Raw genomic sequence first — 72,089 nt, forward strand, 5'->3', positions numbered from 1 at the left:
TCTGAAGCCAAGATTATCTTAATAACCAAATCAGAGGAAGCCATCACTATAAAGAAAAGCTGTGGTCATACATTTATATATATATATATATATATATATATAATTTATAAATACAAAAGCTAACACACTGATTCTAACAAAATATTATAATTAGTCACATATGGTTTTTATAAAAGCCAAGTGGGATTTATTCCAAGTCATTGTTATTGTAATTTTGGAAAAAAATAAAACAGAAAATATGTGTAGAGTCAAGCATTATAACTGCATAGTATCTCAATAGATATGGAGAAATTTTTGACAAAAACTCAGTGCTACTTAAAAATAAAAACACTCAGTGAATTAGAATAGAGAGAAAGACCCATATCTAATATTATACTTAATGGTGAAAGGTAAAAAGGTAAAGGTAAAGGCCCTCCCGTTGATCGTCGATTTGCTCGAGCGGGCCCAGTAACGTCTCCATTGGAGACTTTGTTGTTACTGTGTCTGGCATATCGAATACTCTCGGTAGCTTGCCGGGCTCTCCGAGAGGGGCAGAGGAATCGAACTCGGGTCGGCCATGTTGGCCGCTTGTAAGGCGAACGCCCTACCCGCTGTGCTATCGCTCTAGCCCTGGGCTGGAGCGATAGCACAGCGATAGGGCATTTGCCCTGCATGCAGCCAACATGGGCGACCCGAGTTCGATTCCTCCGCCCCTCTCGGAGAGCCCGGCAAGCTACCGAGAGTATCTCGCCCTCACGGCAGAGCCTGGCAAGCTCCCCGTGACGTATTCGATACGCCAAACACAGTAACAACAAAGTCTCCAATGGAGACGTTACTGGGCCCGCTTGAGCAAATCGGACAGAATGGTGAAAGACTGAACATTTTTCATTATCATCAGTAAGGAGATGTGGCAGTAATGATTATCCCTCCTGCCACTCCTGCTTAACTTTGTACTAGACATTCTAACCAGTGTTGTTTGGAATGGAAACAAAGACAAAAACAATTGCAGGAAAAAGTAGAAAAACTCTCCTTGTATATAAAAATGCTAAGCATTCCACCAGAAACCTACTAGGAATAATAAATGACTAACAAATTGGCAAGTTGCAAGATCAATATGCAAAAATAAATTATACTTTTGAACTCTAGCAATGAATACATTTAACATGAAATTTGAAAAAAACAATGTTATTCATATTTTCTGAAAATATGATCTTTAGGAACAATTTAGCCATGCATAGATGTCTTGCTCGATTTGCTCGAGCGGGCCCAGTAACATCTCCATTGGAGACTTTGTTGTTACTGTGTCTGGCATATAGAATACTCTCGGTAGCTTGCCGGGCTCTCCGAGAGGGGCGGAGGAATCGAACTCGGGTCGGCCATGTTGGCCGCTTGTAAAGCGAACGCCCTACCCGATGTCTTATACACTAAATATTGTAAAAGATTGCTGAGGAATGGAGTACGGCAGGCATGGCTGTTTGCCTTGCATGTGATTGACCTGAGTTTAATTCTTGGCAGCCCATATGGTACTTACAGTTCTGCCAGGAGTGATCCCTGAGTGCAGAGCCAAGAATAGGTGATCCCTGAACACCACAGTGTACGACCCAACATCCCCCAATTCCCCTAAAAAAGTGTCACTGAGAAAAAAATAAAATTCAAATGGAAATAAAATATATCTTAATAGATTAGAATTCTGGATATTGTTAGGATGGCAATATCCAGAGCAATCTATGAATTTCTGGCAAGCTCCCTGTGATGTATTCGATATGCCAAAAACAGTAACAACAAGTCTCACAATGGAGACATTACTGGGACTGCTCGAGCAAATCGATGAACAACAGGAGGACAGTGACAAGTGACAGTGACAGTAAATGTCAGAATATTAGCCTCAGATTTTTACTCTGAATTGATAATCTTATACTAAAGTCTGTAGCTTCATTGGGTTTAAAGGTAAAGGTAAGGTAAAGGCCCTCCCGTTGATCGTCGATTTTGCTCGAGCGGGCCCAGTAACGTCTCCATTGGAGACTTTGTTGTTACTGTGTCTGGCATATCGAATACTCTCGGTAGCTTGCCGGGCTCTCCGAGAGGGGCGGAGGAATCGAACTCGGGTCGGCCATGTTGGTCGCGTGTAAGGCAAACGCCCTACCCGCTGTGCTATCGCTCCAGCCCGATAGCACAGCAGGTAGGGCGTTCGCCTTACAAGTGGCCAACATGGCCGACCCGAGTTCGATTCCTCCGCCCCTCTCGGAGAGCCCGGCAAGCTACCAAGAGTATTCAATATGCCAGACACAGTAACAACAAAGTCTCCAATGGAGACGTTACTGGGCCCGCTCGAGCAAATGGGTTTAAAATAATAAAAAAAAATCTTGAGTGAAATGAGTAAAAGATTTATGACTGTCATAACCCAGCTATAGGGATCAAAAAACCATGGCACTAGTCTAACTGTAAATATATATGCCACAGGAATTTAATTGAAGCCTCCAAATAATCTCTTATTTTTTTGTTAGTTGATTTAGAGAAGGGGTCCAGATAATTCCATTAGGGTATAATGTTCTATTTACTTAATTCTACAAGGTTAGCTGATGTGCACACTTAAAATTGTAAATTTAATAACTGTGTAACACTATAAATTAAGATTAAAGTCTTATGGGCCAAAATCATGGATACAATCCAAGTGCCCATCAGCTGAGAAATGGATAAACAAAATGTGTTATATGCACACAGTGGAATTGTCAGTCATGAAAGGAAAATGAAATATTGATATACCACAACACCAGTGAACACTGAAAACATTATACTATATATGAAGCCACTCACAAAGGGCAACATAGTATATGATTTTTGTAGTATTTGCAATAGATAAATCTATAAAGAAATAATGGAGCATAATCACTTTCTAAAGCTGAGACTGAAGAGGAGTATGAAGAGTAACTGCTAATGGGTATGAGGTTTATTTGCAGGGTGATGAAATGTCCTAAAGCAGATTGTTTAAGAACTCTCTGATTAGACCCCCAAAAATTGAATACTAGACATTTATTATGTGTATATTCAAAGTCATTAAAGATTATTGTATTTTAAATATATTATGGAAGTGGAAACATCACTAAAATGACTTAACAAAGTATGCCTTCCATCTTTAATACTTGATTCTACAAAGCCCACATTCCCTGCTTACTAATCTATAAACTGTAGTATCTGACTTCTTTCACACCTACTGCTTTTCTTTGGTGTCTCAGTGATGCTAGACACTTGCTTATCAGCTTGATATGCTTATTTCAGAAGATCCACAGATGCCTACACTGCTCTCAATAAAGACTTGTGGTTTGGTGTACCATAAGGGGCACTCAAAGGATGAACATCAGAAAAGACAGACTTTTCTTTTTTAAAAAAATTTTTTATTAGTGAATCACCATGAGGTACAGTTACAGGCTTACTTCCATGCTTGTGTTTCAGTCATACAATGATAGAGTACCCATCTCTCCACCAGTGCCCATTTCCCACCACCAATGATCGCAGAATCCCTCCCACCACCCCCACCCTGTCCCATCCCTCCACCATGCCTCTGTGGTAGGGCATTCCCTTTTGCTCTCTCTCTCTCTCTCTCTCTCTCTCTCTCTCTCTCTCTCTCTCTCTCTCTCTCTCTCTCTCTCCTCTCTCTCTCTCTCTCTTTGGGTGTTGTGGTTTAAAATAGAGGTTTTAAGTGGCCATCATCTTTGGTCTATAGTCTACTTTCAGCCTGCATCTCCCATCTGGAGCAGGTCCTCCTAGCAACCTTTGCTTGGTGGTCCCTTCTCTATCTGAGTTGCCTTTTCCCCCAGCATGTGAGGCCAGCTTCTAAGCTGTGGAGTAATCCTCCTGGTACTTTACTATGTTTGGGTGTAAGTCCCCCATTCTTTTACTTTATATTCCACAAATAAGTGCAATATTTCTATCAGAAAAGACAAACTTTTCTACAGGTAGATTAGCTTTTGGATTTATAAGTGGATCTACTTTGATTTGAGTCTAAAATCAGAAACATTTCTATTATGTGAAGTTACCACTAGCCTCTTCTCATGTATAATTTGTTTCTTGACTTGGAGTCATGGTGGTTTTATAATTTATCTATTTAAAAGAATGACAGAAATGTGCCAGAGGCTGTAGAGAGATGAAGACTAGAGTAGGATGATGTCAACAGTGTGAGTTAAAATTTTATTTTTATTTATTTATTTTTAATTCTCTCAGGAATGCTGATTTTTATTATTTTTTATTTTATTTTTTCTATTTTATCATTTATTTTTAAAAATTGTTATTAGTGAAACACCATGAGTTACAGTTGTAGACTTAAACATTTTTGCGCTTGGGTTTCAGTTATACAATGATCGAGTACCCGTCCCTCCACCAGTGCCCATTCTCCAACACCACTGATCCCAGTATCCCTCCCACCCCCACCCCCCCCACCCCATTCCACCCAGCCTTCCCACCCTGCCTCACTAGTGTTCTGCTAATCCTATTCAGGATGACTCGAGTGAACAGCTTGTAGACGACAGACAACAGGCAGATGGGGTGATAGTTGGCAATGTTGTGGATGTCTCCCTTCTTGTACAGTAGTGCACTCCTGCTGATTTTCCATTGGATGGAACCTTGCATTCAGGCAGGTAGCGTGTAAAATGCCGAGCCAATATATTGATGAGAACTGATGGCAGTTTCTTCAGGTGTTCAGGTATGATCTTGTTTGGGCCAGGTACTGTTCGCTTCTTTACCGATGAAATGGCATGTCGGATTTTGGAAGGAATAATGTTGGGAACGACATATCCACCCTACAGAATTTGGTGTGTGGGCAGGTGGACGTGGTTATCGAAGAGATCGGAATAGAAGGTAAAGGTAAAGGTAAAGGCCCTCCCGTTGATCGTTGATTTGCTCGAGCGGGCCCAGTAACGTCTCCATTGGAGACTTTGTTGTTACTGTGTTTGGCATATCGAATACTCTCGGTAGCTTGCCAGGCTCTCCGAGAGGGGCGGAGGAATCGAACTTGGGTTGGCTATGTTGGCCGCTTGTAAGGTGAACGCCCTACCGCTGTGCTATCACTCCAGCCCTCATGGATAATCTTCTCCATTGCCCTTCTGGAAGATGTGATAGATCTATCAGAACGTCAGAGGGCAGTCATGTTCTAGCTGAATACTAGATGAAGGACAACCTTGTGAGCAAGCTGGGTTCCGAAAAGGATTCAGCACAATCGACCATATCCACATGGTAACCAAGCTCATTGAGGTTTCTCAGGAGTTCAAGATGCCACTCTGTCTGACGTTCATTGATTTAAAGAAGGCCTTTGATTCTGTTGAGATGGAAGCGGTCATTGAAGCCCTAGCCAAACAAGGCGTTCAAAGTCAATACATCAGGATCGTCTGTGAGCTGTATTACAGATTCACTACCAGGCTCTCACCATTCTACAAAGAAGTCATCATCCATGTCAAGAGAGAGGTTCAGCATGGTGATACCATTTCACCAAAACTCTTCAGTGCCACCCTCGAGAACATCATGCAACGACTGGAATAGGAAGAAATGTCAGTATCACGCTTCACTCAAATGAGAGAAAGAATCTGGAGTTCTGACCTCCATCAGCGGTCAAGAATCAGGGACGCTGCCTTGTTTGCCAACACATTGAAAATCAGATGGGCTGGACACGTAATGAGATTTGGAGATGACTGCTGGACTAGAGCCGTTACTGAATGGATTCCACGGGATGTCAAAAGATCGCGTGGCCACCCAGCTACGAGATGGTCAGACTTCTTCTTCAAGACCCTGAACAATTGGTTTGAGGCTCTTCATGTTCCTGGACTGAACAGACAGCATTGGGCTACACAAGCATGCGGCAGAGATGAATGGAGATGTTACTGGTGCCTGCTGGAGCAAATCGATGGGTAACAGAATGTCAAGTGATCAAGTGATTGAATCACTGTGAATTGAAATGATACAAGGTTATTCCTGATTTACTTTCAGGTATATAATGTTACCTTCCGCACCAGTTCCTTCACCAGTGTCCATGTCCCTATGTCAATGTTCCCAGTTTCCCTCATGCCTCACAGACTGCCTCTATGAGAGTCATTTTTCCCCTCCACCATTATCTTAGTGTTCTCTTTCCTGGCCGCTCCCTCCCAACCCACCCAATTAGCAAGCTTCCTATTGAAGACTAGTTCTCCTGCTCTTCATTTCTATTGTCTTTGGGTCTTTGTTATTCCTCTATTATGTTACTTTATGGGCTGGAGCAATAGCACAGTGGTAGGGCATTTGCTTTGCACGCAGCCAACATGGCCGACCCAAGTTCGATTCCTCCACCTCTCTCGGAGAGCCCGGCAAGCTACCGAGAGTATCTCGCCCCCACGGCAGAGCCTGGCAAGCTACCCATGATGTATTCGATATGCCAAACACAGTAACAATAAAAAGTCTCCAATGGAGACATTACTGGGCCCGCTCGAGGAAATCGATGAACAATGGGAGGATTGTGACCGACCATGATGTTTCTTTATATCCTGCATATAGTAGAGATCATTCTGTATCTGCCCATCTCTCTCTGAGTAACTTAACTCAGGTGATACTCTTTGGATACATTGAAGTCGACAGCATTTTATTCAGATGATTGATCCTGTCAGCTTGAATCACACCTGTGGCTGGCACTTAGAACACCTTTACATGACCTCTCTATTAATCTTCACAGCACAGTGGTTCAGATGCACTGTTTCCATGCTCATCTCCTTTTCAGTAGCACCAATATATCTTTTCTTTTCATATGGTTCTATAAATATCTCTTCCTACCTTCCCCTCTCTTCTCTTTCTTCCTCCCCCACCCCACTCCAAACTAATTCCATTACTGTATGAAGAAACTCCAAGATGATAAAAGCATCCCCCGATGAATAGTAAAGGTAAAGGCCCTCCCGTTGATCGTCGATTTGCTCGAGCGGGCCCAGTAACGTCTCCATTCATCTCTGCCGCATGCTTGTGTAGCCCAATGCTGTCTGTTCAGTCCAGGAACATGAAGAGCCTCAAACCAATTGTTCAGGGTCTTGAAGAAGAAGTCTGACCATCTCGTAGCTGGGTGGCCACGCGATCTTTTGACATCCCGTGGAATCCATTCAGTAACGGCTCTAGTCCAGCAGTCATCTCCAAATCTCATTACGTGTCCAGCCCATCTGATTTTCAATGTGTTGGCAAACAAGGCAGCGTCCCTGATTCTTGACCGCTGATGGAGGTCAGAACTCCAGATTCTTTCTCTCATTTGAGTGAAGCGTGATACTGACAGCAGTCATCTCCAAATCTCATTACGTGTCCAGCCCATCTGGAGACTTTGTTGTTACTGTGTCTGGCATATCGAATACTCTCGGTAGCTTGCCGGGCTCTCCGAGAGGGGCGGAGGAATCGAACTCGGGTCGGCCATGTTGGCCACATGTAATCTTTATGATTTTACATGATACCCGCTGTGCTATCGCTCTATTCTTCACTGTAGTAGCTATAACTCCAAACTTTGAATGATCAAGCCACTCTTATAATGTATCTTATGAATTTTATGGGGTTTTTGTTTGAGGAACCACAATTGTTTGTGCTCAGGGCTTACTCCCTACTCCATGAACAGGAATCACTCTTGACTCTGCTCTGGGAACCATATGTTGCTGCTGGGGATCGAACCTGGGTCTGCCAAATGCATAAGAGACACTATATATAACTCCTGTACTATATCTCCAGCCTTATGATTGATTTTAATCTAAGCATAGTGAAAGTACTGGTAGTAAAAATTCTGGGAGTGTGACACCTCTGATGTACAAATTCACAGATTATTACCTTTTAATCCTCAGGTTTCCTTTGTCTCTTCAATGGTCATAAACACATTGCTGTGATAAATAATATCATACAACATTTGTTCATTGTTTTATTATTTTTTTGTTTTGGGATCACATTTGTAAGTACTAAGGACTTCCTCCTGGCTCTGTGTTCAGGCATCACTCTTGGTGTTGCTCTGAGGGCCATATATAGTGCCAGAGATCAAACCTGGTTCAGCATAATGCAAGACTAGTACACTAACGGTTTTACTATCTTTTTGCTCCCTCTTTATGATTTTACATGAACAGTATCTCAGGTTGATCCACTAAACATCATTCTATTTATATTTTTTCCATGTATCTTTATTAAATTAAAAAATCGACTGAATTATAAACATTTTATTGATATCATTTGTGTTTTAAAATATAACTTGTAGAATAATTTTTATACATTTATACATTCTCAAATGTTGAAACTAGATTTTTTGATACATTATTAGGAAAATTTCTATTTTAGTCTGCATCTTAAATATTATATGATTTGCATAATTATGATTTTTTTGGTCCCGGGTAAAGTAGGCCTACACGTTTCTTTCTTTTCTTTTTCTTTTTGATTTTTGGGCCACACTTAGTGTAACTCATGGCTTTTTCCTGGCTCTCTGGTCAGGGATCACTCCTGGCAGTGCTTAGGGGACCATATGGAGTGCTGGGGATTGAACTGGATCGGAAACACACAAGACAAAGCACAAAAGGCAAATGCCCTACCCACTATACTATCACTTCAGCTATATACAATCTTATTTTCCAGTAAGAATCATACAGTTTTCTAGAATCAAGTTTCTATTCTAGCCATATAAAGTCATTTGTGAGTTTTCCTATTATTATATATGGTTTATTTATGTTTTATATTTTTTACAACTGTAATTATTTCATTTTTACTCATTATTAAGTGTGGAAGCTTAAGAAACAACACATTATATTTCTAGCAACTTTGCCATTGCATTTCTATTTCTGTCCCAAAAAAACTAACATTTTTGACAGTTATAAATACTTCTTTTTCTAATGCATTTCAAAGAAAGTTTGCTTATAAATTGTTGTGTATGTATACTACTGAGCTTATATGTTCTTTACTAATTGAAGACCATGTAGGGGCTAGGGTAGGAAAATATTAGGAACTTCTTAAAAATTAATTAATTTATTTGGGTGGTGCTCAGCACTTACCTCTGCCTTTGTGCTTAGGGATCACTCCTGGTGGTATTCAGGGGACAACATGTGTTATGAACCTGGGTCAGCAGCATGCAAGACAATTGTAATATTTGCTATAACATATTTTTAGTCCAGATTGCCCTTTAATATGTATGACTATAATTCAAAATGTGAGATATGTTAGAAAGTTAATTTATCAGATCTTAAGGTACAATATTTTATTGTCTCTTGAGAAATAGTTTTCTCAATATGTCCTTATATTTACATCAAGCACTTGTGTCAGATACTAAGGTACATCTACAACCAACCGATGATAACTTTTCACATAGCCTATGAACTCCTGTCAATATCAATCTTGACTTCAGTAAATATTATCTATAATGCCATGACTGGGGATTAATTGTGGTCATGTCCTTGTTTCAACCACAATTACAAGATCTGTGATAGATAATAAGAAATTGGGTAAATTTTCAATATCATAGTGTACTAATATTTGATTCATTTTCTACTAATGGGGAAAGTGTCTTTACACAGATTATGATTACTATGGTTGTCCTACTAGCTATAATGAGTAAAACATTATACATTTTCAATTCTGTATAACACAAATAAATGCATATTCTGGAACAACAATATGTAAAATACCTAACATTTGTAGCTAGCTGATAAATTACTATACTTTGTGAATAAAGAAACTGAAATTAAGAGAATTAGGTGAATTATCTAAAGCCTGAGAGCTAATAGTGATGAGATTGTACAGTATTCACTCCTTTTCCATGACACACTGTCTCCTCCAATGAGAAGTTAATGAGGTTAAACTGCTTCTGAAAACAATATATTAAAAATATGTACACTTTGGTGACAGAGAGTTGGTATAGCAGAAAAGGAGCTTACTTTGCATGCTTAAGTTGCAGGTTCAATATGTGGAGCCCCACATGGTCCCCCAAGCCTACCAAGAGTGACCCCTGAATGCTAAGCTAGAATTATATTCTGAATACAACTTGGTGTGGCCCCCAAACAAAACAACCCCCCCAGAAAATGCACTCTCAATGACTGTCATTCAGCACTATTCTATGATGTTATGTTTGATATTTTTCTCCACTTCATTCTCTTTTAACTCAAATGCATTTCCATATGATTTATTTTGGTAATTTTATTGTTTTTTATATGCCAGCAATAATACAAAATATGCTACTATGATATGGGAAGACTTGAAAGGTTGAAGTAAAGATTAGTAATTTCTTGCTCACCATGTATTTAGTGATTTTGTGCTACATTCTCAAGCCAGATGAGTCATATAATACAGCATTCAGTTCAGTAAAATGTAAGTAAATGATTTTTAGTTTTTATTTGAAAGTGAGCATTCTCTAGAGTGAGGGTCTCCCCTAACCAGCACTTTAGACATGAAGCAAAGAAGATAGCCAGATATAGTGCCATCACCTGAAGATTGTCTCAAGAGAAAGGAGGATCAATGCTTATGTTAAAGCTCTAAGTAACATGCATTTGATTTTCTCTGAAGTTGTATCCTCCAGAATCTTTATTATTGTCACCAATGAGTGTCACTTTTAGTTGCCAGCCTCTCAGTCTGACATTTTACTTGATGCATTTTATCTTTCTTGCCATCTTCACTGAAGTGTCAGTGAACTTCAGAGAAGCTTGTTTGGGATTCGTAAGGAAGTGCCTCCTATCCCTTTTTAGAAAAATCTATTACTCTAGAAGCTCAAGTTGTAGTTAAAATGTTAAGATAAAAGGGTAGATACACATGCATTGTCTTTAAAAATAAGGCTATTTCTGGGTTCTGGTTCCCTTATTTCTTGTTATTTATTGTGGTAAGATCCTGGCAAGCTCCCCGTGGCATATTCAATATGTCAAAAACAGTAACAACAAGTCTCGTAATGGAGACTTTACTGGTGCCCACTCAAGCAAATCGATGAACAACGGGAGGACAGTGCTACAGTGGCAAGAGATATACCATGAGATCAACACTCAGCTAATTTTTTTGGATGAGGGTCTCCAATGCAGTACTCCAGACCAGTGACTTTACTACTTGATAACTCAAACCATGGGCCAGATAGTTTGGTGCTCAGTCTAAGTGAGGCTAGGGGCCACCAAGTCCCACTGGAGCTGGTTTTGGTCAGAATCTCACAGGGCTACTCCTAACAGTTCTTAGCGTCAGAGATTAAACTCGGTATTCTCGGATGTGAAACATGCTCTCCACCTCTTTCAATTATCTCTTGGACACTGTAGCTAAATTTTGGTTTATTTCATTTAGCCCAATCCATTTTGTAGCCTGCAAGAGAAAAATTCTTCTGTTTTATGACTAAATGATATTACATTCTATACAACATCTCCTATTTCCAATTTTTGATGTAAATCTAGGTTTTCCCTACCACTTTACTATAGTAAATATACTTATAATAAATATGGGAGTGTATATGTCTCTTCCAGATTTCGCTTTCAAATAAAGCCCTAAAAGTGATGGCTTGATCATATGGCCATTCTATTTTTAATTTTGTGGGGGAATCTTCACATTTTTTGTAGCAGTGTTATGCTTTATGACAGTCAATGAAGTAATATATCATTATGGTGTTTTAAATTTTCTTTATGATTAGTGGTTTTTAAATATATTTTACTGGGGCCATAGTTATAGTACAGTGGGTACAGTGATTGCCTTACATGCAGTTGACCTGGGTTTGATCCCTGGAATCCCATATGATCCCCTGTTCTTGGCCAGGAGTAATCCTGAGTGCAAAGTCAGGAGTATCCCTGACCATTGTCGACTGTGACCCCATTTTTTAAAAAAAATTACATAATAATAGGCTACTTGAATGTCTTGATAAAATATATAAATCTTTTCCCATTTTTTTGATCAAAAAAGATATTCTTATGTAAATAAGTTCTGATTCAACTGGTTACTTATATAGTTTAACATTTAAATTAGAACTTGCAAAGTTGTTGGAAATAGAGTTTTATATATACAATATTCCAACTTCAATCCCACCATCAGAGTCCTTATCCCTCCAACAGTGACCTTAGATTACCTAACCGCAAACCGTCTTCTTGCCAGGTTCATTTCTAAGTTTAATTATTGTAGTTTTGGTCCCATGATTACATTATTGTTGGCTCTAGTGGTTTAGATACGAGTCTGAATTTTCTGAATTATAACCTGCACAAATGCTATAGGAGTACTATGATTATGTGAGAACCTATAGTATATTGTAAAGAAATTATCAGATACTCTTACACTCTTCTCTCTCATACTAACTCTGGATTAGGATATTTCAGTTTATAAATTTAGTCAACATTTTGTTGAAGTTGTTTCTTTTCTCTTGTAGTATATTGCTTCTATTTATTTGTATTTGTTTAGATACCAGGATATTATTTGAATTTGGAGACTTTATACTACAGCAAATGTGAAATTTTTCTTTACGTTTTCTGAACTGCTCCCCACTGAGTTCCGGCCTTCTTTCTTCCTGGTTCTGTGCTCCTGGTAGTTTTCAGGGTACCAGGGAACAAACATGGGTTGGATATGTGCAAGACATGCAACTTATCCACTGTACTATCTGTTCTTCCAAAGCATGTGAGTTCCTTTGTTCATCTGTTGGGCACAACTTGCGGTGCCCAAGGCTTTCACCTGGTTCTGTGCTCATGGATTACTTCTGGGACCATATGCGGTTGGGTGCATGAAATTCAAGCATTTTACCTGTTGTACTATTGCTGTAACCCAACATAAGTCCTCATAAATACTTTGCTGTTGGACTACGTAACTATTGTTAAAAACCATATATTTGTATTTTGAAATGATGTCCATTAGCAGTTCACCCTCCATACAATAAAAAAAGTAGCAACTTAAAATAATGTAGAGCAGAAGTTCTCAAGAACGCATAGGTTTGTTTGCAAGTCCAGATTATATGCTAAACTTAATATCACTATCACTATTACTATCATCCTGTTGTTCATTGATTTGCTTGAGTGGGCACCAGTAATGTCTCCATATGAGACTTCTTGTTACTGTGTTTGGAATATTGAATATGCCACGGGGAACTTGCCAGGCACTGCCATGTGGGCAGTATACTATCGGTAGCCTGCCAAGTTCTCCAAGAGCGTGAACTAGATAATAAGAGGTCACACAGCCACAAATGCGGCTGGAATGCTTCCAGGAGCTTGATTTTATAGTCTCTGAATCCCGGCCGTTGATGGGATCACATGGTGCTGGGGGCAGTTGGTGGGTGTAACTGCCTAGCTACTGGCAGATAGGGGATATGGGTGGAGGAGGCTCAGTCCTGATCTGAGCAGGCTTGGAGATCTCAGACCCCGGTACCGCACACCTGGGTATTTAATTGGGAATTTCACATAATAGTAAAGTTAATATAGCTTAAACTTTTTTGTCCTTATCCTTAAAATTTATTTGATGATATTTTGATATCACGATCACGATCATCCTGTTGTTCGTTTGTTGCCTTGAGCAAGCACTAGTAATGTCTCTTTTGCCCTAGCCCTGAGATATTTTTTTTAATTTTTTTATTAGTGAGACACCATGAGGTACAGTTGTAGACTTACAAATTTTGTACTTGGGTTTCAATTATACAATGATCAACTGCCCATCCCTCCACCAGTGTCCATTTCCCACCACCACGGATCCCAGTATCCCTCCCCCCCATTCCACCCTGCCTCTGCAGCAGGGCATTCCCATTTGTTCTCTCTCTCATTTTGGGTGTTGTGGTTTGCAAAACAGGCATTGAGTGGCAATCATGTTTGGTCTATAGTCTAGTTTCAGCATGCTTCTCCCATCCTGGGAGGATCGTCCCAACACCCTTTACTTGATGCTCCCTTCTCTATCTGAGCTGCCTTTTCCCCTAGCATGTGTGTCTGGCCTCCAAGCCATGGAGTAAACCTCCTGGCAACTATCCCGGCTATTCTTGGGTGTTAGTCTCCTATTTTGTTACTTTATGTTCCCCAGATGAATGCAGTCGTTCTCTGTCTGTCCCTCTCTTTCTGACTCATTTCACTTAGCATGATACTTTCCATGTAGTACCACTTGTATGCAAATTTCATGACTTCATCTTTTCTAACAGCTGCATAGTACTCCATTGTGTAAATGTACCAAAGTTTCTTTAACCAGTCATCTGTTCTCGTAGCCCTGAGATTTTAAAAAGTGCCATATTCAAGACTCTTTCAGGGTTAGGTGAATGAGACCCATCATTGCTACTGGTATTTGGCATATTGGGTAGACCACGGGGAGTTTGCCAGACTCTGTTGTGTGGGCAGGTTACATTCGGTAGCCTGCCAGGTTGTCCAAAGTAAGAATGAGATAATAAGATGTCACACTTCTGGGAGCTGGGTTTTATAGTCTCTGGGTCTTGGCCGTTGACGGGATTACCTGGCACCAGGGGTGGTTGGTGGGTATGACCCCTGCCTACTGGAAGATGGAGGATCTGGGTGGAGGAGACTCAGTCCCGATCCAAGTAGACTTGGAGATCTCAGCCCCGGGACCAGCATGCCTTTTTTCCTCTGCCGGTACCTTCATGCGTGTGGAGAGTAGTTTCAGCATGGTTGTGGCTGGTTCTGAAGGTCTTCGGCTGCTGGGGCTCTGCTCAGGGCAGGGAGGGAAACTCAACCCGTCCCCCTCAAAGGGGCCTCAGTGAGGACAGCTAGGCGTGGGGGCAGGAGACTCTGTGCTGTTCTCTTCCTGGAGCTGGGTTTTATGGTCTCTGGGTCTTGGCTATTGATGGGATTATACAGTGCTGGTGGGCAGCTGGTGGGTATGACCTCTGCCTATTGGAAGATGGAGAATCTGGGTAAAGGATACTCAGTCCCAATCCGAGAAGGCTTGGAGATCTCAGCCCCGGGACCCAGGCAGAATCTCCTGCCCCGTGCCTGGCTGTCCTCGCCGGGGCCCCTTGGAGGGGGGCGGGTTGAGTTTCCTTCCCTGTCCCCGGGCTGAGATATTTTGATATAGTATTTACTTTAAACATTATTTAATGTAGATTATATATAAAAAGCTGTAGGATAGAATATTATTGCACAAGAACTCACCACTGTTGTCTCAAATATCATTGTAACTGAGTTCTATTGAGTATTCAACATATATATATAAGAACATCTCACTGTTAGACAATATTATTATATTATTTCAAATATTTCCATTATATTTATGGTAGTTGCTTTATATTTACCCTAGTTTAATAGGTAATACTATATTTAAGAAACTATATTTGATTTTGTGGTGGAAATAAATATCTCACAGAAAATTATTTTAAGAATAATTGAGTGCAGAAATATTACATATACATTAAACATTATAATATATAGTCATGTCATTAACTTGAAAGTAAAGTACATTCTCAGAAAAGTGAATACTTACAATTCATTAAATCAATAGTTTTTTAAGAGAAAAGGATACATCAGTGTACATTACATAATACAGTTGATATTTTAAGTGAAAGAAAGAAATTCAGAATTTCTAAGCATTGAACAGGGTATAAATACTATCCAGGTAGCCCTTCATTATGTATAAGGAGTATAGATATAGATATAAGGTTTATGAATGAAATATGGGAGAATATACTTTATATTTCTACATTAAATTTCAAGATCTTATATTTAAATTTAGTATATAATTGTAAGATGAATCTTGGAGATTGATAACTGCCTTTCAATACTAATTTGTTGAGTTGTGCTCAGGAGTTCTGTAAACTATCTGCCCTTCAGTTTTCTATAATATGAAACAGTGATTTAAGAAGTTCCTACATTTTTCTTTGAAAAAGCATGATTGTTATTTGTCCTCAGAATATAACTGGGATTGAATTAGACATGAAAATGAATATGTCAAAATTTGTAAGAAATATAATCTTATATGACCTAGAAGAATTTAAACATGGGTCGATGCAGGAATCAGTTATTTCACATAATACGATGAGCTACATTCTGTAGAGTGCAAAATTGAAAATAGTCATAAAAAGAAAGAACACTTAAATAGTAATTTAGTATCAAAAAAGCGTGATCTGATAAATATCTTCATTATTCATTCCCATTTAAAATATCATAATATAATGTATTGATATGAAACTTTTAAAAATTTTTTGTGAAAAAGTGTGTTGAAAGTTAATAATTTCTAGAAAAAGAAATGGTGTATTTGAGTGGAGAAGGTGCAAGATGTAACTGTGTAGGTTTCAAACACCTAAGTATATTTGCAAGCCTAAGTTTTCTTTAGTTCCTCATTGCTGGCTCCACAGCGACTACTCTCAACAAGAGCTTGGTCAACAATGAAAAGTTAGATAATAAAGATAGAGGGAGTACAGTGTTTTACTAATGGAAATTGCATAGTAGAACAATCAGTAAAAATAAAAGTGAACTAGCTGTATTTCACTAGTTTATATTTCCTTGGAGCGATAGCACAGCGGGTAGGGCGCTCACCTTACAAGCGGCCAACATAGCCAACCCGAGTTCAATTCCTCCGCCCCTCTCGGAGAGCCCGGCAAGCTACCGAGAGTATTCAATATGCCAGACACGGTAACAACAAAGTCTCCAATGGAGACGTTACTGGGCCTGCTCGAGCAAATCGACGATCAACGGGAGGGCCTTTACCTTTACCTTTTACCTTTCACGTAAAAAAAGAATATAGCATCAAATAAATATATATATAACATAAATTTAGTATAAATAAAAAATACATAGAAATTTATATATCATTAAAGAAAATATATGTTATATGTAAGTATATTTATGTATCTCTTAATTATATTCAAATATAAATGATCTATAATTATATAAGTATTTCAATATGTCTGATTTAAAAACAAATCATATTCAGAAGTATATACAGTAGAAATTCTGTCTAATTGTATATACATATAGTTGTAGTTCTTACTATTATTAGGAATGAAAAATATACATGGTTACCTCTTTTTCAAATTGCATTTTTCTATGAAGTGTGGTCTCCCTCAATTTTTAAGTAGTACTCAAGAGGTCTAGGCATCCCTTTTGGCAATTGTCAAACAATTGACTCTGTGGTTCACTGTAAGGGCTTGGACCCTGAAATGTCAGGGATTACCCAGCCATCCTGTCATCATTTGGGGCCTCCTGAACCATATCCTTTGGTGACTGGAGACCACTAGATTTGTATCCAGCCATGTTCTGGGGACCATATGGTGCCCTGGATTGACCCAGGATTGGCCTAATAAAAGGAACACACTATGCCTCCCCCTATTCCATCTCTCCAGCCTCTCCAATTATTTTCAACATATGGAGCTTACATTTTGTCAATGCTATGGATACCATTGGAATTTTACAGAAATTTCCATACCCTATTACATGAAGACAGATTTTTTTTGTTGTTGTTAGTGAATCACCATGAGGTACAGTTACAGGCTTACAAACTTTCGTGCTTGTGTTTCAGTCATACAGTGATCGAGTGCCCATCCCTCTACTAGTGCCCATTTTCCACCCCTAATGGTCCCAGCATCCTTCCCACCACCCCCACCCCATCCCCTCCACCCTACCCGCCTTTTGCGCTCTCTCTCTCTCTCTCTCTCTCTCTCTCTCTCTCTCTCTCTCTCTCTCTCTCGGTGTTGTGGTTTGCAATAGAGGTTTTAAGTGGCCATCATGTTTGGCTCATAGTCTATTTTCAGCCCACATCTCCCATCCTTATCGGATCCTCCTGGCACCCTTTACTTGGTGTTACCTTCTCTGTCTGAGCTGCCTTTTCCCCCAGCATGTGAGGCTGGCTTCTAGGCTGTGGAGTAATCCTCCTGGTCCTTATCTCTACTATTCTTGGGTGTAAGTCTCCCATTCTGTTACATTATATTCCACAAATGAGTGCAATATTTCTGTGTCTAAGAAGACAGAATTTTTAAAAATAAAAACTACCACAGAATTTTTAAAAATAAAACCTACCCATAGAATTACCAAAGAAAAAATAATTGGTTTGCCATAAATTGTAGGTTTACAGACACATGTGAATATGTGTAAACACATACAGTCTAAATAACTGTTATGCATGCTAATTATGATTATAATTATCAGTCTGTATAATAGAGATTGTAGTGTAAATTCACAGACATTTCTTTTGTATTCTCTTTGGGATGATTGACTTATCTAATTGGGGTTTCTAGAATACTCGATTTTTTCCATATTACTTAATGTTAGTAGCCAACAAACTTAACTACCAAATAGTAATATTTTAGTTTTGGATAATGGGAAAAACCTGTTCCTCACATTTTAATTTTTGACAATATCTTTTTATATTAAATATTGATTTTTTAAAAATTTTTATTAGAGAGACATCATGAGGTACAGTTACAGATTTTTCTGCTTCGGTTTCAATTATACAATGATCAAATGCCCATCCCTCCACCAGTGCCCATTTCCCACCACCACGGAAAATATTGATTATTTTTGTGTGAGACCAAAAAGTGAAATTGTCATCTTGCTTCGTAATATTAATTTTTACTTTTAAGCAAAAAGTAGTTCTGAAAGACCAACAACAACCAGGAGGCTTAATTAAAACAAATATTTCTGGGTAATATTTGTTTAGTCTTTAAGCCTTTATCCCTAGCTTAGGGGCCATTAAAATATTTAAATAGATAAAAATCACAAAATGCAATAATTTGCCTTATTATATACTACCTAATCTGGGCACAAAATTATTGTAATTATTATATATCTAACAATTAGATTGAACCAAAATTATAAAGTTTGGGGAACTTTCTAGGTTACCCAAAAGTAAGGCATTATCAGTGGTATAAGGTATATATAATTTTTAAAATTTTAATAAAATTCTTTGTATATATGATATTTTTACAAATATGATGAAATAGCTCTACCTGATTTTTTATGATGGAGCAGCTCTAACTGATTTAATTTGAAGAAATTTAATGAAACTCTTTTTTTTGTTTCTTCTTTTTTAAAAAAATTTTTTACTACTGGCCCATATCCACAAGAACAAAAGCAACCGGTGCTGGCACGGATGTGGTGAGAAAGGGACACTCCTTCACTGTTGGTGGGAATGCCGACTAGTTCAGCCCTTCTGGAAAACAGTATGGATGATTCTCAAAAAACTAGAAATTGAGCTCCCATTTGACCCAGCAGTACCACTCCTGGGACTATATACCAGAGAGGCAAAAAAGTATAGCCGAAGTGACATCTGCAATTGTCTGTTTATTGCAGCACTCTTTACAATAGCCAGAATCTGGAAAAAACCTGAGTGCCCGAGAACAGATGACTGGTTGATGAAACTCTGGCACATTTACACAATGGAGTACTATGTAGCTGTTAGAAAAGACGAAGTCATGAAGTTTACATACAAGTGGTGCTACATGGAAAGTATCATGTTAAGCGAAATGACTCAGAAAGAAAGGGATAGACATAGAAAGATTGCATTCATCTGGGGAACATAAAGTAACAAAATAGGAAACTAACACCCAGGTATGGCAGAGATTAGTACCAGGAATTTTACTCAATGACCCGGACGACAACCACACATGTTAGGGGAAGGGGGAGCTCAGAAAGAGAAGGGAACACCAAATAAAGGGTGTTGGGGGGATCCGCCCAGGATGGGAGAGCATGCTGAGGGTAGACTGTCGACCGAGCATGATTGCCACTCAATGCCTCTTTTGCAGACCATGGCACTCAAAAGGAGAGAGAGGGAAATGCCCTGCCACAGAGGCAGGGTGGGATGGGGGATGGGGGGGAGGGGATGCTGGGGTCCGTGGTGGTGGGAAATGCGCACTGGTGGAGGGATGGGTGTTTTATCATTGTATAATCGAAACCCAAGCACAAAAATGTGTAAGTCTACAACTGTACCTCATGGTGCCTCGCTATTAAAAAATAAATTGATGCAATAAAAAAATTTTTACTACTGAAACACTATGAGGTACAGTTGTAGATTTACAATTTTTTGTGCTTGGGTTTCGATTATACTATGATCAAGTACCCATCCCTCCACCAGTGCCCATTTTCCACCACCATGGATCTCAGTATCTCTCCCACACCCACCCCCCCCCATCCCACCCTGCCTCTGTGGCAGGGCATTCCCTTTTGTTCTCTCTCTCTTATTGGGTGTTGTGGTCTGAAAGAGAGGCATTGAGTGGCAATCATGTTCAGTCCATAGTCTACTGTCAACATGCATCTCCCCTCCTGGAAGGATGCTCCAAACACCGTTTATTTGGTGCTCCCTTCTCTATCTGAGCTGCCCTTTCCCCTAAAGTGCCCGGCTGGTCTCTAAGCTATGGAGTAATCCTCCTGGTGCTGATCTCAGCTATTCTTGGGTATTTATGTCCTATTTTGTTACTTTATGTCCCCCAGATGAATGCAATCTTTTTATGTCTATCCCGCTCTTTCTGACTCATTTCACTTAGCATGATACTTTTCATGTAGTACCACTTGCATGTAAATTTCATGACTTCATCTTTTCTAACAGATACATAGTACTCCATTGTGTAGATGTACCAAAGTTTCTTAAACCAGTCATCTGTTCTTGGGCACTCAGGTTTCTTCCAGTTTCTGGCTATTGATTGTAAACAGTGCTGCAATGAACAAACAAGTGCAGATGTCACTTCGACTATACATTTTTGCCTCTCTGGGATATATTCCCAGGAGTGGTATTGCTGGGTCAAATGGGAGCTCAATTTCTAATTTCTTGAGAATGGTCCTTACTGTTTTCCAAAAGGGCCGAACCAGTAGGAATTCCCACCAGCAGTGATGGAGGGTCCCTTTCTTGCCACATCCACACCAGCATTGGTTGCGTTTGTTCTTTTGGATGTGGGCCAGTCTCTGAGGTGTGAGATGGTATCTCATTGTGGTTTTGATATGCATCTCCCTGATGATTAATGATGTAGAGCATTTTCTCATGTGCTTTTTTGCCATTCGGATTTCTTCTTTGAGAAAGTTTCTGTTCATTTCATTGTCCCATTTTTTATGGGGTTGGATGTTTTCTTCTCGTGGAGTTCAACCAGTACTTTATATATCCTTGATATCAACCCCTTGTCAGAAGTATATTCAGGGTATATCCTTTCCCATTCTGTAGACTGTCTTTGTATTTTGGTCACTGTTTCTTTGGAGGTGCAGAAGCTTTTTAGTTTAAGATAGTCCCATTTATCTATCTCTGTTTTCACTTGCTCGGCCAGTGGCGTGACATCTTTGAAGATATCATTAGCTTCAACGTCATGGAGGGTTTTGCCAACTTTGTCTTAAATGTACCTTATGGTTTCCGGTCTGATGTTTAGGTCTTTAATCCATTTTGATCTTACTTTTGTACATGGCGTTAGGCAGAGTTCTGAGCCCATTTTTTTGCATGTAGCCGTCCAGTTTTGCCAGCACCATTTGTTAAAGAGGCTTTCCTTACTCTACTTCACATTTCTTGCACCTTAATCAAAGATTAGATGATCATATGGTTGAGGGGAGATGTTAGTGTATTCAACCCTGTTCCACTGATCTGCAGCTCTGCCTTTGTTCCACTACCATGCTGCTTTAATTATTACTGCTTCATAGTAGAGTTTGAGGTTGGGGAGTTTGATTCCTCCCATTTTCTTTTTCCCAAGAATTGCTTTAGCTATTCATGGGGGCTTATTGTTCCATATGAATTTCAGGAGTGTTTGCTCCATTTCTTTGAAGAATGTCATGGGTATTCTTATAGGGATTGCATTGAATTTTTAAAATGCTTTGGGAAATATTGCCATTTTGACATTGTTAACTCTCCCGACCCATTAGCAGGGGATATCTTTCCATTTTCTCATGTCCCCTTTTATTTCCTGAAGTAGCTTTTAGTAGTTCTTTGTACAGGTCCTTTACTTCCTTAATTAAGCTGATTCCTAGGTACTTGATTTTCTGGGGCACAGTTGTGAACGGGATGGTTTTTTTCATGTCACTTTCTTCTCTCTCACTGTTTGCGTATAGGAAAGCCATGGACTTTTGGGTATTAATTTTATAGCCTGCAACTTTACTATACAAGTCTTTTGTTTCTAGGAGTTTCTTGGTAGAGGATTTAGGGCACTCGAAGTATGGTATCATATCATCTGCGAATAGTGAGAGCTTGATTTCTTCCTTTCCTACCTGAATGCCCTTAATATCTTTTTCTTGCCTAATTGCTATTGCAAGTACTTCCAGTACTATATTGAACAGCAGTGGAGAGAGTGGGCATCCTTGTCTCGTCCCTGATCTTAGAGGGAAGGCTCTCACTTTTTCCCCATTGAGAATTAAATTTGAATATATTTAATGAAATTCTTAACAAATATGATCTTTTGTAAATTTAATGAAGTAGATCTATGTGGGTTTTTGCAAATTTGATGGAGTATCTCTAACTTTTAAAAAAAATGGAATCTATTTACACTGAATATTAGTCTAAATAAACTCAATTTCTATCTGAATTCTGATAATATGACCACATGGCAGCGGTAGGGAATTTGCCTTGCACGCAGCTAGCCTGGCCGAGCCAGGCTTGATTCCTCCACCCCCCTCGGAGAGCCCGACAAGCTACCAAGAGTATCTCACCCGCACGGCAAAGCCTGGCAAGCTACCTGTGACATATTCAATATGCCAAACGCAGTGACAAATCCTGATAAAAGGAAGAAAAAATCGAAGAACCCATAGGCTACTTATATTTTTATGCTTTTACTCTAATTTGTTTTCACTAGGAAAAGTCACTTGTTTGTTGAAAGATATGAAGTGTCTCCTCATTTTAATATTTTAAAGCATTATAGCAGTAACAGCTTTCCTTCTTATTGCTTCAAATTCTCTATTGTGTATTAATTAGCTTATTTACAAAGAAAGCAATCATCATACTTATTGATACATTCAGTAAATTTTATCCTGAGTATCTGAAATATATTGGTTTCAGTTCCATGATATAAATATGATTTTATTAAAAACAAATAATGTTTATAGAATTCCCTTGATTTTGTTTTACTTTTAATGAATTTTATATATATATTATTTTTTAAACATGACTTAAGATTTGAAACAGATATAAGTAGGTGCTGCCATTCCTTCACTTCTGTCGTTAGTCCTAGCTCATTCCTGTCCCAAAGATTAACAAGATTACTTCCATCTCCCCTATACTTTTGGAAACAAAAATGTAAAAATATAAAGGGCACTCTGTGGGAGGGTATGGTACAATAATGTTTATGTGTGAAACCCTGCATTCATATTTTTGTAAAACATGGTAAATAAACTAAAATATTTTTAAAGTCTCTAATATAAGTTCTGAACTGTAAATAGGGGGAAAAGTTTAGTAATATGATACTGGCTTTAATTATGTTTATCTAAATGCCAAAGCAAAGGAAACAATCACTTAATCACTTAATCACTTAACTTCACGTTAGTTGTCGATTTGCTCGAGCGGGCGCCAGTAACGTCTCCATTTGTCCCTGTCGCGTGCTAGTGTAGCCCAATGGCATCTGTTCGCTCCGGGAACATGAAGGGCCTCAAACCGATCGTTCATGATCTTGACGTAGAAGTCTGACCATCTGGTAGGTGGGCGGCCATGCGGTCTTTTGACATCCCGTGGAATCCAGTCGGTAACAGCTCTAGTCCAGCGGTCATCTTTAAATCTCATTACGTGACCAGCCCATCTGATTTTCGACACCTTGGCAAATGAGACAGCGTCCCTGATTCTTGATCGTTGACGGATGTCAGAACTCCAGATTCTTTCTCTCATTTGAGTGAAACGTGATATTCCAAGCATAGCTCTTTCTATTCTTCTTTGGGAGACCTGAATAGCGTTCTCATCCTGTTTGCGTAGGGCCCAGGTCTCTGAGGCATATGTTAATGCAGGAAGAACGGTGGAATCAAAGAGATGTGCCCGGAGCCGGAGGTTCTTCGTCCTCTTAGCTATTTCTTCAACGTTCTTGAAGGTGTTCCAAGCCGCTCTCTTCCACCTGCGCAGCTCGGGTGCTAGGTTGACCTCTCGACCTAGGTACACATAGCTGTTGCATTCAGAGATGGTCGTTCCATTGAGAGCGAATGGGGCGTCAGGAACGAGACTGTTTCTCATAAACATTGTCTTCGTAAGATTCAGCTGTAGTCCTACCTTTCCACACTCACGGTCAAAGTCGGCCAGCATTTGTGCTGCTTGGCTGATGTTTGGTGTTATTAAAACAATGTCATCAGCAAAGCGGAGGTGGTGTAGTTGCCGACCATCTATCTTCACTCCCATTCCTTCCCATTCCAGTTGTCGCATGATGTTCTCGAGGGTGGCACTGAAGAGTTTGCACCCAGCCACACCCCTCTCTTGACATCAACGACCACTTCTTTGTAGAATGGTGAGATCCTGGTAGTGAATCCGCAATACAGCTCACGGAGGATCTTGATGTATTGGGCTTGAATGCCCTGATTGGCTAGGGCTTCAATGACCGCTTCTGTCTCAACAGAATCAAAGGCCTTCTTTAAAGGAAACAAAGGTAGAAAAAAATCCGCTCAGAAATCAGATCAAAAGACTTATGAACAGGAAAGAAATTCATTAAAACAAAAAGTATCCTGGGGCAAGAGAGAGAGTGCAGTGGATAGGGCTTATTAGTAGCCAAGGTATCACTGTATCACTGTCACTGTCATCCCATTGTTCATCAATTTACTCAAGCTGGTGCCGATAATGTCTCCATTTGTCCCAGTCCTGAGATTTTAGCAGGCTATCCTTACTCATCTTTCTCAATGCTGCCATATTGGATGCTCTTTCAGGGTCAGGAGTATGAGACCCGTTATTGTTACTGTTTTTGGCATATCAAATATGCCACGGGTAGCTTGCCAGGCTCTGCTATGCAGGAGCCAAAATATATGAAGAACTAATACTTTTTAATAAGTAATACTTTTTTGAAGCTAATACTTTTTAAAATGTATTACTCAAGAATGAGAACAGAACATGTAAAAAAATGAACAGAAAATTTATTTCTCTGAAGATACCTAATAGGCATGTGAAAAAAAAACCCTCATTTTTAGGCAAATTCAAATCAAAATGAAACTAAAATATCACATACCAACTGCACAATAGCCAATATTAAAAGGTCTCAAGCAACAAATGTTAAGAAATAAAACATCCCCTTATATTATTGGTGGGAACACAAACTCATCTAATTACTATAAAAACAATATGAAGGTTCTAAAACTATTAAAATAGATTTTTCTACGTGTTCCAATTCTACTCAATTCAGGGCATATGAACACACAATTCCAAAAATGTTTGTTGAGTGCATGCTAAATACAGTAGCCAAACTCTGAAAACAACCCTTGTCCAAAAACAGCCGAGTAGACGAGTAGACAAGTCAAGGTATACGCAAAATGAAATACTACTCAGTTCTATTCAAAGATGAAGTCTTGCGGTTTGTAACATGGAGGAAAGGGGACTGGTTATGATAATTTAAACAAGTCAGAAGAGAAAGACAAACACAAACACAAGATTATTTCATGTGTGGTACATAAATAAGTCAAACAGAGACACAAACAAAGGCAAATCAAAGTAAACATTTGGATACTGACTGAAGCTGAGTTTACCAGATGTGAGGAGAGATCAGGCTGAAAAGGTGGAGAGGAAACTGTTGAATGAAGTAAAGGCAAGTTTGTTTGAGGTGGTGGGTATGGTGTGGGAACACACTTAAAAAATTATTGAGCTGTAGAGATAGCACAGCGAGTAGGGTGTTTGCCTTGCACGTGGCCAACCCGGGTTCGATTCCCAGCATCCCATATGGTCCACTGAGCACCGCCAGGAGTAACTCCTGAGTGCAGAGTCAGGAGTAACCCCTGTGCATGGCCGGGTGTGACCCAAAAAGCAAAAAAATATTATTGATTCACATGAGTTATACTTAAATAACTTTCATGTTTGAGATTCAGTCATACAATGATCTAACAACCATCTCTCCATCAGTGTACATTTTCCACCACTAATGTTCCCAGTATCCCACCCCCACCCTCATGCCACCCCTCCCCCTTCCTCTATGGCGGATAGTTTTCCTCTTATTGTCTCTCTCCTTATGGGTATTATGGTTTTCCATACAGATAATGATAGACCATTATGTTTGGTCCTTTATATACTTTTAGCACACATCTCCCATCCTGGGCAATCCCTCCAACCATCATTGGCTTGTGATCCTTTCTTTGAAACTTGCCTTATGAGCTGGGGGAGAAGGCAGCTAGAAACACACTTTTGAAGAATGATGCTCTATCCCTAAAGCATAAGCAGTGTTATAAACAATGACCTCGAATAAAAGAGTTTCTGGAAAAATAAATGAATATAGAAATATATAGGACCAGAGAGATAGTACAGCAGCTAGGGCATTTGCCATGAACACAGTTTATCTGGGTTCAATTGCTGGCACTGCTCTGATATCCTGAGTGCTACCAGGATTGATTCCGGAGCAAACAAACAGGAGGAATAAGTCCTGAATTTCCAGATTTGGCCAAAAAATACTATATTCATAATAAATAAAAATTGCACTGTAGCACTGTCCTCCCATTGTTCATTGATTTGCTCGAGTGCGCCCAGTAACGTCTCCATTGTGAGACTACTGTTACTGTGTTTGGCATATCGAATACGTCATGGTTAGCTTGCCAGACTCCTGTGTAGACGAGATACTCTTGGTAGTTTGCCTGGCTCTCCGAGAGGGGTGAAGGAATCAAACCCGGCTTGGCTGGGCCGGCCGCATGCTAGGCAAACGCCCTACTGCTGTGCGAATATGTTCAAATTTTTCATACACGATATACCATATTATATGAACTACCCTAGAACCTACTCTCACTTGTACTGTATCTTAGAAATAAGTAATTTTACCTTTGACTCTGTTCCTAGGTGTAGCACCTGGTGGTGTTTGGGGGACCTTACATGGTGCCAAGGATCGAACCGGGGTTGGCTGCATGCAAGGCAAGTGCCTTAACCCCTATACTATCTCTCTGGTCAATTAAAAATATTCCTTATGGTAGTATATTATTTCATTATCTAGTTATACTGTAACTTATTTAATGAGACTCTTACTAATGATTATTTAGGTCACTTCTGATTGTTTGCTAATATAAGCAATAGTCAATTTTCTACTTAGGTCACTATTATAAATACATGTAAATCTATAAAATTCATAGAAATGAATTTGCTAGGTCAAAAATATGTGTTTCTGCCTTCTATCCTTTTCTACTCTGATCAATAATAAATGAAAGTGCTGGTTTCCCTTGTTATCATGAACATGATGTGTCACAGTATTTTGTGATATTTGCCAATCAGCTGAAAATACAATTTCATAGGATTTTAATTTTCGTTCCTTACATTTATGAAATACTTAGAAATTCTTCTTATGTTTAAAATGGATATTTTATTTGCTTTTCTGGGAATGATTTTCTTCCTAACTTTTCTCTTTTGTCCAAGCAGGAGATAAAGAAATTATGACTCTGTGAAGTAATGTAGTATTTATTAGGATTAGTTATATTACTGTATCAAAAATAACTCCAATAAAATGGCTAAAATGAACAAAAAGTATTTTCTTCACTTATTCAAATAGAAATTCATAAGCTATGGATCATCTCATGGCTTCTACTTATGTGTCCAAGATAACATTTCTAGAATTTTTAATATCTCTCAGATCAAGAGAAATGGAGAGCCCTATTGGATAAAAAGTTGATTAAGGGTATGCTTGGGATTTTTTAGGTTGGCAGTGGAATCATAGCACAGAATGAGGATACACTAGCTTGGGGGGAAAAATAGAAATGAAACCAATGCCAGTTAAAAAGAAAATTTTTCAATTAGTCCTTATATTTTATTTTGAATTGTTTCCTGCAAAAAATGATAGTGTATAAATACTAATAAGTCAAACTTTTATGGTTTTGAATATTTTGTCACCTTTAAATGTTCTTTTGATGCTTTTGTATTGTTTGAACATCTGACATTCCTTCCATTAAACCTAGTTGGAGTCATGAATGGCATTGGTATTTGCTATTTATGCCTTTTCTTCCCTTAGTCTTTTTCTCATAAGAGATTAAGATTTATGAATTATCAGCTTCATTGATATTCAAATGCATGACACCAGAAATAACATTTATATCCTTAAACTTTAGCATTGTGTATTCACATATTCTCATTTTAAGTATTTTATAAACTCCTTTCCATTAATAGGATATATCTTTATGGACAGATTTGATAGCACTATACTGCACTTATTTATTTACTTTATTTCTGTCCTGAGTCAATTGCTTCTTGGAATTTTTTTGCATCGGTAGGATGTAAAGAAGCTCATATGATAGCTTAAGGATAGATATAGCAAAGAGAGCTTGAAATGTTCATTAAATTGGATTAATAATTGAAATAAGGGTAATATACTTTCTAAAAGGTAATTTAATGACTTGGAAAATTTAATTATGGTGATCTGATTAAATTAATGTGTCGCAAAACATTGGTGTCATCAAAATTGATTTGTGAGTACCACTGCAATTTTATATTGATGAAGCTAGAAGAACTGAAATAATTTTGCCCTCAGTAAAGAATCAAAAGACTTAAGGTCTAAAGTGAAGATTCATATTACAATAACCTTTTGTGCCATTCCTATTCCCCCTCTTCTTTTTCTCTTCATATTTTTCTCTATTTTCTCTCCTGTACATTCATATTTCTCACTATTTTCTCACATTTTATGCTGATTTTCTACTTCTACTATGGTATGTTAAATTTTCTGATCCCTAGTTCTTCTTTCAGCAGCACATATAACTAAAATTTAAAAATACAAAGATGATTACCATAGCCCCTATACAAGTATGACACAGATTCATGAAGTGTTCCATTAATAATTAAATAAATTTTCTGATCCCAGGAAAAAGTTTTTAGTTTTCCACATGGGTGTTTATTAGCAAGGAAATGAGAGAGAGCCCCATCACAAATACCTTTTCCACTAAAACTATATGTGCCTGAGAGACAGTACAGATCTTAAGGCACTTACCTTATGTGTCCAACCCTGGTCAATCAATGGTATCACTCCATCGATAGTTGCCTATGAGAAAAGCCAAGTGTAAGATTTGAGCACTACTGAATGAAGACAAACTCCACAGTGGAACACTTTTGGCTTCTCAAAAATTATGTTTATTATCTATTACTATATGTACATATTAAACAAAATACCAACTGTATTTTAATTATTTTCATGTCACTTGATTTATTGCTAACGTGGCATTCTTAAAGTCATCGTTAAAGTTGTTCTATACTACAGTCTTTCACTTCACCTTCTGTGGGTCAGGTATTTTAAGACAATTTTAAATATGCAGTATCAATTTTATGCATATCTTTTTATTATAAATCATCTATTATATAATTTCCATAATTTTATGAAAGTATTATATGTACATATGACAAAATCATTTCCATTTTAGCCAGTTTAGTGATATATTAGATATATTAGACATTAGATATATTTGTATTGTTATCCATCTCCAGTCTTTTGAATCATACCAACTTGAAATTTATAATTTTTTAAAAATAACTATGCTTTACTACACTGTCAACCTACTACGAAGTCTAGGCTTTCATCATTATGCCATCTGTCTCTGTATGTTCATGCTTTAGGTATCACCAATAAGGAATCATGCAATATTTTTATTTTTGTGACTTATTTCATTGAGTATGTAGTCTTCAAGACTCCACCACTTAATCGAAAATGTCAAAATTTCCTTCCATTTCAGATTGCATAGCATTTGTGTGTCTATACTTTTTGTTTTCCTTTACTTCCATCACAGGACACCTAGGGTGCTTCTACTTTTGGATATTGTGACTAATGCTACTATAAACAAATGTATGCAAATGTTTTATTTTTTCAGTTATTGGTGATCTTTACCTAGAAATGAAATTGCTGAATCATATGTCATATTGTTTTTCTGAGCTTTTGGAATCTCAACACTGATTTCTATAGTATTTGCATTTTATAGTATGAACTGGGTTCCAATTTTTTATATTCTTTCAATAATTGTCATTTTCCATCAATTTTATTATAACATAATAACTATCATAAATTATTTAAAGTGACATCTCATTGTGGCCGTGATATTCATTCTCAGTTTCATTGCAATTGGTGGTCGTGGTGTTAGGTCACACCTGGTGTTATTCAGGATTTTATCCTGGCTCTGTACTCACGGATCACTCCTGGTGATTTGCAGGGTCCATATATATTGCTGGGAATTGAACAGGAGACAGCCATAAGCTAAGTGCAAGGCAAATGCTTTAAACCCTGTACCATCATTCTGGCCCCCACTTTCCTAATAATTCATAATGCTAAACATATTTCCATGTGCTTGTTGGTTATTTGCACATCTCTGGAGAAATGTCTGTACAAGTTCATTAGACATTTTCAAGTTGTGTTTATCTGTTTGAGTCTTGTTTTTATATTATTGTTGAGTCATTGGAGTTTTTATATAGTCTGGAAATACTCCACTTCTAATGTATTTATTCACAAATATTTTTTCAACTTTACAGGTTGCTTTTTACCATGTTGATATGTCTTTGGATTCTTAACGTTTTCATATTTGATGTCCTACAATCTGTTTTTTTGTTACTAAGAGTTTTGGAGTTTTAGGTTTTAGATGTAAGGTTTTGATCCATTTTGAGTGAATATTTCTGTGGAGAATAGTAATCACGATCATCCTGTTGTTCGTCGATTGCCTCGAGCAGGCACCAGTAATGTCTCCTTCGTCCTAGCCCTGAGATTCTAAAAATTCCACATACAAGGCTCTTTCAGGTTTAGGAGAATTAGACCCATCATTGTTACTGGTATTTGGCATATTGGGTATGCCACGGGGAGTTTGCCAGACTCTGCTGTGTGGGCAGGTTACATTTAGAAGCCTGCCAAGTTGTCCAAAGCAAGAATGAGATAATAAGATGTTGCACAGCCACAAATGCGGTCGCGTGCTTCTGGGAGCTGGGTATTATAGTCTCTGGGTCTTGGCCATTGATGGGATTACACAGCGCTGGGGGGCAGTTTATGGGTGTGACCCCGGCCTACTGAAAGATGGAGTTTCTGGGTGGAGGATGCTCAGTCCCGATCTGAGCAGACTTGAAGATCTCAGAGAATAGTAATACTCCAGCTTTATTATTTTACATGTTGATATCATTTTTTCATCATGCTTTGTTGAGAATGCATGTGTATCATCTTGTATGCTTCCAAGTTATGTTCTTTCATCTTTGTTTTTGGAAGGAGTTAAGCAATTAGGGGACCCAGGATTCACTCACAGTGCTCCTGTGAACAGTGCTAGTAGGAACTGAACTTACAAAAGGGGGCTTCATGTACACAAGGCATGCAGTGAAGACCTTTTAGCTATCTCTCACCCCTACTCCAAGTCTTTAAAGCATTGTAAGATAAAAATATCACTTTATATTCATGCAAATATGTAATTTATGCACAAAAGTTTAAATTAACACTAGGGATAAAGGACTCAACTGTGTAAAAGTGTATTTTAGACTTGAAACATGCTACGCATCAGTGACCAATTAAAATATTGCCACAAATGCTAGTTTTTCACCAATGCCCCTAATGTTAAAGTATTAATAGGATAAATTAAAGGAACAGGAAATATAAAGTTTGATTGACAGGTCTCCTGGCAGGAGGCCAACGGGCATTTGTATTATTATCATTCTTATCAGCATACATTTATGAAGAATTCTAAACTTCATGGTTTTTTTTCTATACAATATGAAAACTAGACTTGGGTAACTAAAAATAGAATGATTAAGTAAAGGTTTTTTTATTTGATTGAATCACTGTGATATAGTTATAAGATTTCATGTTTGGGTTACAATTACACAATGATCAAACCCCCATCCCTCCACCAGTGCACATTCCCCACCACCAATATCCCCAGTATACAACCCCTATTCCCCCTTTCCCACCCTCCCCCTGCCTCCATTGCAGACAATATTCCCCATACTCTCTCTCTACTTTTGGGCATTATGGTTTATAGTACAGACACTGAGAGGTCATCATTTTTGGTCCTTTATCTACTTTCAGCACACATCTCCCATCCCGACTGATTCCTCAAGCCATCATTTTTTCAGTAATCCCTTTTCTATTTAAAACTAAAGGAAGCTTTTGTTTGTATTACTTGTAGACTATAGGAGAATACTTAACTTTGGGGAAAATGCCTGTCATTGTTTTTTTTTTTTTGGCTTTGCTCTTGCATCTACCACTGCTTCCACTAGAAAAAAAATATTTGTGGGAGGCAAGGGAGGTAAAACAGACACCTAGAAAGAGTTCAGTCAAGTTGTTTCCAGATTCTGGCTATTGTGAATAGTACTGTAATGAACATAGGAGTGCCCAAGAACAGATGAATGGATAAAGAAACTACCACACATCTACATAATGGAATACTCTGCAGCTGTTAGGAAAAAGGAAGACACGAAATTTGCCTATAAATGGATGGACACGGTCAGTATCATGCTGAGTGAAATGAGTCAGAAGGAGAGGAACAGATATGGAATTTCTTCATTTATTTGTGATATATATAAGGTAAGGTAAAGGCCCTCCTGTTGATCATCGATTTGCTTGAGCGGGCACAGTAACGTCTCCATTGGAGACTTTGTTGTTACTGTGTTTGGCATATCGAATATGTCACGGGGAGCTTGCCAGTCTCTGCCGTGCAGGCGAGATACTCTCGGTAGCTTGCCGGGCTCTCCGAGAGGGGCGGAGTGTGATATATATAAAGACTAATATACATGGCCAGGGAAAACAGGGGCTAGGAGGACTGGTCAATGGTTGGAATCAACCACAAGTATGTATGGAGCGGAGGGTAGGTAAGATAAAGAAGAGATCAGTATGACAGTGGTAACTGGGAATGAACATGCTGGACAAGATCTGAGTGTTAAAAGTAGGTAAAAGAATATTCTTGATGACCTTTCAGTATTTCAAATCACAATGTCCAAAAGGAGAGACAGAGATAGAGACATAGATAGAGAAGAGACAGAGACAGAAACAGAAGAAAATCACTTGCCTAGAGGTAGGCTGGGGAGTGGGGTGGAGGTGGAAGGTAATGGAAGGGGACCTCGGGACACTGATGCTAGGAAATGTACAGTGGAGGGATGGGTGTTGGAATACTGTATGACTGAAATCCAATCATGAACAGCTTTGTAAGGGTCTCAGAGTGATTCAGTAAAAATATTAAAAAGGAAAAAAAAGAAAGAGTTCAGTCAATAGAGTGATGAGACATAAGTAACTTGAGATGCCTAGGGAAATGCAACTGAGGTGGACAAAAATCAGTATTGCGCCTGACACATATGGCAAGGAAGAAACTGTAATCAATAGTGATGGTCCAGAAAATAATGGAAGAATAGTTGGCATCTGTCATGAACTTTGTCTTAGTAGAGACTTTGTATACTCTGAAAAATCATTTTTATACAATGTCAATGTGAATAGTGACTTTATTAACATACAAATAGTTAAATTATAGAAATATATTTATTTCCTGTGGCTAAAGAAGCAGTGTTGAAAAGAGCCAAAACCCTTAGGTTTGGACATACACATCATTTCAATTATCACACAAACTCAGTCACCCTACTCCCTTATCAAATAGCCATGTATTAGTTACTTAAGATAATTAGTTACATGAGATAGTAGATGTAAATATTACTCTACGCTGTCTGGCCTGAAGATCAGTGATAACTGAAAGTTTATTTAGCAATGTTATAAATAAATCTCAATATTTGTATTGACCCTTTACATGTGTAGTCATACCCAAAACTTTGAAATAATAATTACATTAAAAATGATATCACAAACAAGTACAAAAATGAGATCACCCTAAAGTTTAAACAGAAGACTGAAAATCTTTAAACATACTGACAAAAATCACACCTGTTTTTGATATTTTTTAAGTGGCAGTTTGGGGGCTGACTGTGGTTCAATTTCCAGCACCACATATAATCCTTTGAGCACTACCAGAATTGATCCCTGAGCAGGGATAGGAGTAATCCCTGAGCAAGACAGGTGCAGTCCAGCCCTCACATCTTTCAGAAAGTGACAGATTTTAAGTAGCAGAACATAAAAATGCTAAAGAGAAGTATAGCTGACTATATAATGCTTGAATTTTGTACTACTAAGCCCTCAAAGGGCCATGCCTGTCCTGTTTTTTAAGGCTCAGTTTAAGTACTCAGAATTTTTAACTTTTGGATCACTTCTGCTTTGCATTTTTCTTTCCACTACACTATTATTTTTAATTACTTAAACATGCCACTTAGTAATTAGCAATCCTTCATTGGTAATGTATTAAAACCCAATACATTTACTTTGTATGGATGAAGTCTGTATAATAAAGAAGAAACTAAACACCATATCCATTAAAGCATTTAAACAATCAAGGTCTCATTGCCCACTAACTTAGAGGTCCATTTTGGTAAATATTAAAATTTAACTAGTAACATTAATACCATGGTTTTCATAGTTACTTTTAGAGTATAAGAAATGTTGCAAGTTGAACTTCACATTTGAGAAAGCAAACTTTTTAAACATTTTGGTGGGGGTGAAGATGCAGTAACTGTGTACATCAATATTCTAAATGCTAACATTATTGTAATCAAGTTACCTAAACTACAGCAAAAAATTGTAAATTTAAAAAAAAGTTTAGAAGAAAACATTCCTGTGTTCATTATTAACATATTCTCAGGAACAAATGAATACAACCTCCCTCATAATGTATATCAACTAGCACTGAGGAATAATGTTAAATTACAATTTCAAACACAAAGCTGTCTGATGCCCAGCATGACTTCTGTTCCTGGCAATGAACTAGCAATAAAAGGAAGGCATTTCCTCAGAACATGCCTCCTAGTGGCAACAGAACTCAGCATGTTGTTTTCATCTTGTCGGCATTCTTCCACAAATTCACATTTGTCCTTTCAAACTTGCAAACCGGGACACATCTAAGTTGACTATGTTAACTGAAGAGACATTTGTCACTTGAACATTTGCCTAAGGATTACATTGGTGGTAATTTACAGTGGTGACTTGAAAGACTTTTAGTTATTGTTCTTTAAAATGGGGAGTCCTGATAACTGGATTTTTTAATAGGAAAATTGAATGGAATGTTCATCCATTCCAAAACTGATGATAAGGGTGATATTTTTTACTGCAGAGTACCTGTGTTACTGAATGAGGATTATCGCTCAGGGCCTTATCAGGGTGGATATTGAATGCTCTTGTCACAATAGCCTTATAGGTTTTCTCATAAGTTATTATCAGTTTCCACCATGAGGTAGAAGAGGCCCTCAAAAAAGGAAGAAACATCCTAAGGAAGGATGGGATGCTCAGAACTACACCCTTTGAATTTTTACAGTTACCATTTTCTGATAATAATGGAACTCAGAAGTAGTTTCCAACCATTATGATTATAAGTGCATTTTCAGTGAAACAACCTCTGACCTTATTGCCACCATTTCCTCCATTATGATTGAAATACATATATTATCTTATATACCCACAGCCACATATACCAATGTACATGTGACCTATCAGTGATTCTAAATATTCTTGTGCAATCCAACACCCCTTTAGCTAGCTCAAGCACTCATGAATATTTTGTACCTTAGTTATTCTGTTATGTCTCTCAAAATACAGTGGGTTAAATACTCTCTTGGGAAGGCCTACACCAGAGATCTCTGTCCTTAGTAAATCATTTTTATGCTTATATATTCTGTGTTTCATCCTTGAATTCATTCTAATGTTGGACAACCAACCATTGTCCATATTAAAGCTTTTTCAGTTCTTTCTCTGGCCTCAGGGATCACTCCTGGCAGTGTTAGGCGAACTAGATATGGATCTGGGAGCAAACTGTCATAGGCTGTATGCATGGTTAGTACCTTATGCCATTTAATATCTCTGTGACTCTTCAGTTTTCCTTAACTACAGCTGCATTTATGAGACCAGCTCTCCAACTACAAATCCCATACTCTAAGTAGAATCATACCACTTGTGCTTCGTATGTTCTGTTTATAGACTTTCTGGTGACCTGAGAGCTTTGACCTGCCTGGGCAGTTTTGTTGGTTAAATCTCATTTTGTTTACTGTGTTCTTTCCTTGATGAAACTTTTTTTGGAATTTTATCCTGGAAAACTACACCATTGAAATTAATAGATAATTCACGTATCTCTTGTTGTCTGTTTGACACGTTGACATCAGGTACGGCTTCCAGTCGTGAGTTCTTTTGAGTGTTCTTTGGGAGAAATAGTTGGGTCTTACACATAACACACAAAAGTCAAAAGTTAGACACTGTAGGGTGTTGTGTTAACTTCTGAAATGGAAGGACAGTGCATACAGTTCTGCATGGGCAATCACCATGCAGACATCAGAAGCATTCATTTTCTTAACCACATCAACTGCTGTTCAGTACTTTTCTATGAAATGGTGAAGTCCAGGCCTCATTTTCTTTCATAATTGCTCATATTATGATAGTTTCTCAAGAGCACAAATTATGAAGACACTTATAGTGCAAGTTGCATAATAGCTACCTTAATTACAATGTATACCATGCATTAAGATTGCAAGTAGCAAGAGGAGCAATAGTTGTCTCCTCCAAACTCTTCCCAGGGATGGCAGAGACATGAGACATCAGGCAGGAGGCCCAGGATCCTTTAACCTACGTCTTCACCATTTGTCAACTTTTTATATATATGCATGTGCCTACATTTGGAAGTTACAGAGTAAATAAAAATACCCCTATGTGATTAGGACTTGCATGAAGACAAAGCGTTTCAGCAAAATCCAGATATGTCTGCAGCTGGAGACTGTGGTATCACAAACAATATTTCCTATCCAGTGACTGACATTACAAGGTCACCTATTGTGGGGGTTTTGCTGTCAATTCAAGCTTTAAATCATAGTTAATCTTTCTATTCCAGTGTGGCTGAGAGAGATTTTCCTTCATGATCTTCACCTGCATTTTTCGGCAATGCATGCAACTAAAGACTCAGATGTTCTATTGTGCCTCTTGACTCATTGGCTGTAAAAACTCTTTGAGGGAGTCCAGGGGGGCCTAAATAGCTCTTCCCCTAGCTGCCTGCGTTTGGGGAGGGCCAGAGCCACAACCACAACCTGTGTGGCCCAGGCTGTGGGGCAGACGGTGGAGGAGAGGAGAGCCAAGTCAGTTAATTGATCTGTTGCCTTTTATTCCATTCTCCCTAGGCGCCTGCCCCAGTCTCTCTGAGCCTCCCATTCTAGTCTCACACTGCTCCTCATTCCTGTCTCCTTCTATCTTTCCCGCTCATCTCTCTGCTCCATCTCACAGTCCGGGGCTCTCTCTCTCTCTCCACGTGCCTGATCCTGTATTCTTGTACATTCTTCTCTCTGTGTCCCCCTTGCTAGTCTCTCCGAGGTACATCTTGCCGCCCATCTCTCTCCTCTCCCACTCTCTTGTCTCCAACTCTCTTCCTCTCCAACTCCTCTGCACTTTGGGCTGACACTGTACCCAGTCAAGTAGCAAAATCAACATGAGAAAGCCCTTTCTGAGGGCCCACCAACTTCAAAGGGAACATCACCTAGGATATTCCAAAGCCCTTCCAGACTGCCCAAGGGCAAAATACCCCTTTAGGTGTTTTTCTCTTTTCCCTAGTCCAATAACTCTATCAACATCTCAATACTAGTTATTTTTGTATGGACACAGTAAGAGATAACATTGAGGCTTGTAGGGCAGCTCTCCTGGGAATATCTTGCCATAGACTCAGACTACAGTGCTCAGGCCAGATTAATCATTCCTAACCCTAGCAGGGTCCAAATCTAATTATTACTTTTTGGATCATGACTGCAATTGTCCATGACCAAACTCTTAACTAATAGTTAACTATTATGGCACTTTGACTAGGCCCATCTAGATGCCAGGGTAGCACATAGCTTACCACTTGCCCTGGTTTCATCCAGTCCCTCGTGGGGACACTGCTTTTGGGGGCGCTAGGAAGTAAGGGCAACTGAGGCTTAGATGAGAGAACAGATACCCAGGAGGAAAATATCACTGAGCATTACATTACAAAAGCATAGCATATGCTGTCTTCTTGTGTCCATACAAAAAGGACACTGCTCTGATTAAACTATGCAAAGGACTTAGGGAGAAGAGAGAAACAATATTTACAAGTCAACAGAACACAAAGAAAGAAGTTACACAGAGGATTGGGAGCACTGTGATGGGAGCAACCCAATAAACCTAAACTACCTGAGGCTATTCAGGAAGGACAAAAACAGTGTTATCCTATAATTGACCATAATAAAGTTGTTCCTGAAACTTGTATATGCTTCCCCAAATTTCATTAGGTAATTCTGATGCAGAGTCACATTTACAAAATGGTTTATTAAACATTTCTATTGAGGTACCAGGATTTACAATACATTTACTTATGCTCTTCTGGCATATATAATTCCAACCTTGCACCCACCACCAGAGAGTGCACTTCCCTCCACCTGTGTCCTAATGACCCCATCTTCCCTACTCATAAACTTTATTTGATAGACAAAATCTTCAATTCTGATGACATTGACCATTTGTTATTCCTTTAATATTTTTTATCACATGTATGGGAGACATCTTGATCTCTTTCTTTCTTTTTACTGTAGAAGTGATGACACCTACACAGATTAGATAGAACTAATCTGAAATTCTAAAAAGTAATTTTTTTCCAGAAACTATATCTCATTCAGTTTTTGGAGGCATATAAATTTAAAAATTAATCTGAATAATTCTGGGCTAATCCACTTTAAAATTTACATGAGATAGGTAAATCCTACAAGTATGCAATTTAGTAAAAGTAAAGAGAATCAAGAAAATATTAATGGCAAAATCTAAATAGGCCTATAAAAGTAAAAAACATGTTTTATCCGAAGAAAGGGAATATTGGCTTTATATTGACAAATATTATATTAGAACTACTGCTTAATGGCTACATTAATAAGTAAAAGATTATAATAAAAATCTCTATGGATATACAAAATAACCTGATCAGACATAGAATGTTCAATATAGGGGCTGGAGCATTAGCATAGCAGGTAGGGAATTTGCCTTGCACACAACTGACCTGTGTTCTATTCCCAGCAGCTCATGTGGTCCCCTTAGCACTGCCAGTGGTAAATATGATCCAGGGCTAACCCCTGTGCATCCCCGGGTGTGACCCCAAAAGCAAAACAAGTAAGCAAAAAAACAAACAAAAAACAAAATAAAAGAATGTTCAATATAAATGAAATATTCACAAAATAGTTCTTAAAGACTGGCCTGGAGATTAAATTCTGTATAAATGCAGAAGAGAAAGCTGAAATTGCGTTGAAGTTGAGGCTTCCGCAGCCAGCATGGAGTGGGAAGAGTCAGGGAAATGGTCCAGAGAGCCACAATACGTGTGCCTTGGATCTGAAAGCCAGGACTTTACACTCCTGTTTCCATCACTCATTAAATTTGGACTAACCTGGGAAGGGTTTAACTTCAAAAAATGTGTATCTTCATTACAGCAGCTTTCTTAGAAGCAGATAATAAATAAAATCTGAGGTAAAATGTCTTTCTATTAAAAGAAACTTTGGAAGTCTATTGCATTTATCAAATAAGTTAATATCCCAAATATTTGACACATCAAAATATATGTTGACTTGAAGTAGCTTTTTATTTTTTTATCACAGATGTTTATTTTTAACCATTCTGTTTTGATTTTTTTTTGAATTTTTTTTTTATTAGTGAAACACCGTGAGGTACAGTTATAGGCTTACAAATTTTGTGCTTGGGTTTCAGTTATACAATGATCAAGTGCCCATCCCTCCACCAGTGCCCGTCATCCATCACCACGGGTCCCAGCACCCCCCCGCCTCCCATCCCCCCCCCCGTCCCATCCTGCCTCTGTGGCAGGGTATTCCCCCTTGTTCTCTCTCTCTTCTTTTGGGTACTGTGTTTTGCAAGAGAGGCATTGAGTGGCAATCATGTTTGGTCTATAGACTACTTTTAGCATGCTTCTCCCACCCTGGGAGGGTCCTCACAACACCCTTCATTTGGTGCTTTCTTCTCTATCTGAGCTTCCTTTTCACCTAGAACGTGTGGCTGGCCTTCCATTCATGGAGCAATATTCCTGGTACTAATCTCAGCCATTCCTGGGTGTTAGTCTCCCTTTTTGTTGCTTTATGTTCCCCAGATGAATGCAATCTTTCTGTGTCTATCCCGCTCTTTCTGACTCATTTCACTTAACATGATACTTTCCATGTAGTACCACTTCACACCACAGAGACTGGCCCACATCCACAAGAAGAAAAGCAACCAATGCTGGCGCGGATGTGGCGAGAAAGGGACCCTCCTTCACTGCTGGTGGGAATGCCGGCTGGTCCAACCCTTTTGGAAAACAGTATGGATGACTCTCAGAAAATTAGAATTTGATCTGCCATTTGACCCAGCTATAGCACTCCAGGGAATATATCCCAGAGAGGCAAAAAGGTATAGTCGAAGCGACATCTGCAATTGTTTGTTCATTGCAGCACTCTTTACAATAGCCAGAATCTGGAAAAAACCTGAGTGCCCAAGAACAGATGACTAGTTAAAGAAACTTTGGTACATTTACACAATGGAGTACTATGTAGCTGTTAGAAAAGATGAAGTTATGAAATTTATATTTTTAACCATTCTGTTTTGATTTTACAATGAAAAAAACAGTCTCCCTATCTTAGTTTTCTTTTTTCTTTCTTTTGCTTTTTTTTGATAGGGGTAAGGGTTTTGGGGTACAGTTTTTCCCCAACGTGCCCAGACACATGCATGGAGAAACCACCCAGGAGACAGCTGATGGCCACTCACTTTATTTCCATCTACACGCATATTTTATAGAGGGTCTTGGCTTAAGAGGATCATCTAATTACATAAAGTGTGGCATTGCTCACCTATCACCTTTCCATTTCTGCTTTGCTCTGGCCCAATCCTCATTAGGACTAGATGCTGCAGTTAGGAATGATTATTGAGGGGGAGATGGGACTCAAGGCCCAGGCACTCCCTACTGGGTGCTATGCAGGGACAGGTCTTATCTGCTCTGCAAGGACAGATATTATCTTCTCTGGCACCTGTTGCCATGCTCCACGTAAGGGGTAGTACTGTACCTGGTGGTGCTTAGTTGCTATACTGACTCTGCTAACAGTCATTCCTGTGATAAACTTATGTGGCACTGAAAATTTAAATGGCGTCAGTTGTGTGCACAATAAGTGTATTAACTCTTTACTATCTCCCCCATCCTTTTCTTAGTTTGGTGATAGAATTATATGTAATTATGAATCACTGCTTTGCTGGTTGGTTAATATCTTTATTGATTTAGCCATGTAAATATATACTGAAATCAATTATTTGAAATACATCACCTATGTCTTCCAAGAATATTTAGTCACATTTGTTTAATGTATGGAAACCTAAAATAATTACAAACAGAAATAACAGGACTCATTTACTTATGTTCAACTGAATACTTCATGGTGATTTGCTTTGAATCATATTCAGCATTTCTGAGTCTTCGTAGAATATTCTATTATATATATTTCTTGAATATGATTCCCTGAATATTGCTTTTGTTATTCATTTGATGATTGTTAGCAAATGCTAGGCTAAGGTAGGTACTCTACAGACCTACTTATATAAAGCTGTTGCTGTAGTAACTAAGTACTTTTCATTTAGAAAATAGACCAGATTTAGGGGAAAGGAAGGGTAACAGCCCAAAGAATTCTTGGCCATGTTAACAGTCACTTAGTTAGGAGGGGAATGTGAAATATTTTTTAATAGAGAAGTATTTTTCTGTAGCACTGTAGCACTGTCCTCCCATTGTTCATGGATTTGCTTGAGTGGGCACCAGTAACATCTCACAAAAAATTATGAGACGTATTTTTACTGTTTTTGGCATAATGAATATGTCACGGATAGCTTGCCGAAAAGTAAAAATATTTTACTAGGGAAGTAATTCTCTAGTCTTCAGTCTAGTAGCTATTCCTGGGTCACATTATTAAAGAATCAAAAACAATAACATAGAAGGCTCAACTAGCAACAAACAGCTTAGTAAATCCTAAGACAAGAACTTAACAACCAGGTAGTGAGATATAACATATTCCATAAATTTTCTTTTACTAAAGTGGTTTGGATAATTTTATTAGCCATTTAGTTGTAAAAAGCGATATAAAATAAATTATTGTGCCAATATAAGAGGACAGGCTTGGGGGCTGGGTATAAGAACAGTGATATAAAAAAGTTCACACTGGCGGTGGGACGGGTGTTGCAAAATAGAAAGCCCATAACAGCTGTACTATAAACAACTTTGTAAACCACAATGTCTAAATAAAGTATCTTATTTTAAAAATTAAAAGAATCAGCCATCCTGAAAAACACAACCTTGCTTTAGATATTCCTAATACTTTCTCCTATATGTTGTCGCATCTATTTGCCAAATTTTGCCTCAAAACACAAAATATAAGAATTGAACAAAAATCCTTGTTCTTTGTGACCTTTTCCAAACATCAGCCAAATATCATGCAATGTTAAAGAAAGTAAGCTCTGTTTGTTCTGTTTAGTGATATGTCTACTGGAAATAATTCATTCACTATCAAATTTCTAGACTTGTAGCAAATTATTAATATTAGAAAAACTTCAGTCACCAAATGTTACATGCTAGGGCTATTTTGATACTTTCAATATAATACTCTAATTTGATAATTCAGTCATAAAGTATTTTTGAAGACTGATATAATTAATTGGAGTTTTCTTGTGCTGCAAAATAAACTGTGTGTCAATAACTGGGCTGTTTTCTTCAGTAAGCATGATAGAAACATCACAATATAGTTAATTTTTATCAATGGAAGCTGAAGAAAGTCAATAATTCTATAACATATTACTTTTTGTAAACATATTAAGAGAGGTCATAACATCATTAGTGTGAGGAAAATAATCATCAGAAGCCAATAACAAGGTTACTTGGCAGGTACTAGCTTTATTTCATCTTGGATATTCTCCTTCCTCTCCATACGTGAATGAGTTAGCAGTCTTAGCTTCTTGTAGTTTTGAATGTTGATCCAAAAAGATTTTAAACAGCTCAGAATATTAAAAATCAATCCATATAAATGAAGCATCAGCATGTCATTTGCTACCAGAGTGAGATTTAAATATTCAAGAGTATTAGTACTTATAAGCCAAATGTCTGTGCTTTGTTTTACTGTCCTTTATTTTTTTAATTAAGGTATTGAAATTCATAAAGAAATATTCATTCATAATGTATCATGGACAGGTATCTACTTTCTGTTAGAGTTTCTTTTCATTATACTAAACTTATTACAGAAACTTATTATCAGAGTTTATTTTAAATTATTTGTATATAGTACATCAAGACATATCTATGTACATAATGTTCTTAACAAGGTAACTGAAAGATACTAGTTTTATTTAATCTTGGATATTCTCCTTTTCTATCACTCTTTCTAGTAAAAATTTAATTTATTGAGATACTGTAATTTGCAATGTTATTAATGATGGTTCCCAACCTATATAGTTCCAACACCGCACCCATCACCAATATAACTGCTTCCTTTTCCCAAGGACCCAAATACCATTTCCTATCAAATTCCTGATTCCCAACTTAATTGTGTGGTCACGTTTCCCACTATGCTCCATTTGTCCCTTTATTGCTATTTCTAATTTTTTGAGAATCGTCCATACTGTTTTCCAAAAGGGCTGAACCAGTCGGCATTCCCACCAACAGTGAAGGAGTGTCCCTTTCTTGGCACATCCGCACCAGCATCAGTTGCTTTTGTTCTTTTGGATGTGGGCCATTCTCTGTGGTGTGAGATGGTATCTCATTGTTGTTTTGATCTGCAACTCCCTGATGATTAGTGATGTAGAGCATTTTCTCATGTGCCTTTTTGCCATTCTGATTTCTTCTTTGAGAAAGTTTCTATTCATTTCATCACCCCTTTTTTAATGGGATTGGCTGTTTTATTCTTGTGGAGTTCAACCAATGCTTTGTATGTCCTTGATATCAACCTCTTGTCAGATGGGTATTGGGCGAATATCCTTTCCCATTCTGTAGACTGTCTTTGTATTTTGGTCACTGTTTCTTTTGAGGTGCAGAAGATTCTTAGTTTAGGATAGAACCATTTGTCTATCTCTGTTTTCACTTGCTTGGCCAATGGCATGTCATCTATGAAGATACCATTAGCCTCAATGTTGTGGAGGGTTTTGCCATTCTTGTTTTCAATGTACCTTATGGATATTCCGGTCTGATGTTGAGGTCTTTAATCCATTTTGATCTTACATGGTGTACATGGTGTTTACATCGTGTTTGTACATGGTGTTAGGCAGAGATCTGAGCCCATTTTTTTGCATGTAGCTGTCCAGTTTTGCCAGCACAATGTGTTAAAGAGGCTTTCCTTACTCCACTTCACATTTCTTGCTCCCTTATCAAAGATTAGATTATCATATGTTTGGGAGGAGATGTCAGTATATTCAAACCTGATCCATTGGTCTGCAGCTCTGCCTTTATTCCACTACCATGCTGTTTTAATTATTACTGCTTTTTAGTAGAGTTTGAGGTTGGGGAGGTTGATTCCTCCCATTTTCTTTTTCCCAAGAATTGCTTTAGCTATTCGTGAGTGCTTATTGTTCCATATGAATTTCAGGAGTGTTTGCTCCATTTCATTGAAGAATGTCATGGGTATCATTATAGGGATAGCATTGAATTTATACATTGCTTTGGGGAGTATTGCCATTTTGATAATGTTAATTCTCCCTTTCCATGAGCAGGAGATATTTTTCCATTTCCTCGTGTCCTCTTTTATTTCCTGAAGTAGCATTATGTAGTTTTCATTGTACAGGTCTTTTACTTCCTTAGTTAAGCTGATTCCTAGGTACTTGATTTTCTGGGGCGCAATTGTGAACAGGATTGTTTTTATATCACTTTCTTCACTCTCATTATTTACATATAGAAAAGCAATGGACTTTTGAGTATTGATTTTATAGCCTGCAACTTTACTATATAAGTGTATTGTTTCTAGGTGTTTCTTGGTAGAGGATTTAGGGCACTCGAAGTATAGTATCATATCATCTACGAATAGTGAGAGCTTGATTTCTTCCTTTCTTACCTTAATGCCTCTAATATCTTTTTCTTGCATGACCACTATTGCAAGTACTACCAGTACTATATTGAACAGCAGTGGATAGAGTGGGCGTCCTTTTCTCCTCCCTCATCTTAGAGAGAAGGCTCCCCACTGAGCATGATGCTTGCCATAGGCTTGTGGTAAATGAATTTAACTATGTTGAGGAAAGTCCCTCTATCCCCATTTTCGTGAGGGTTTTCATCACAAATGGGTGCTGTATCTTGTCAAATGCTTTCTCTGCATCTATTGATAGATCATATGGTTTTTATCTTTTTTTGTTGATATGATGGATTATGTTGATTGATTTCTGAATGTTAAACCATCCTTGCATCCCCAGGATGATTTCCACTTGGTCATGGTGTATGATCTTTTTGATGAGTTGTTGAATTCTATTTTCTAGTAGTTTGTTGAGAATCTTTGCATCCATGTTCATCAGGGACATTGGCCTGTACTTTTCTTGTGGTGTCTTTGTTTCCTTTTCGTACTAGAGAGATATAGGCTTCATAGAAACTGTTTGGGAGATTTTCTCTTTCTACAATTTCCTGAAAAAAGCTTGAGAAGAACTGGCAATAGGTGTTCTTTAAATGTTTGGAAAAATCGCTAGTGAATCCATCTGGACCTGGTCTTTTGTTTTTGGGGAGACTTTTGATTACAGTTTCAATTTTCTTGATAGTAATAGGTATACTATTGACTATTCAGGTATACTAGATCTTCTTGATTCAACCTTTGAGATTATAGAAATCCATGAATTTATCTATTTCTTCTAGGTTCTCTTGTTTCATGGCATACAGACTTTCAAAGTAGCCTCTGATGATCTTTTGAATTTCTTAAGTTTCTCTTGTGATATCCCCTTTCTCATTTCTGTTTCGGTTTATTAGGGTTCTCTCTATCTCTTTTTTGTGAGTCTTGCTAGTGGTTTATCTATCTTGTTTATTTTCTCGTAGAACCAGCTATTGGTTTCATTGATCCTTCAGATAGTGTTTTGGGTTCCCCTGTCCTTGATTTCTGCTCTAAGTTTTATGATCTCCTTCCTTCTGCCTGGTTTGGGCTCCTTTTGTTGGTTCTTTTCTAAGATCTCGAGCTATGAAGTGAAATTGCTTATGTGGGCCCTTTCTGCCTTCCTGAGAGATGCATGCAGAGCTGTAAATTTTCCCATTAACACGCCTTTAGCTGTTTCCCAAAGGTTGGGGTAGCCCATGTCTTCATTATCATTTGTTTCCTGGTATCTTTTGATTTTTCCATTGATTTATATCCTGACCCACTCATTGTTCAACATTGACTTGTTTAATTTCCAGGTGTCTGATTTGGTTTTCTTACATCTATCTTCAGTGCATTGTGGTCTGAGAAGATAGTTGATACAATGTCTATCTTCCTGATTCTGTTGACGTATGGTCTATTCTGGAAAATGTTCCATGTTAACTGGAAAAGAATGTGTATTTTTTTGGGGGGTGGTAGAGTCCTGTATTAGTTCTCTGTCTTCTATTTCTTCCTTCAGAACCATTATTTTCTTGCAGAGTTTAAATCTTCTTGATCTATCCAGGGGTAATAAGTTGGTGTTGAAGTCTCCAACTATTGTGTTGCTTGTAATGTCCTTCTTAGGGTTTGCTACCAGTTGTTGTAGGTATTTGTCTGGTCCCTCAATGGGTGCAAATACGTTTAGGAGTGTGATTTCTTCCTGCTGTACATATTCCTTGATTAATAAAAAATGGCCTTCACTGTCCCTTCTAATATTTTTCAACCTAAAATCTATGTTGTCTGATACTATGAGGCCACTCCAACTTTTTTGGGGGAGCTGTTTACTTGCAGGGTTATTTTCCATCCTTTGACTTTGAGTTTCTGTTTGTTCTGATTGTTCAGATATGTTTCTTGTAGGAAGCAGAATGTTGGGTTCTGTCTCTGAATCCATTTTGCCACTCTGTGTCTCTTAATTGGTGAATTTAGATCATTGAGATCATTGGCGTTGAGAGAGATTATTATTATGGGGTTTTTGTGTCATCTTTCTCTAAGGATTTGTTGTGCTTGGAGGGGATTGCCATGTCTTATAGTAGCCCCTTTAAGCCCTTCTTTTAGGTTTGCTTTTGAGTCTGTGAACTTCCTGATCTGTTGTTTATTCATAAAATAGTGTACCATTCCTTTGAGTTTGTGTGAGAGTTTGCCAGATAAAGTATTCTTGGTGAAGTGTTCATTTCAGTGAGTTTTTTCACTATATCTCACCATTGCCTTCAGGCTTGAAGGGTTTCCTCTGATAGATCATTTGTATGTGATTTCCTTCTTTGACCTTGCTGCTTGCAGTATTGTGTCTCTATCTGTGGCATCCATCATTCTAACTATGATATGTCTTGGGTTAGGGTCTCTTTTAGCTGACACCTTTTGGGCTCCTTGAATCTAGATGCCTGCATTGTCCAGCTCTGGGAATTTTTCAGCAATAATTTGTTTAACTGTGGCTTTTTGATTGGGACTGTTTCCCTGACCTTCTGGTACTCCAATTATTCTAATATTGTTCCTCTTGGAATCATCCCCTAGGACTCTAATTCTTGTATTGTTATTTTGAGGTCTCTTTCCATTGTTTGTTGTTGCCTGTAGACTTCCTGAAGCTCATCTTCCAGTTCACTGATTCTGTCTTCAGCTGTGGCCATTCTACTGTTGAGGGCACACACTGAGTTTTTTTTTATTTCATCTACCAAATCTTTTATTTGTGACATTTCTTTATGTAGCTTTCCGATTTCTGCTCTCATTTCTTCCTGTATTTTTTCAATTGTTTCTTTCATGTCCTCCTTTAATTTACTGGATATCTTACTCACTGTTTCATTGAGTTAATTGAACATCTTCATTACTTCATTTCTGAATTTTTATCAGAGACCTCCCTTAGGTGAGTAACAACTAATGAGGCTTCTGGTCTTTTTTCATCACCCTCTCCTCATGGTGGCGATTTGCATTGTTTCTTCATATTGGTGTGGTGGTATGGAGACTGAGATGTTACTCGAGATTGCTGGGTATGAGTAATTACCTGCATCCACGGTCACTTCTGAAGAGGCCACGTCCCCTATGAGTATCTGTTGTGTGTGGGGGGTATAACCTGTTGGAGGAGAAAGCCAGGCACCGTGTTGGAGATTAACAGGAAGAGGCTCAGGGATGGAGGGCGGCCCAGAGTCCTAGAGGATTCCAGGGGAGCCTCCACAGGGAAATCAGAGTCCTGGGTTCAAATAATGACTGATCTGGGAGAGGAGAAAGCAGGGCATCATGTTGGGGACAGACAGGAAGAGGCTCAGGGATCAGTTTGGCCCTTTAAAGTCCCCAAAATAGAACAAAGACAGTAAATAAAAAATACTTTAAGTATGTGGAAGAAACTAAAAAAGGAATGAGTCACATACTCATTACTGTGCCAAATTGAATATTAATATTTACCATGATTTAGAATGTCTCATGAAGAAAACAGTATATATCTATAGAGAAACACATGATTATGAGTGGCTATGTTTTTCATTTTAATACATTTTCTTAATGAATTTTACTTCCTAAATCATAGAATGTGTTGTTTCTCACATGCTTATGTGGAATTCCATTATGTCATGAGTATCAATACCTCAAAGCTACATTTTGCTCTCTCATACTGTGTCTATATGGTTCTTGCTAATAATCAAGGCCAGGTACTCTCTATGCAAAGTCTCAGCAAAACATCACAATATTGATGTATTCCTCCATGAGTACCTTGACATAGAAAGAGCAAGAACCAGAATGGCATATACTTGCGTTTGCTGAGTTGAGAAGATCATGGAATTTCACTTAACATCAATTGAGTGGTAAGGTTTTATATTCTATAATACTAAAATTTGAGAAAAACTGAAAACAGTGTGAAAATCACTGTTGTCTCCTACTTTTGATACCTTCAGTTACAATCAAGGCTACACATCAGGAAATGTAAATTAGATCTTTGATAATATTAATACAAGTACTATTTAATGACAGCATATATTTATGATAATTTTTAAACTATATTTTTCAGAATTTATATTTCAAAAATATATTGAGATAAACTCTTTAATATTTTTTTCTTACATGGAACAGACTACCAATTTTTTCTTCATGGAGAAATGCCTATTAAATTGCAAGTAGGTCAGCTTGGAAATAAAAGCATAGAAGCTATGTTACAAAAGTGCTGCCATTTTCTATTTTCAACATGTCACAATGCTTTATATGTCACAACTGACAATATGTATACAGGTTAATAGAAAGTACTGACACTAACCCAAAAATGATACAAAATACTCTATGTATTATTGCGCATTTAATTGGCAGAAGCTAACTGTGAATGAAGCACTGAATTTAGTCATCAGGCAAAAAGGAGTCCAGTTTGTCAATTCTAAATAATAGGTGTTTTTCCATATAAAAATTTATAAAGTCTTGGCCTGTTCCCCTTCGTGGCTCAGTGGCTGCCATCCTCCAGAGGCCATTGGACAGTCAAGTTTGGGCCCGTAGTGATAAGACATGTGGAGCTTCACAGGACGCGGGTAGAGCCGTTACTTTCTTCCTCGTCCCAAGGAGACTCCAAGTTGCACACTAATGGTCTCTCTGGTTCCTGATCAAGCTTCTTAACGGCCATGATCCCAGAGACTCAGGAACAAATCTGGAACCCAGCAGGTTTTTTGCAGAAATCCCTCAAGATTTAATTGTTAAAATTTTGGAATTCCAAAATCGTGTGGCAACTACTGTGGCCGCATGACGTCATATGTTATTCATAATCAAAAATAGAAAAAAAATGGTCTATGGTTGCCTTTTCAGCACATCTGAGTCTTGGAGTAAAATCACAACTAATAATGGTGGGTCTGATGTTGAAATATTAAATGTAATCAAAGTAGAAATAGAGTAATGTGGAAATCATCTTCCCCACAGGTAGAGGGAGGTTGTGGAAAGGGGGCTATACTGAGGTTTTTGGTGGTGGAAAATGGGCACTGGTGAAGGTGTGGGTGTTTTGTCATTGTATGACCGAGACTTAAACCTAAAAGCTTTGTAACTGCTCTAATGGTGTTTCTATAAATAAATTTATAAAAGGGTGGGGATGTAAGGTGGAAAACTGTAAGCCCAATTCAATCAACCTGATAAATGGCTGAATAAATAGCAATGCTCCTACATTAAAATAATTTTTAAAAATTTATAAAGTCAAACATGCCTCAGTTGCTACTTAACAATCCTGATCTTAGAGACAGAGAGAAAGTATGGGGGTTAACTTCTTTGCCTTGCATGTGGCCCAACACTGATTCAGTGCCTGGCATTTTGTATTATCCCCTGTGCCCATCCAGGTGTCATCCCTGAACTCAGAGCCAGAAAAAGGCCCTGAAGACTGTTGGGTGATGTCCCCACTCCCAATACAAACCCAAACAGCCCTGGCCTTAGATGTGCTGCTAAAGCTCTTTATGTCACAAAAGCTTCATTTACAAATGTGAATATTTTTAAAAATTGATGCAACAATACAACATCAAAATCCAAGTATAGTAGACCTTATTCAATTAATATGAATTATGACAACTGGTAATGCATTGTCGCTGTCACTGTCACTGTCACTGTCCTCCCATTGTTCATCGATTTGCTCGAGCAGGCCCAGTAATGTCTCCATTAAGAGAAATAATAATTTCTCTTAATGCATTAAGAGAAATAATAATCCAACTTTGGCACAAGTTTGTAACAAATGAACTTGAAAGACATGGGAAGTTTAGGTAGTTACTTTATATTAGACAAGCTTCCTGTACTTTTGCTAAAATATAAGGCTATTTTAGACAAGAGGGAAAAGTAAATCTTACAGACAATATTAGTTTCCATTCCTATTTTATTGTTAATATTCAGGTATTGTGCCAGGACTTTAACATACAATTATATCCCCAGAAGAATAATTTGAGGTCAGTTTTATCTGATTTAATGATGAGAAACTTGTAATAGTGGACTGGTACTAGTGGACAATGAATTCATTTCCTCTATTTTAATGTTAAATATTTCATTTTATTCTTTAAAAAGAGAAGTTGGGCTTAGGGAAGAGTTAGACTCTGAAGTCAAACTAGTACAGCTAAAATGATCACTATAAATCCTTAAACTTTTTCCAAATTAAAGCTACATTCCATGTACAAGAATAGCTGGAGGCCTGAACAAACATAATAACCTCTAAGTACCTGTATTGCTAACCATAATGCACAAAGGGAGAGAGAGAGAAAGAAGAGAGCTTACTGTCATAGAAGCAGGAGGGGAGTGGATAGAAGGGGAGTGTGGGAGAGAAACTGGGGATATTAGTGGTAGGATATGTACAGTGGTGAAGGGATGGATGTTGGAACATTGTATGACTGAAACCCAATCACAAGTAGCTTTGTGATAGTATATATCATGGTGAAATAAAAAGAAAGTTGGAAGTTAAAGTTTCCGAAGAAAAGTAAAGGCCCTCCCGTTGATCATCGATTTGCTCGAGCGGGCCCAGTTACGTCTCCATTGGAGACTTTGTTGTTACTGTGTCTGGCATATTGAAGTTTATTCCGAAGCATATTCCGAAGCATATTCTGAAGAAACTATATGTAATTGCTCCTCAACCTACTTCCTCCTCCATCTCATTCTGTCTCTCTCCCTTTATTTCACACTCTCCCTTTCTCTTTTTCTTTCTTTCTCTCTCCCTCTCTTTACTCTCTCCTTTTGCTCTTGCATAACCAAAGACATATTCTGACTGTACTGTGCATTAATAATGCATCAAAAATTAATTTTCATCAAAAATAAGTGAACACTTTAAATTTATTTATGTACTCTATATTAACTATATAGATTTCAAGCTGAGTATGCCTTCATAAAAATTATTCAGAATATCAAACTTTAAAAATGTTGTATCAAAAAATAAAATGGACCTTGATATCTCCACTTCTTAACCCCAACACTAACATTGTGTATCATTTGTAAGTATAATTATTAACAAAAGTAAACTGTATGATTGCTAAAATCAAAGTGGATGTGGCTGCTCATCATGTGAGAACTAAGTAGAGATGAAATTGTGCTTAAAAACTGCCAAGATGATAGGAAGGAAAATTAGTTAGAAGGAATGCTTTAAATTATGCTCAAAATTAAGGTCTTTGGTATCCTCAGTATATACAATAAAGGAAAAGGAAAATTGCCATTGAGGAAGTGCTGAAAAGGGCACAACAAAATGTCATTTGTACATTCTTTATTAAGCAGGCAGACTTGCTGTACTCAATTTTCAAAAAGTTAACACATTTATTTCTGTTTTATTCTTCGTTCATTATGAGGACTGAAGTGTATTTGTGAAGCTTGATATTGTTTTGGTTTGGCTTTTAGTTTTATGGTATCAGAAAATAATGTATGAGCCAGGACTTGAGCAGTACTTCATAGAAAATCTAGGCCACTTATATGCTTTTGGCTGGCTGGGTGTTCAATTTCTAGTATTACATTGCTATCACAAACAATTGGCAAGTAAAACAAAATAAGCTAATAGCTCATAAAAATCACTCATGTAAAGCTCTTTTGTTTCTCAGTTTCCCTCTTCTTTATAGTGTACTAAATGAGCAGTGTGGGAAAAGCAAATTAGAATTTCTTAAGTGGAAAATGTAGTAAAATATTTGTACCCTGCATGGTGGGTAACAGTGAGGTTCTAAAAACTCATTACCAAATGATGTAAGTTTTAAAAAACACATTCCTTGACAAATTAATTTGTGAAGATATTCATAGTTGAATTTCAGGTGTATCATTTTTCAAAACCAACCCCATAACCAGTATAAACTTCTAATATTTACATGTGTCAGATCCAACCTTCAAAATGTTGTAGGACTCTTCTAGGCAAGGGATTGTTAATTGGTTTCAAGAATAATAATTGTTCATTCAGCATGGTATTGGACTATAAACAGACCTGCAAACCAATAGAACAGAGTTCAATATTCTGTCACAGACTCTCAAATATATGTTCACTTAGTCTTTTATAAAGGAGCAAGAAATGTGAAGTGGAACAAGGAAAGCCTCTTCAACAGGTGAGACTTGGAAAACAGGACATCTACTTGCAAAAAATAAAAATGAACTCGACTTCTGTCTAATGCCAGGCACAAAAGTCAGATCATAGTGGATTGGAAGATATCAATATAAGACCTTAATCCATAAGATACATGGAAGAAAATGTGGGCTGAACCTTCCATGACATTGACCTAAAAGATCTTTAAGGATGAAACACCATAGACCAAGCAAGTGGAAACAAACATAAACAAGTGGGACTACATCAAGCGAAAAAGCTTCTGCACCTCAGTAGGTTTGTCAGGGAGCCGGGGAGCGTGTTCCTTCCTGCACCCCACATGCGTGCCCCTTTCCCTGTGCAAGGCCCCAACAACAAGGCAGCCGGAGACTTTGGAAAATACCTGCCTGAGTTCTGCCCAACCACCTGCCCACCTTGCCATGGGGATGCCCTCCTCTGCAGGTTCCTAGGTCAGCTCGTCCCTGGGGATGTGGCCTCCATGTGGAGGGCGTGGCCTCCTCAAAAGTGGGCGTGGCCTTCTCTGAGGCAGCCACACTTATATTTCCCAATCCCAGCACCCTCGACTCACATCCCAGTCTTTATCACCTAATTCTGTGGAAAAAATCCTGGCCGCCTCAAATACAATAAAACAATAATCCACTGGCCTACTCCAATTCTAACAAAAGACCAGTATGCAAAAAGCTGTACAAGCCCAATATAAAAGAGCACCACCTCCAACGCTTCACTAGATGCCTGTCAAAAGCCAAGAATAATGCCTGAGAGGAAGGACAGATTCTAGAAAGGGAGGAAGGTGACCACCATCAACTGACCTTATTCAGAATCCTTTCCCATGATAAGAGGGAACAGTGCTAGTGAATTCCAAGGTTTTACCTCTACAACCCAAACAGCATGAAGAGACAGTGCCAATCCCCACTGCAAGGAGAAGACGAAGAAAAGAGTCCTGCATCCTCAACAGGGTTAACCCACAAATATGCTCTCTCCAATAAAGAATTCCAAGATGAAATGCTGAGGATGTTCAAGGAACTACTCAAAGAATCAATGGAGGAGACATCCAGACAACTAAAGGAAGAAATGAAAGAAACAATGGAATGGATAGTCGAGAAAATACAGAAAGAAATGAGAGCAGAAATTAAAAAACATACAAAAAGAAGTGTCAGAAATAAAGGATTATATAGATGAAATTAAGAACCCTCAGCAATAGAATGAATACAGCAGAATGTAGAATGAATACAGCTGAAAACAGTATCAGTGATCTTGAGGACGAGCAACAGAAATCACGTAGGGAACAACAAACTATGGGAAAAGTTCTCAAAATAGCTCTATGGAGAACCAGAGACCTAGAAAAACATTAGAATCATCAGAGTACCAGAAGGACAGGGAGGCAACCCAAGTTAAAAAGCCACAGTTAAAGTCACTTTTTCTTTCATTTCTTTATTACTGAAAAGTTCCCATAGTTAAAGAATGCAGACATCTAGAATCAAGGAGCCAGAAGGATGCCAGCTAAAAGATACCCTAATAAAAACACTCCAAGTCATATCATAGTCAGAATGATGGATGCTGTCAATCAAGACAATACTGAAAGCAGCAAGGTCAAAGAAGGAAATCATATACAAAGGAGCATCCCTGAGATTTATAGCAGACCTATCAGAGGAAACCCACCAAGACCGAAGACAATGGTGGGATATAGTGAAAAAACTCAATGAAATGAATACCTCACCAAGAATACTTTATCCAGCTAAACTCTCACTCAAACTCAATGGTATGATACACCATTTTGTAGATAAATGACAGCTCAAGAATTTCATGGACTCAAAACCAAATCTAAAAGGGGCTCCTGTAAGATAAGGAAAACACTTATAAACACAATCAACCCATACGTAAAGATGGCACAAAACTCCATGACAATAATCTCTCTCACTGTCAGTGGTCTAAATGCACCAATCAAGAGACACAGAGTGGCAAAATAGATCCAGAAACTGAAACCAACAATCTGCTGTCTAAAAGAAAATCATCTGAACAGTCAGAGCAAACATAGACTCAAAGTTAAAGGATGGAAAACATTTCTGCAGGCAAACAGTTCCCTCAAAAAAGCTGTGGTGGCCATACTAGTATCCAACAACATAGATTTCAGGTTGAAAAGGATTAGAAGGGACAGTGAAGGGCATATTCTATTAATCAAGGGATATGTACTACAGGAAGAAATTACAATTTTAAATGTATACACACCTAATGAGGGATCAGCTAAATATTTAAAACAACTGCTAACAGATTTTAAGGAGGACATTGATAGCAACACAATAGTAGCTGGAGACTTCAACCTTGCCTTATCACCTCTGGATAGATCAACAGTAACAAAACTCAGCAAGGAAACATTGGCTTTGAAGGAAGAAATAGAAGAGATAGGGCTAATAGACATATACAAAGGTCACCTATATAGACCTTTACATCCCAAAAAGAAAGAAAACACATTCTTCAGTGCACATGGAACATTTTCCAATATAGACCACGTTCTAGGCCACAAAACATACCTCAGTAGAATCAAGAAGATAGAAGTAGTATCAACAATCTTTTCAGACCATGATGTGCTGAAGATAGCAGCAAATCACACAAAGGAACTGAGAAACAAATCAAACAGCTGGAAATTAAACAACTCAATACTGAACAATGAGTGGGTCAGGAAGGAAGTCAAGACGAAATCAAAAGTTACCTGGAAACAAATAAAAATGAAGACACGAGCTACCAGAACATATGGGATGCAGCTAAAGCAGTGCTAAGAGGAAAATTTATAGCTTTGCAAGCATTCCTAAAGAAGGAAGAAAGGGATTACATAGATAACCTAACCACACAGCTCAAATCTTAGAAAAGGACCAACAAAAGAAACCCAAACTCGGCCAAAAGGAAGTATAAAACATAGAGAAAAAGTTAACGACATGGAAACCCAAAGAACAATCCAAAAGGTCAATGAAACCAAGAGATGATTCTTAGAGAAAATAAATAAGATTGATAAACCACTAGAAGGACTCACAAAGAAAGAGAGAACCCTAATAAACTGAATCAGAAATGAAAAAAGGGACATCACAACAGAAACCAATGAAATTCAAAAGTTCATCAGCGACTACTTTGAGAGTCTGTATACCATGAAAAAAGAGAACCTAGATAATGGATAAGTTCCAGGATTCCTATAATCTCCCAAGATTGATCCAAGAAGACTTGGAATACCTGAATAGACCATTCATATCAAGGAAATATAAACTATAATCAAAAGTCTTCCCCAAAACAAAAGCCCAGGCCCAGATGGATTCACTAGTTAATTCTTCCACACATTTAAAGAAGACATGTTGCCAGTTCACCTCAAGCTTTTCCAGGAAATTGCAAAAACAGGAATTTTCCCAAACAGCTTCTATGAAGCACATATCTCCCTAACACCAAAAGCAAACAAAGACACCACCAACAAAGAAAACTATAGGCCAATATCCCTGATGAACACGGATGCGAATATCCGCAACAAAATATTAGCAAATTGGGCTGGAGAGATCACACAGCAGGTAGGGCATTTGCCTTGAATGCGGCCGACCCGGTTCGATTCCCAGCATCCCATATGGTCTCCTGAGCACCGCCAGGAGTAACTCCTGAATGAAGAGCCAGGAGTAACGCCTGTGCATTGCCGGGTATGACCCAAACCCATGGCAAGCATTATCCTCAATGGGGAAAGACTAAGCACCTTTCCTCTAAGATCAAGGACAAGACAAGGGTGCCCACTATCACCACTTCTTTTCAATATACTACTGAAAGTACTTGCAATAGTGATTAGGCAAGAAAAAGACATTAAAGGTATCCAGATAGGAAAGAAAGAAATCAAACTCTCACTATTCGCAGATAATATGATACTATATCTCGAGAATCCTAAATCCATTACCAAGGAACTCCTAGGAAAAATAGACTTGTACGGTAAAGTTGCAGGCTATAAAATTAATGCCCAATAATCCATGGCCTTCCTATACTCAAATAATGAGACAGGTAAGTGACATGAATAAAACAATCCTGTTCACAATTGTGCCCCAGAAGTTAAAATACCTTGGAATCTGCCTAAATAAAGAGGTAAAGGACCTCTACAATGAAAACTACAAAAAGCTACTCCATGAAATAAAAGAGGACATGAAGAAATAGAAACATATCCGATGCTCATGGATAGAAAGAACTAACATTGTCAAAATGGCAATGCTCCCCAAAGCATTAATGCAATCAATGTGATCTCTATAGGGATACTTATGAAATTTTTCAAAGAAATAGATCAGGCACTCCTGAAATTCATATGGAACAACAAATGCCCACAAATAACTAAAAAGGCTACACTCCACTGACCATCTAAGTGGAAAGAGATATAAACAAATGGGACTATATTAAACTAAGAAGTTTCTTCACTGAAAATGATACATTGACCAGAATACAAAGACAATCTACAGAATGGGAAAGCATATTTACCCCATACTCATCTGATAAGGGGTTGATATCAAAGATATACAAAGACTGGTTGAACTGTACAAGAAGAAAACATCCAACTCCATAAAAAAATGGGGTGAAAGAATGGCTAAAAGGAATATGAGAAAATGCTCTACATCATTAATCATCAGGGAAATTCAGAGCAAAACAACAATGAGATATCATCTCACACCGCAGAGACTGGCCCACATCCAAAAGAACAATAGCAACTGGTGTTGGCGCTGATGTGGTTAGAAAGGGATATTCCTTCACTGCTGGTGGGCATGCCGACTGCTTCAGCCCTTTCAGAAAACAGTATGGACGATTCTCAAAAAAATTAGAAATTGAGCTCCCATTTGACCCAGCAATACCACTCCTGGGAATATATCCCAGAGAGGCAAAAAAGTATAGTCAAAATGGCATCTGCCATTCTATGTTCATTGTTGCACTGTTCACAATAGCCAAAATCTGGTAAAAAACACAAGTGCCCAAGAACAGATGACTGGTTACAGAAACTTTGGTACATCTACACAATGGAGTACAATGCAGCTATTAGAAAAGATGAAGTCATGAAATTTACATACAAGTGGTACTACATGGAAAGTATCATGCTAAATGAAATGTATCAGAAAGAGAGGGACAGACATAGAAAGATTGCATTCATTTGGGGAATATAAAGTAACAAAATAGGAGACCAACATTAAAGAATAGTTGAGATAAGTACCAGGGGGTTCACTCCATGGCTTGGAGACCAGCCTCACATGATGGGGGAAAAGTCAGCTCAGATAGAGAAGGAAACACCAAGTAAATGGTGTTTAGAGGATCCTCCCAGAATGGGAGATGCTTGCTGAAAGTACTCTATAAACCAAACATAACTGCCATTCAATGCCTCTTTTGAAAACCTCAGCACCCAAAAGGAGAGAGAGAGAAAAAAATGTAATGCTCTGCAACAGAGGTGGAATTGGATGGGGAGTGGGGGGTGGGATGGATACTGGGATCATTGGTGTTGGTGAATGGGCACTGGTGGAGGGATGGATACTTGATCAGTGTATAACTGAAACCCAAGCACAAAAACTTCTAAGTCCACAACTGTACCTCTTGGTGTTTCACTAATAAAAATTTGAAAAAAAAGTTTCTGTACCTCAAAAGAAACAGTAATCAAAATACAGAGAGAGTCTATGGAATGGGAAAGGTTATTTACCCAATACTGATTTGATAAGGGATTAATATTTAAGATATAGAAGACACTATTGTACAAGATATAGAAGACAGAATTGTACAAGAAAAAACCTCCAAACCCATCAAAAATAGGGAGAAGAAATGAACAAAATCTTCCTCAAAAATACATACAAATGGCCAGAAGTCCTATAAAAATGCTCTACATCACTAACCAACAGGGAGATGCAAATCAAAACAACAATGAGATATCATCACACCCCACAGAGTCTGGAATACATCAAAAAGAACAAGAACAACCAGTGCTGGTGTGGATGTGAGGAGAAAGGGACTATCTTTCATTGTTGGTAGGAATGCAAAATGTTCCAGCCTTTTTAAAAAACAATATAGGCATTCCTTAAAAAATAAGAAATTGAGCTTCTATATGACCCCAACTTACCTCTTCTGAAGATATATCCCGAGAGTGCAAAAAAATCACAGTAGAGATGACATCTGCACCTGTATGTTCATTCCAGCACTGTTCACAGCAGCCAAAATCTGGAAACAACCCAAGTGCCTGAGAAAAGACGACTGGTGAAGGAAACTTTGGTATACCCACACAATGGAATACTATGCAGCTGTTAGGAAAGATTGAAGTCATGAAATTTGTTTATACATGGATCGTCATGGGGAGTATCATGCTAATTGAAATGAGTCAGAATGAGAGGGACAGGCATAAAATGACTCCACTCATTTGTGGAATATAAAACAACATAATATGAGACTGACACCAAGGACCATATATACAAGGACCTGGAATGTTACTCCATAGTTGGAAGCTGCCTCATGATCTGGGGTAGAAGGCAGCTGGAATAGAGAAGGGATCACAAAGTCAATGATGACAGGAGGGATCATTCAGGATGGGAGATTCATGATGAAAGTAAATACAGGACCAAACGTGATAGCCTCTCAGTATCTGTATTGCAAATCATAATGCCCAAAAGTAGAGAGAGAGTATGGGCGAAATTGTCTGCCATAGAGGCAGGGGGAGGGTCGAGAAGGGGGGTGGGTGTATACTGGGGACATTGGTAGTGGAAATTGGTGGTGGATGTTTGATCATTGTATGACTGAAACTCAGGAAAGTTTTGTAGCTGTATTATGGTGATTCAATTAAGAAATGGAAAAAAAGAAAAAAAATATGTTTATTTCTTATTTCTTACTTAACAATTTTTAAATTCTTATAATTTTAAATTAAATATTTTATTTCCAAAAATGTTAAGAAAAATTTCTTAATAAAATATTGAATAAATATAGTAGTATTGTTCTCTAGCATTAAATATTTATTAAGAGTGTATTAAACAATCTCTTCACATGTCCTATTCATTCAGTCCTCCTGTTTTGGATTTCTGCCATATTTATTCATGATTAATTAAAAGTGTCACTGTCCACTGTCTTGTTACTGTCCTCTCGTTGTTCATCGATTTGCTCAAGTGGGCACTAATAATGTCTCCATTGTGATACTTGTTGTTACTGTTTCTGGCATATAGAATACGTCAAGGGTATATTGCCAGGCTTTGCCATGCAGGTGAAATACTCTCAGTAGCTTGCCGGGCTCTCCAAGAGGGGTGAGGTGTCCAACCGGGTCACTGCGTGTAAAGCAAACACCCTACCCACTATGCTATGGCTCCGGCCCAAGTAAAAGTGAAGTTGCACTAATTTCTTTCCTTCTAAATTAAATGATGCAATTGAAGTTTAAACCACACATGCTAGGGGAAAAAGGGAGCTCAGATAGAGAAGGGAAAACCAAATAAAGGTATTGGGAGGATCCTCCCAGGATGGGAGAAGCATGTTGAAAGTACACTATAGACCAAACATTTTTGTCACCCATTGCCTCTTTTGCAAAACTAAGAAGCTTCTGCACCTCCAAAGAAACAGTGACCAAAATACAATGACAGTCTACAGAATGGGAAAGGCTATTCGCCAAATCTGACAAGGGGTTGATATCAAGGATATACAAAGTACTGGTTGAACTCCACAAAAAGAAAATATTCAACCCCATAAAAAAATGGGGCAATGAAATGAACAGAAACTTTCTCAAAGAAGAAATCCGAATGGCAAAAAAGCACATGAGAAAATGCTCTACATCATTAATCATCAGGGAGATGCAGATCAAAACCACAATGAGATACCATCTCACACCTCAGAGACTGGCCCACATCCAAAAGAACAAAAGCCTCAGAGACTGGCCTGCATTCAAAAGAACAAAAGCAACCGATGCTGGCGGGATGTGGCGAGAAAGGGACACTCCTTCACTGTTGGTGGGAATGCCGACTGGTTCAGGCCTTTTGGAAAACAGTATGGACGATTCTCAAAAAATTAGAAATTGAGCTCCCATTTGACCCAGCAATACCACTCCTGGGAATATATCCCAGAGAGGCAAAAATGTATAGTCGAAGTGACATCTGCACTTGTTTGTTCATTGCAGCACTCTTTATAATAGCCAGAAACTGGAAGAAACCTGAGTTCCCAAGAACAGATGACTGGTTAAAGAAACTTTGGTACATCTACACAATGGAGTACTATGTAGCTGTTAGAAAAGATGAAGTCATAAACTTTACATACAAGTGGTACAACATGGAAAGTATCATGCTAAGTGAAATGAGTCAGAAAGAGAGGGATAGACATAGAAAGATTGCATTCATCAGGGGGATATAAAGTAACAAAATATGAGATTAATACCCAAGAATAGCGGAGATCAGCACCAGGAGGATTACTCCATAGCTGAGAGGCCAGCCGGGCATTCTAGGGGAAAGGGCAGCTCATATAGAGAAGGGAGCACCAAATAAAGGGAGTTTGGAAGATCCTCCCAGGAGGGGAGATGCATTTTGAAAGTAGACTCTGGACTGAACATGTTTGCCACTCAATGCCTCTTTTGCAGACCACAACACCCAAAAGGAGAGAGAGAACAAAAGGGAATGCCCTGCCACAGAAGCAGGGTGGGATAGGGGGGTGGGGGTGGGAGGGATATTATCATTGGTGGTGGAAAATGGGCACTGGTGGAGGGATGGGTATAATCGAAACCCAAGCACAAAAAATTGTAAATCTACACCTGTACCTCCTGATATTTCACTAATAAAAATAAAAGAGAGAGAGAGAACAAAAGGGAATGCCCTGCCACAGAGGCAGGGTGGGATGGGGGGATGGGGGGTGGGAAGAATACTGGAATCCATGGTGGTGGAAAATGGGCACTGGTGGAGGGATGGGCATTTGATCATTGTATAATTGAAACCCAAGCACAAAAATTTGTAAGTCTACAACTGTACCTCATGTATCTCACTAAAAGGTAAAGGTAAAGGCCCTCCCGTTGTTCGTCGATTTGCTCGAGCGGGCCCAGTAACGTCTCCATTGGAGACTTTGTTGTTACTGTGTTTGGCATATCGAATACGTCATGGGGAGCTTGCTAGGCTCTGCCGTGTGGGCAAGATACTCTCAGTAGCTTGCCGGGCTTTCTGAGAGGGGCGGAGGAATCGAACTCGGGTCGGCCATGTTGGCTGCGTGCAAGGCAAACGCCCTACCACTGTGCTATCGCTCCAGCCCTCACTAATATATATTTATATATAATATAATTTATATATATATATTTATATTTGTATATATATAATATATATATAATATATTATATATATTTATATATAATATAATTTATATCTCACTAATAAAAATAAATAAATGAATAAATAAAATAACATAATGAGACTGACACTCAAGGACAGTAGTGACAAGGGCCTAGAATATAGCTTCGTATCTGGAAATCTGCCTCATGAACTTGGGAAGAAGGCAGCTGTAATAGAGAATGCATCAGTAAGTCACTGATGATTGGAAGGATTGTTCGGGACAGGAGATGTGTGCTGAAGGTATATAAAGGACCAAACGTGATAGCCTCTTAGTTTCCATAATGCTCCAAAGTAGAGAGAGAGAAAATATGGGGGAAATTGCCATAGAGGCAAGGGAAGGGATGGGATTGTGGGGGTGTGGAACTGGAGGCACTGGTGATGGAAAATATGCACTGGTGGAGAGATGAATTTTTAATCATTGTATGATTAAAACTCAAACATGAAAGCTTTGTAACTGTATCTCATGGCGATACAATAAAAATAAAAATAAATAAATCGAAACAATTTACAGGAAAAAAAAACTTAAATAAAAACCATGCAGTATAGTAGCCAGTATGCTTGCCTTTCAGGTGGATGACCTCGGAATGTTTCTCTACACCACCTTGTCCCATAAGCACAGAGCTGTCATTTTCCTTGAACATTGCTGGGCCTGGCTTCCAAACAAAATAAATTAAAATATTTTACAAAAGAAACTGTATGACTCATGAATAGTTTATTTTTATTCTCTGTAGTTTCCTATCTTCATCTTTGTAAAACATGTAAAAAATGAAACTTTTATTCTCTTTAAATCAATTTAGTTTATTTATATACTACAGTCTTTGAACCACTTAAAGCACCATGTCACTTCTAATTTTATTTATTAATTTCCTCTCATTGACTAATTTTTGTTGAAAAGTACTATTGATACTAGTATTTAGAAGAAATTTGCTGGAGCAGAAAAATTTTCTCCCGGGTTATTCCAGAAAAAAAGGAGTAGGTTTTAGGTGTCACTTCAGATGATATTGAATAGCTTTGATAATTTTTCTGAGGTGAATCACTCTTCGAAACATATATTTTGATAGGCTGTGAGGTCTGTAAGAAAAGTGACAAAATATGATTTGTACTTGATACATCAAATGAACAGTGATAGCTCTACTTATCACTGTTGGACTGTTTGCATACTATTGACTTTGTTCATTTTGTTTTCCACCCAAATATCTTAAACTCAGAAAGGCAAATGCTTAATTCAATATGTATTTAAATTCTTTTGAGGTTTTCTTCTTTTCCTCTCATATATACATACATATATATACTTAAACAAAATTTTGTACCATACATTTACATGTAAATATATACTCATCATATATGCATATTTTATTTCTGTATGCATCCATATGTTTTATGCATGTTTGTTTGTGCATGTGTGTTTAACTGAACAAATTATGATACAAAGTATGATTACTTATTCATCAGACCTAAGTTGTCATAATATGCAGCCAAAATTACTTTTCATATTATCTTGAGAAAACTCAAGATAGAAATTAATGCTTAATTAGGTGTTAGGTTTGCTTAGATGGAAAATTATTTATGATTTACCCTAGCTTTATTGAGCTACACATATAACATTATATATGTAAATGTATATACTATCATTTGATATGTTTATCTATTGCACAATGATATACATATCAATTTGATTTATAATATTCATTACCCCATATGGGCTGAAGCGATAGCACAGCAGGTAGGGCATTTGCTTTGTATATGGCCGACCCTGGTTCAATTCCTCTGTCCCTCTAGGAGAGCCCAGCAAACTACTGAGAGTATCCTACCCACACAGCAGAGCCTGGCAAGTTCCCTGTGGCGTATTCAATATGCCAAAAGCAGTAACAACAAGTCTCACAATGTATACATTACTGGTGCCTGCTCAAGCTAATCAATGAACAACAAGAGGACAGTGAGACAGTGATTACCTCATATGGTTAAATGTTGTATATGGTGAGAACTCTCAACAAATGCTGAATTTTTAACTATAGTTATAATGCTATAAATTACTTCCCTATACTTATTTATCTTGATAATGTATACTGTTACACATCCATCGTCCCTTTTCACCCACTTCCATTCTTGCTCTAAAATTCTAGTCTACTCTATTTCTGTGAGCTTGCTATTTTAGATTCTGTGTATCAAACCATACAGCATTTGTCTTGTTTTCCCTTTATTCAACAAAATGCTCTCAATTGTTACCCATATTATCATATATGACAGGTTTTACTTTTTAGTGCTGAGAATTGTTCAGAAATATATATATATATATGCATATAATTTTTATCCAGGAATTTGTTCATAGACTTTTAGGGTATTTATATATCTTGGTCGAGCTGGAGCAATAGCACAGCGGGTAGGGTATTTGCCTTGCATGAGGCCGACTTGCAAACCATAGTTTGATTCCTCCACCCCTCTTGGAGAGCCTGGCAAGCTACTGAGATTATCGCACCCGCACGGCGAAGCCTGGCAAGCTACCCGTGATGTATTCGATATGCCAAACACAGTAACAAATCTCGCAATATTACTGGGCCTGCTCGAGCAAATCGATGAACAACAGGAGGGCAGTGACAGTGACATATCTTGGTTATATTGAATAATATGGTGAAGAATATAGGGATTCAATATAGGGATGTAGATATATAAGATAGCAAGTTTAGGTTTTTTTTGAAAACTGTTCAGTAGTATCTGAAAATTTAAAAAATTACTGGATCTTATAGTAGTTATCTTTTTAGCATCTTAGTAAAACTAAGTCCTTTAAAAAATTTTTCTTTATATTTTTAGGGCCACATCTACCTATACTTAGGGCTTACTCCTGGTTCTTCGATCAGGGATAATCCTAGCATTCCTCTGGGGACAATTTTGAGTGCTAGGGATCAAATCAGATTCAGCTGAATGAAGGTACCTAATTTGTTGCTGCCCTTCTTCACTGTTTTCTGTTGTGGTTACACCAACATACTTTTTCACCAACGGAGCTCAAGGTTTCCTTTAGTCCATATTTTCTCCCACACTTGATTTCTTTCTGTGAAAATTATGCCTGGAATTTTATAGTTGTTGGATATCATTAACATTTAGTAAATGCATACTTACTGTGAGACTTGAAGTTTTATGAATTTCTTATTTTAGTTTATCTTCATGAGTCTATGTAGGGTAAAATGTGTCATTGAGAGTTGAGAAATTGTATAAGTTCTTCAAAGGAGTAGGAAAATGTATTTTTTCTATGTTCCAGGTATATCAGTAAATTGAAATAAAAATCCATTTCCATTTTATATGATTTCTGATATAGTTGAGAATTACTTATGATATCATAGTGGTGTGCTAAATGGTGATAGATGTTGTGGAGGAAATCAACTGGAAAGGAGATACAATGAACTGAAAAGTAAGGGCATTCATTTTAAACAAACAGGAAATGGATGGTATTTATGATAAATAATGCTAACTGACAAAACTTACAAATATTTAGAACTTAGTGAGCTACTATAATCGTGTATAATTTCAGTTTGGGTACCTCTCTACTATATTTAGTTACATAGTTGTACAGTCTCCAAATTGTCACAGAAAAAGAGAAATCAGATTTCCTGTTCTTAAAAGTTTATATATGGAAAATAAAATAAAAATAGACCAGCCCTTGGAATATTCTGTGGATACAACCAAGACCCATTAGTCTCCAGTTGAGTTGGCTGGTCTGTCTGGCTATGTATACTAGAGAAGGCTTCACAAAAAATTTGTGCCAGAACTAAAATAACTTTTTGCTACTTTTTAGAGACATTTACAACAAATGAATTTTTAATTTGGGGTAAGCCTTTCCAAGTAATCCACAATATATGTTTTATTGAACCTTTTCACAGTAGTAAACCTCATAATGATTCGAAATTTATGTAATATATGACATGTTCAAGATAGATATACTAGCTTCTCAAGTGTGTTTTCTTAAAATTTTGTCAATTGACACTGAAGTTTGCCAGTAAAGCGGGCAGAACATAATTAAAAAAAAGAAGTATTAAATCTATATAAAGTATCATTTTAACTTGTCACATTGTTTCTGGTGTTTAATCACTAGCAACGTGACTAAGAACTTTTTCCTGTGCTAAAGAAATATAGTGCAGTCTAGTATATTGGTGACATAATTTAAGGAAAGTGTGCTACTGACACCCCTAAGTAGTCACTTCAACATTGAGTCAACTTGTCATCTGAATGCAATTAGACAGAATTTTCCTCAAAATTTATTATCTAATTTACTGACCACCACTTTTGGTAGACTTTCCAAATTATAACACTATTTTTATTATAGTGCATATTAATTAAAAACTAGTCACATTTGATTTATTTTACTCTTATTTTTAATCAGTGCTTCAGCTAATGAAGAGCCAAAATTAGAATTTTTTATAACAGTGAAAGAACAATGAAATATTCTCTTCTCTGTCTCCCACCCTCTGCCCACAGAAGATTGTAAGTTTTAGAGGATATTCCAATAACCGTTGTGTATATGACCTTGCTATTCTAAAGAATGTCAAAATAGATACCTACATGGCACTGAGAATGTGAAAGACTGAAATGGTTTCTGAACACCTGCTCTCCTACTTATGTCAAAGGCAGTGCTGAGAGAGAAAAAAATTATATGTGATAAAATCTCAGGCTTAATATTCAGTTTTTAATTTAATTCAACAAATGTAGAGTACTCTGGAGGAGGCAGTGCCAAAACTTTCAGGGTTCAGTCATTGGTAACTGAGTCTGCAGTGAGGAAGTTTACATCTGTGATGAAAAAGGGCAGAGGAAATATATCAACAGTTATTCAAATGGCAGATTTCTCTTTCTGGGGAGATTACACACAAATGAGAGACTGTCGGAAAGATAATGCCTTTTGGTTTATAGAATCAAGAGTAATATCAGGTATCAGTAAAAAATTACAGTCAATATTATAGCATTGCTGAAGAAAAATTGGGGAATTACTAATGTGTATTAACTCAGTACTGTGAGGATGTCCATGAATTTCCTCCATTTACTAAAAAAAATTATTGCTTTATTCATAATGTTTCAGGATCCAACTACTATTCCATTCATCTTATTTCTGATCTTGTTGATCACTATGCACTAGTTAAGGCATCAAATTCCACTCACAGGTTTTATTTTAGTCATCTATTTATCTTTAGTTAAATTGCAGATAATACATGACTTTGTAACATGTGCTTACATATATATATATTATAAAAACAATAAAGGCCATCACTGATCTTTATTCTAACACTCCCTAACTGGATGAACATGGAGAAATAACCTCGTTACATATTTTTGAGTAACCTGGTTAAATCTCAGTTACCTCCTTTAAGTGATTTTTTAAATCCTTTTAGAACAGTATTTTTGTAGTAGCAGTCCCACTTGATTCCTGGGTATTTATTCACAAATTCTTTTCATTTCTTTAAATTCATTTGAATATGGAGCACAGGGATTTGCACAAAATATATTCATAATGTCAATTATTAATTACATGATAAGCATGAGTAAAGACACAGGAATGTCAGAGCTCTAAATTTGTTCACCAACTGGTGATTAATGAACTTTGGGTAGAAAGGTATACAATTACCAATAAGTGTATATGACCATATATATATTATTTTGGCATAGATTTAAATGAATGTGAGGTTTGAATTTGAGAGCAGACTTTAGATCTAATTTTGCATGTTTTTATTTTCAAAATTCTTTCAGGATGAAATCCACAATCATGTAAATTATGGCAGCATATAAAATATATGTAATATGGTACATGATTAGGGCCTAGTTATTCTACTTTATTTTTTTGGGAAAAGAATATCAGAAAATTAAATAGACACTTCTCTGAGAGAATCTACAGATGGTCATGAAAAAATCCTCATTGCCACTTATTATAAGGAAAATGAAAATTAGTGTCACAATCATATATCATTTTACACTAGTAAGAATGGCTTATGCTTAAAAGTCCAGAAACAAGAAGTTCTGGTAGAGGTATGGAGAAAAAGAAACTCTTATACACTATGGATATGAATGAAAACTAATTCAAGCTTTAGAAAATTGTAAATGATATAAAATAAATTATAGTATAAACCAGAATATACACTCCTAGGTAGATATCCCAAGAACACAAAAACACTAATTTGAAAAAATATGTATGCACACCTATGCTCATTGCAGGACTACTTAAAATAGCCAACATCAGTTATCAACCCAAGTACCGCACACTAGATGACTAGATAAAGAAATTATGATAGATTTAGATAAGAAATGTTATGAATACTTCTGAGTTACATGAAAATATTAAGTCTCTCTTTTTGCTACAACATTAATGAAACTTTCTGGTGAATATAAAGTAACAAAATGGGAGACTAACACCCAAGAATACCCAAGATAAGTACCAGGAGGTTCACTCCATGGCTTGGAGGCCAACTGCACATGCGGGGGGAGAAGGCAGCTCAGATAGAGAGAGGAACACCAAGTACAGGGTGTTGGGATGAGAGATGCATGCTGAAAGTAGACTATAGACCGAACATGACTGCCACTCAATTCCTCTTTTGCAAACCACAGCACCCAAAAGGAGAGAGAGAACAAAAGGGAATGCCCTGCCACAGGGGAGGGGTGGGATGAGGGCTTTGGGGGTGGGAGGGATGCTGGGAGCATTGGAGGTGGGGAATGGGCACTGGTGGAGTGATGGGTACTCAATCATTGTATAACTGAAACCCAAGCACAAAAATTTGTAAGTCTACAACTGTGCCTCATTGTGTTTCACTAATAAAAATTAAAAAAAAAAATTAATGAAGCTCAAGGGGTCATCCTAAGTCAAAAAATCACAAAGAGAATGTCAAAAATGGGATGATCTCATTAACGTATAAGTAAACAAACCTTATGGAATAGACAATGTACAAAAAAAATCTAGACTCTGAACTGAGTCTAGACTTAGAACTGAAGAAAGTAGATGGGAAAGGTCTCGAGGCTGTGGTATGAAAATGCACTTGTGTTTTATCTCATTTCTGTTTCCTTCTTGAGAACATTTAATTTTATTATGTACCATCTTGCCTATTTTACTGTCTTCTAAGTATTCTTTTACTATGAATCACCAAAGTGTGGAAGAATTTCATCCTACTACTTGAGCTCTATTATCTTCCAGAGGTTCTGATACATAGGTACTTCCTCTGAGCTTATTATTCCACAGGGTTGACAGTGATCCACTGCAAAGTTAGTGGGTTCATAGCAATATGTACCCTTTCCATTGGGGTTCTGATTATATTCCATTTGTTGAACTCTAGTAAGCAGAAATATTGTATTTTTTGGTGAAGATATATAGTTACAATATAGACAGTTACACCCACCAACTGCCGTGTAACCCCATCAACAGCCATCCAGAGACTATAAAACCAAGCTACAATTGAATATAATTTAAATATTACTTCAATAAAAATAAAGTACCAAAACCAAACCAAAACATGTTCTCAGAGCATATTAATTTTTACCACTGTGGGTATTTGGGCTGGAGTGATAGCACAGCGGTAGGGCGTTCGCCTTACAAGTGGCCAACATGGCCGACCTGAGTTCGATTCCTCCGCCCCTCTCGGAGAGCCCGGCAAGCTACCGAGAGTATTCGATATGCCAGACACAGTAACAACAAAGTCTCCAATGGAGACGTTACTGGGCCCGCTCGAGCAAATCGACGATCAACGGGAGGGCCTTTACCTTTACCTTTACCTTTACTGTGGGTATTTGGGTGTGGGTAAGATAGTCCACTATAGGATCATAGATTGAATTTATACTATGGCAATTATCAGAATGTAATATTTACTCTTATAGAAATATAATTCTGTATATCTGAAACTTACATAATATTATAACCCAATTTTACCTTACAAAATATTTTAAGAAAAAATATTTTAAGAAGAGATATACAACTTAAGACATACAGCTTAAGAGATAGACAACTTAAGATATACAACACATTAGCTAAACGATCATGCTGTATGTTAGATTCTCAGAGCTTACAGTATTGTTGTATTTTGTTTGCTCTATAACTGTAGGGCAAAACCTCCCTATAGTTCAATTTCTTTGTCAAGTATTCTCAGCACTGAACAGAGAAAGCGGTCATTCTCTTCTAGTATATTCATTGCAGATATCATGAAAGCCACCATTTGGTTATCTTTGACTCCTCATGATTTTAAATGCCTATTCTTAAATACATCAAGTCCATTTTATTTGATTTTCACTTTAAACATTTTGCTTCCATATTCATTATTTGATAAATTTTAGAATAGTTTTTTCTGGGGGGGTGAGGTGGGGTGCCCTCTCCCAGTGGTTCTTGAGGGACCATATGTCTTGCTAGGAATTAAACCTGATTCAGGTGCATGCAATACCTGGTGCACTGTATTCCCAGATTCTAGAATAGTCTTTAGTCACTGCAGTTCTTTTCTTACAGATCAAAATAAAAAATTCCTTGTGAACTAGGCTTGAAGATTGTAAAAATTTTTATATCTCTCTATCTATCTATCTATCTATCTATCTATCTATCTATCTATCTATCTATCATCTATCTATCTATCTATGTGGGAACAGAAATGTGCATGCATTTTAAATAAATTTTAAGATACATCATTTTAATTCTATTTATTAAAATATTTTCTTCCAGCAAGAGATAATTTGAAATATAATTTAAATATAATAACAAGAAGAAATGCAGGCCATCAAATCAGAGGCTTTCCCCAGTGGATTTATTTTTGGAAGTTAGCTTTCTAGAATCTTCTTGCTTTTCACGTCTCTGTTGTGACTGATTATGCTTTTAGCCCAAAATAGCAACTCAAAATATTCAGGTTTTTAGTCACTTCTCAATTTTACATTGTAGACTGTGACACCCATTCATTATGAACAAGTCATGTTGATTTAGGGTTTTCAGTTTTTGTTAATGTAGATGCCCATCACCAATAGAACAAGTGTCTTAAAAAAAGGTAGACATGACTTGCCTGAAAATCTGTGAAGTAATTGTTTATCACTAATAATGAGATCATTAAATTCAGCTATATTTCACATGAAAGAATGTTGGCAATTTAAATTAAAACATGTACTAAGTAGCCTGATACTGTATTAAAAATTAATCAGAATGCAACCTGAGTTTAAACAAGAAATTCAATCTTTAAGTATTGAGATAACAGACACTTGGATTGATGCAACCATTTGATCGAAAGTAAGTAAAGGCCCTTCCGTTGATCATCGATTTGCTCGAGCGGGCCCAGTAATGTCTCCATTGGAGACTTTGTGTTACTGTGTCTGGCATATCCAATACGTCACGGGGAGCTTGCCAGGCTCTACCACATGGGTGAGATACTCTCGGTAGCTTGCCGGGCTCTCCGAGAGGGGTGGAGGAATCGAACTCGGGTCGGCCATGTTGGCTGCGTGCAAGGCAAACGCCCTACCGCTATGCTATCGCTCCAGCCCGGTAGTCTCCTTGAATAAATAAATTCCCAAATCTTAAGGTACACTTTTTTTACAACTATATATCTATATAAGGTAAAGGCCCTCCCGTTGATCGTCGATTTGCTCGAGCGGGCCCAGTAATGTCTCCATTGGAGACTTTGTTGTTACTGTGTCTGGCATATCGAATACTCTCGGCAGCTTGCCGGGCTCTCCGAGAGGGGCGGAGGAATCGAACTCGGGTCGGCCATGTTGGCCGCCTGTAAGGCGAACGCCCTACCCGCTGTGCTATCGCTCCAGCCATATATATATATATATATATATAT

At 37.8% G+C, this 72,089-nt stretch overlaps 1 non-coding gene across 1 annotated transcript; it reads left to right on the forward strand.

The window, feature by feature from the left end:
- The first annotated feature begins 28,610 nt into the window (after nucleotides 1-28,610).
- Nucleotides 28,611-28,715, forward strand: LOC130039437 (U6 spliceosomal RNA). The gene has a single exon (XR_008794866.1). It is a non-coding gene; the product is annotated as a U6 spliceosomal RNA (small nuclear RNA).
- Nucleotides 28,716-72,089: the final 43,374 nt, after the last annotated feature.

This window comes from Sorex fumeus, unplaced genomic scaffold, assembly GCF_029834395.1.
Source record: "Sorex fumeus unplaced genomic scaffold, SorFum_2.1 ptg000086l, whole genome shotgun sequence".
In the NCBI taxonomy this organism is placed as follows: Eukaryota; Metazoa; Chordata; class Mammalia; order Eulipotyphla; family Soricidae; genus Sorex; species Sorex fumeus.